The following is a 72089-nucleotide window of genomic DNA, read 5'->3' as shown; positions in this document are numbered from 1 at the left end:
TATCTTTATGCTAAAAAGTATGACAGACAAAATACTGCCTTGTGGAACACCCTGATCCTGATTGTAATGATCAGACAGGGTAGAACCCACTCGAACTTGAAAACTGTCTGTCATTTAAAAAGTTTGATATAAATTGAGGTAAACGACCTCGCAAGCCGAAGTCATGTAGGTCTCTTAAAATACCATATTTCCAGGTTGTGTCATATGCTTTTTCCAGATCAAAAAAGATAGACACAGCATGTTGTTTATTAATTAGTGCATTTTTAACAAATGATGCTAAACGCACTAAGTGATCGACAGTACTTCTGTTTTTACGGAAACCACACTGTATATCAGTTAAAAGGTTATTTGTTTCCAAGTACCAAACTAGTCGATTATTTATCATGCGTTCCATGGTCTTGCAAACACAGCTAGTTAATGAAATCGGACGATAATTGGATGGATCCGTATGATCACGTCCAGGTTTAGGTACGTATGGGTACTACTATGGCGTCACGCCATGAGGGAGGAAAGTTACCCGATGTCCAAATGTCATCAAAAATATTGAGAAGAGTTTCTAGGCAGGATTCTGGTAAGTGCTTCAGGAGTTGATAATGTATGTTATCAGCTCCAGTAGCAGTGTCATGAGCTTGATCAAGAGCAGTATGGAGTTCATGAATAGAAAACGTTTCATTATAATCTTCCCCATTATCAGAATTGAAATTAACAGCTTTCTTTTCTTCTTGTTTTTGATATTGCTGGAATTTTGGTACATAATTGGAAGAGGAAGAGTGTTTAGCAAGGGTTTCACCTAGTTTATTAGCAATATCTGATTTATCAGTAAGCAATTGATCTCTGTGTTTGAGATGATGGACAGTAGATTTAGTACCTTCACCTTTGATTTTCTGGACCATGTTCCATATCTTGGACATGGGTGTCCGAGAATTTATTTTGGACACATAATTTTTCCAAGATTGGCGTTTGTTTTGTTTAAAAGTACGCCGCGCTTTAGCATTTAAAATTTTAAATTTATTTAAATTATGTACCATAGGATGGCGACGGAAATAATGTTCTGCCTTTTTCCTTGCCTTCCTAGCTTGTTTGCACTCATCGTTGAACCATGGTTTGGAACTACAGATGAATTTGGTATACACTCATCAGCTATGGAATTCAGTTGATCAGAAAAACATTTAATAGCATCAGGAACGTCAATAAAACGTTCGGGTTTAAGTTTTTCAGCACACAGTGTTTCATATATAGCCCAGTTAGCCTTTTTAAAATTCCACCTTGATGGTGGGGGAACATCAGATGGAGTTACAGCTTTTAATATAGTTGGAAAATGGTCACTTCCATACAGGTCATCGTGGACTGACCATTCGAATTCATTTAATAGTTCTGAATTTGTAAGTGACAAGTCGAGAGCAGAATAAGTCCCTGTACCAGGGTGTAAATATGTGTTGGAACCATCATTATAAATACATAAATCATTGTCAGAACAAAAGTCCTCCAACAATTTACCTTTAGTGTTTGTAGTTACACTACCCCAGAGTGGGTTGTGGCCATTTAAATCTCCCATTATGATACAGGGCTTCGGGAGCTGATCATATAGAGCTTGAAGATCGGTTTTGGCAAAAGCCGAAGATGGTGAAATATAAAGAGAGCATAGCGTAAACGCTACATGTAAAGTAATTCTCACTGCAACAGCCTGCTTATTAGTATTAAGTGAAACAGGGCTTTGAATAACGTTTTGTTTGACTAGAATGGATGATCCGCCAGTGGCCCTATCACCCAGAGGTGAAAAACAATGATATGCATTAAAATGACGAAGGTCAAATGTATCTGTTTGTTTTAAATGTCTCTTGGAGACATAACGCTGAAGGTGTGAAATCTTGGACTAATAGCTGTATTTCATGTAAATTAGTCCTCAATCCTCTGCAGCCTCCAGCTTGCAGCACCAAGGATACCCGGATGATATACTCCAGCAGAAGAATTAAAAGATTAATAATTCTACCAGATTGGCCCATGGGCCACCGCCTTCTGGCATAGGACTCTAGGCAAATTACAGAACAACATACTTCAAATTCAAAATGTTTTAGATTATAAAGCCAAGTCCAAATTTACAACGATTCCAAATGATATATGTGCATTTATAGATATAATAATACCCCATGCACGGGGCTTGGCATGACCAGCCGATTGGTCGAACCGGGCCTATTCGACCACCCCTCTAGGCGAAGTCAGGGCCAAAGTGGTGTATTTTGCAACAGGAACACGGTTGCAAGCTCCTATTGCCCTCAACCACCAGGATCCCTTCCTCCGCCGACACAAGGCCGCAACCTACGGCAAACGGGTTGGTGAACCAAATATCCCCCCGGGTCCACCACGGGGGTGTCGGCGAGCTCTTGGCGTTACCCAGCACCCACCACGAGGAGGTGGCTCGCCACGGGTGCCTGGAGATGCAGTAAGCTTGTAGGAAAGCTAAATCATGCTTTCATGCTCTAATGGGCATCGGTTTAAAACCCAAAGGTGTTAATCCATTCATATCGGCAGATACTGTCCGTAAGACAGTACTGCCTTGTATGGTGTATGGCTGCGAACTGTGGACACAGCTCTCTCAGCAGGATATACGCCAGCTCTCCAGAACGTGGCACTATCTGGCAAAATCGCTACAAGGCTTCCTAGTAAGGACAAGAACAGATGTGTCTCAGTATGATTAACTGGATGCCTATTACAGAAGAGATCTCAAAGCGCCAGCTTATGTTTTTTCACAGACTATGTTCACTTTCACCTGGCAACCTGTCAAAGAGGCTCCTCCACAGAAGACTCTACCAATATATCCACCGTAACAATCAACAGGTGGGCTTCATACCTCACATAATAAATGTTGTACGGAGGTACAACCTGCTGGACACTCTGAATCGGTACTTGACAACCAACGTCTTACCAAGTAGATACCTGTTGAAGAGGCTAATTACCCACAGAATTACTACCAAATACAGCGCTGGATGGAGAGAACGCACAAACTATGACCCAGACTTTGCACGATTCAGAATGCTACATGATGTTCCGGGACCAGCATCAGTTTGGATCCGAGCCAGAAACCGAGAGTGCATAAGACAATATACTCACCTAGCTTCCATATGGGCAGCAGTTCCCCAACAAACCGTGTCACGATGTAACCTGTGCAACACCGTGTATACTGACCTACTGAGACACGTGGTGTTATCATGGAGCTGTCGGAGGTACCATTATGACAACTTCTGGTCTGTCATCACAGACCCTGCGATCCAATATCCTACTCTGATTGCTGTGAACTTTTCTATGACCTAAACGCATCATTTGTACTGAAAATCATGACCACCTACCAAAGGGAGCTTTCCATTCATAACTACGAGCAGTGACAGGCGTTATGCAGATGTCATACACGCATGAACTATAACAGATACATGGTATCATATACATGTGTTTCATTCTGTTCCGCGATTCCTAACCAAACCCAATCTTTAATTATTAACACCTCTTTTGAATACATGTAAATGTCTATCGTCTGCCCAAATCTGTAAATATCTCCGCAATAATCTCCTAATGGAGGAACTAAAGATGATGCTGATGATGGTCTCTACAGTAGTTTAAAGAAGAATGCGAGAGAATTGCAATCATTTTTGTTGGATGAAAGATAAAGTCATCAGAAACATACATCCAAATTTTAACTTTAAAAATATGTCTGTTTATGTTTTATTCGTGAAAACAGTTTGTGTTATCCGAGCGTCGGCCATAAAGGAACTCAGGTGACCTTTCCACTCGTGACGTAAAATGTGCCTAGATTCCGACAGTTGAACCAAGTGGTGCCTGCGTTTCCATGGATTCTTCTTCGTCTTCAGTGGAAATCAAAGTCTCCTGCACGATGTAAAATTGGCTCGAATAAGTGCGGTCTAACATCCAGGTAAAAAATGACAGAGGGAATATCTTTTCTTGCTTCAGGATCCATGGTCACTTTCAATTTGTCAAATACAACCAAAGTGGAAGCTATCGTCAATGGGCACATTTGACGTCATGTCACGCGTAAATGGCGAGGATGATCATATTTCCGGATAGAGGAATACATACTGTGGCATGACGTGAATCAGGTAACGGAATGATTCATGTTGATCATTTGATAAGCTCACAACGACGACAGCCAATCAATGGGGAGAACTATCAAAACAACATTCATGTCACCCATCAGTCAAGATAACAGTCAGACCGTAATGAACCGGAACAAAATTGTGAGATGTCAGGGATACGCCGGATTGAGACATTCCCGGCGAGCCTGCATAAGTCTTATACCTAGTCTCTGCATATATATAATTCTTTTAAATCGGACTCTAATTTAACAAATAAAGTTGAAATTGCGAACAAACGTACTGAAACTTTGGGAAACCACTCCTCCTCCTCAAACTATAACCCCCAGTTACAGAGATACCAAACCCAACAAGAAAGGAAATCAGTCAATTTTAAATCTGATAATGGCGACGATTACAATGAAGCGTTTTCTCTCCACGAATTACGTACTGTCAGACTCATGACACTGTGAGAGGAGCTGGTGATATACATTATCAGCTTCTCAAACACCTCCCTGTTTCAAGTTTGGAAACTATTCTATTTGCTGACTAAATATTTAGACAACCGGAAACTTCCCCACCTCGTGGCACAATGTCATTATCATCGTTTCAAATACAGAGTGGAGAGGGAATCAGACTACCCTCCTTCACCTGTACAGATCATTGGTTTGCTCTGAACAGATCATTGGTTTCGGCTCAATTGTCTGCTGTGTAGCCAACAAGAGCAATCTTAGCCCAGGAGGAGGCAGGTGAAAATCTGATGTCGTAGCCTCCCAAGTACTGATTTGGTTTGACACTGTTTTAAGTTAGTATGATGTCTTGAGCTCACGAAAAGGCCTGTAATACTCTTAGATTGTGGTATCAGTTTTTTTCATAGGCCATTTTGTGTGATGGGGGTCTGTCAGCATTTTCATGACATTTGGTTTGCTGCCCGACAACATCTCAAAGTTAATCATGGGTAGTTTTACTACTATCAATCTGATCACTTTCATTTTGACTTTTGTGTATTGGTAAAGGATGTTTAACTTTTTTTTAACATATTTTTGCCTTTGAAAATAATCAAAATGGCCGCCATTTTGCCCGCCATCTTGAACTGTCGTGTGTTGCCTTCTCGGCAGTTAAATTTACATAAAAATTAACACCGAATGTGTCCCATTTACATCCAATGTTGATACTTTTGATGTTTTTGACGCTTGTCTCTTCTAGAGTGGTGGCTTGGGCACAAAACGAGTAATGTTTTTCATGTCGTGGTGATATAATGTTTTACAGCTTATTCTTTGAGACAGGGGATTTTATATGTAATTAGCGATCCTCCGACTTTTCATTTTAATGTGTGGTGGTGATTTATTTATTTGCCATACAAAAAGACATGTCTCTGTGCACAATAAATCAGTTATCTACATTGACATAGATCTCTCTGCTGGCATACTGACTTTATTGCATTTACTCTATTTCAGTTGACCTAATTCACGGGGAGCAGAATCTCTCGACATCAGGATAAGCTGACCATCACAAAAACAAGCACTCCTACACGGCGATAAAGTCGGGCACACCCGATTTTCATGGACAAAAACAATTCTTCTGGAGTTCACAACTTTCAAAAACAAAACAACTAAACAAACAAGTACAATTGGACCAGCTGTGCGGATTACGTTTTTAATGTCATCATTTCCAACATAGAACAGTACCAAATCCTTGAACACAAACACCAAAATTGTTGCCGTAGAATGTGTGTCTAAATTGACCTTGTTCAAATTTGAGATTTGAACAAGGTCAAAGGTAACTAAAGCCCGACACGTAAAACCAGAGATAAACTTTTTTGAGAAAAAAACAAAAACAAAAAACCCTGGAACCTTGTTCCCTCAAAGTATGCAAAGGTACCGATTCCACTAGAGGGTTTACAGTAGTAGACACGCATAGTATATTGTCACAAAATGTACGAACAATAAAACATCCACATACTCATCCTGCTTCAGAAGAATCCTGATCCACTTCTGTGCATGGAATGTCTTCTTGGCAGTCGTCCTGCCTCGGGGGGGGGGGGGGGGGGGGGACTTCAGGGTCCATTTCCGCCCCCAGGACGATGGTATCCCTGCTCCTAATAGTAAAGTGAATATATTTTTCATCATTGGTACTTACTGTGTATTTAAATGAAAGTTATATGCCTACACGTGAAAAAATCTCAAACATGAAACTCAAGTTGTAACTTTGCAGTAGACGTCACAGTAGGCAAGGTTGCATTGCATTTTATGTTTTCTTCAAAAGTGTGTTTGAAAAAAACAGTTGCTTGCGTATGCGACGGTTCTACTAAAAAGGGCAAAGACAATTCTACATCATTCATGCTTCCCACACAGATTATGACTGCGTGAGTGTACTTTTTACACCACTTTTAGCATTATACCAGGTATATCACGGTGAGCAACAACAAATATATGCTTCACACATCCTTCCCATATGGGAAATGGAATTAGGGTTGCTTGGAGCGTCATGAGCGATCACTTTAACCATTCTGTTATTTGACGATCCCCATAGATTTAACTGCAAAACAAATATGTCCGGACGTGAAAACAAAATTTAATCTCAATATTAAATTGAAATATTGAAATACTTTAGCATCAGTCGGCCAGTACACTGACTCTCAAAGTGACGATCCGGGACTTGCTTTGTCTCGAGCTACCTACTGAAGGACGAAATGGTGGGTTAACACTAAGTTATGCCATCTATAGATAGCATCGTACAGGGCATGCACGAATGGGGTCCCTATCTACACTACCACCTAAATCTACCAGTCAAGTGTTGTTGATCACTGGATTGTCAGGTCCAGACTCGATTATTTATAGACCGTCATCATATAGCTGGAATATTGACGAGTCCGGACGTCAAAACAAAATTTAATCTCAATATTAAATTGAAATATTGAAATACTTTAGCATCAGTCGGCCAGTACACTGACTCTCAAAGTGACGATCCGGGACTTGCTTTGTCTCGAGCTACCTACTGAAGGACGAAATGGTGGGTTAACACTAAGTTATGCCATCTATAGATAGCATCGTACAGGGCATGCACGAATGGGGTCCCTATTTACACTACCACCTAAATCTACCAGTCAAGTGTTGTTGATCACTGGATTGTCAGGTCCAGACTCGATTATTTATAGACCGTCATCATATAGCTGGAATATTGACGAGTGTGGCATAAGACAAAACTCACTCACTCACTTCTAAATGGATGTATACTATGAGAGAATGAGTGTTCACTGTAAATTAAACAAACATTCATAAAGACACATACATGTATTTTCTTCCAAATAGAGTTGGAAATTCCTGCCTGTCTGGTCCTCTGTCGCCCTTCCGAAGAATCTTGGTCCACTTCTGTCCATGGAATGTCTTCTTGGCAGTCGTCCTGCCTCGGGGGGACTTCAGGGTCCAATACTGTGCCCAGGACGATGGTATCCACGGTCCTAACAGTAAAGATAACGAATAGGTTAATGTTTCTTATCACTGATACTTACTACATAGATAATGAATATCAAACGTATATGCTTTTTCGTGAGAAAAACGCTGTAACCTGAAACACAAGTTGTAACTTGGCTCATGACGTCATTGTTTTCTTCCAAATAGAGTTGGAAACACCTGCCTGTCTGGTCCTCTGTCGCACTTCCGAAGAATCCTTGGTCCACTTCTGTCCATGGAATGTCTTCTTGGCAGTCGTCCTGCCCTGGGGGGGGGGGGGGGGGGGGGGGGGGACTTCAGGGTCCATTTCCGACAGTATCCCTGCTCCTAATAGTAAAGTGAATATATTTTACATCATTGGTACTTACTGTGTATTTTAATGAAAGTTATATGCCTGCACGTGAAAAAATCTCAAACATGAAACTCAAGTTGTAACTTTGCAGTAGACGTCACAGTAGGCAAGGTTGCATTGCATTTTATGTTTTCTTCAAAAGTGTGTTTGAAAAAAACAGTTGCTTGCGACGGTTCTACTAAAAAGGGCAAAGACAATTCTACATCATTCATGCTTCCCACACAGATTATGACTGCGTGAGTGTACTTTTTACACCACTTTTAGCATTATACCAGGTATATCACGGTGAGCAACAACAAATATATGCTTCACACATCATTCCCATATGGGAAATGGAATTAGGGTTGCTTGGAGCGTCATGAGCGATCGCTTTAACCATTCGGTTATTCGATGATTCCCATAGATTTAACTGCAAAACAAATATGTCGGGGCGTGAAAACAAAATTTAATCTCAATATTAAATTGAAATATTGAAATACTTTAGCATCAGTCGGCCAGTACACTGACTCTCAAAGTGACGATCCGGGACTTGCTTTGTCTCGAGCTACCTACTGAAGGACGAAATGGTGGGTTAACACTAAGTTATGCCATCTATAGATAGCATCGTACAGGGCATGCACGAAGGGGGGCCTATCTACACTACCACCTAAATCTACCAGTCAAGTGCAGTCAACAGTGGGCCTACTGGGGATGCTGAAAAGACTGGGGTCACAGAGTGTGCCACCCCTAAACTAGCTGGGTTGCTGTAACAACCATCCTGACTGTACAATCAGGCCCTAGCACCGAACCTACTACATGTACAGTCGGGGAGGGACTACGCGGAGAGCGGACGTACTATGGAGCCACCATGAGACAAAAGCTCATCCCATCGGTCCCTCGGAAAGTCCAGGTGGAATGGTTTAGAGGGACGCAACACCAAATCCAGAATGTGCCAAGGTTCCTGCGTCTGAAAGAAATGAGTCATGCATAAGCATCAGGAATCACATTTCTCGCATATGTAGATTGGTCTAACAACAGCGAGTAAGTGTGGTTTTATGCCTTTGGCAATATTCCAATGATGGGCCTCAGAAGTGGGCGTGAGCGATAGTATTTAAGTGGGGACTCGAACACTGGCACTGAACGTGGCGTGCCAACACTTGAATACTAGGCTACACTACCACTCCGTTTACATGCAGACACCAGTATCAACCTTTCCCATCTAGACCTAAATGACTGTATACTATGAGAGAATGAGTGCGCACTATATATTAAACAAACATTCAAGAAGACGCATATTTTCTTCAAAATATATTTGGAAACACCTGCCTATCTGGTCCTCTGTCGCCCTTCCGAAGAATACTTGAAGTCGTCCTACCTCTACAGGATCTCAAGACTTTCTGTCCCCACGACGAATATTTCACATCATTGTGAGTCGGTGCTCTGACTCCAAGCGGGCTTTAGTCGCTCGCTACGGTCGCTCACTTAAAGTGTGGAGCTGGAAACGACAAAGGGCAAACCAGCCACCTTACGCAACCTAATCCCAGTCGCCGAACCCGAAACAAAGGGTTAAAGGTATTGAAAGCACCTCAATCATAAGTGTTTGCACAGAGATATGTATTCTGATTTAGCGTGAGCCAAGAAAGACCTGGTAATATTCTTTTTTGAAACAAAACGAAACAAAAACTTCTTTCATTAGTTACAGAATAATACAATACAGGTATGATGCAGTGTAAATTTAAATTACAAGTTAAAAACCCCAAGTGACATAGGTGTATGGATCATTCAATACAAATGAATTAAAACAAACTGTCGTCCGTGAGTGGGAATGTTGTAAACTCTGATGTGCTTATCACTGCTCATCGCATTCGTGACTCACTCGTATTATCATGCGGTTACAGTCTGTTTGCCGTGAAAACGTACCGATGAATGTCTCTTTAAACAAAAAGTAAATCGAATAAAGTGCGATTAAGATTGCAAATTCTTATAATTTTATCTTGCCAATTGAACATTTAATTCTCAGAATTTTATTCAACTTTGTATGGCAAACGATCGTAATTTCAAATCACTTTCTTTGTATTACAAGGGGGTATGCACATTAAATAGAACGCCGAGAAGAAGTTGGGTTGGTCTAAGTTAACGCTCATCACGTACCGCACGTGCTCTTCATTGTTCTAACTGCTGCTCTTACCCCCTTGCAATACAAACCAGTAATAACGATTTGAATCTATGATCGTTTGTGGAAGAACTTTTATCCTAAGTTGAATAAAATTCTAAGATTTAAATTTTCAATTGGCAAGATAAAATTACGTGGATTCGAAATATTAATTTCACTATGTCTAGTTTACTTTTTGTGTAAAGTGGGAAGTCATCTCAACATCGGACACCACCATACATGTACATGAGACACCACCATCACATTCACCAATACATGGCGCACCACCACCGGCATCACATGGATACATCACTACATCCACCAATGCATTCGACACCACCACCACATGCACCACTACATATAGACACCAAAGCCACCGACACAGCATGGGACGCAACACAGTCACCACTAATTACAACACAACTACATCCACCACTACACCACTGGAACACCCAAACCACATCTATTACTGCATGCATGTCATCATCATGATATGGTGCTATGGTGGACACTGAATTGTTTTAGCCCATCATGTTCAGTGGTGGGTTTGTTCATCCTTTCCTCGTGCAAACTAGTTCTAAAGATGTGTTGTGATGCGACATGCATCCTAGAAAGACAAAGTAGGATAATACATTTTGAATGAATTAAATCTCTCGGTATGGATGAATTTGCCGTTAAAGGAATATCCATTTGAAACCACAATATTGACACCTAGGTGATTTACAAAGTACATATGATATACCCCCAGGTTTGAGATATTCTAAAAAAACCCAGCAATATAACTTTAAACACATTACACGTTTTATTGATAAAAGTACTTCTTTTTATTCTTTATATCACATTTCAGAGCTAATTCTTGCTCCTAGTCTGCTATTTTTTCCAGATGATAAGATGTTATATTTACTAGTCTGTGTTTAGAATACCTCTTGGCTATATTTTCAGCTACATGTACATTTGCTGAATCAGCTCTCAAGTAGATACAAGTCATGGTGTGGCTGCATCTTCCAGTCATCGTACATTGTAGTTTAAACATTTGTGGATTTAGATATGGTTTTGAATAATCGTAGATTGCCTATTCGTGTATTAAGATCTGGTTGCAGAAAATAGAACATATAAATTAATACATGTTTTATATAACTGTATCAAATTCCGATTTATTCCCTTAAAATTTAAAGACATTCTTGTGAAATTCCGATGTTTTTTATGACCTTTCTTGTGTCTTGTTTCGGGCAAGGGCATATTCGGTAGATTGGATCAACTGCACAAAATGAGGACATAATAATGCAGGACTTCACTAAACGTGAGAATCCTTGAGAATGGCTTTAAAACTAACATTTTGGGGGATTGAACCTACACTAATTGTCAAAACGCTTCTCACTCACTCACTCACTCACTCACTCACTCACTCACTCATTATGGACGTTGGGATTTGTGTGCGTATACAATCTGGAACATTCTCTGACATTGTCTGATATTACACTGAAGTGTTTTGACCTGTTTCCAAAGTGTATTAATAAGACGGTGTCATGTGTAATGAAGATATGATTTGGGACTGTGACGACTTCAAACTTAATGGGGATGTGTGCAAACACAACATAGTTGGACATCAGTTGCAACACGTTTGTACTCAGTTTCCACCAGGTGAACCCATATAGCAGACAGACGAAACTCGACCGCATTATGTTCTTAGTTACTTTCGTATTCGGTGCAAATATTCTCAAATCCCAATGAATTGTTCTTAAGAAGTTTGTAGTACATTTGTACTCGGTTCTAAAAGAGCGCAATAGATTCTCATCAAGTTCTACTCGTTCTGCGTTTATGTAGGTCTCACACAGGTCTTACGATATGACACAGACAGTTGGGATAAAAAATTCTGTCTGTGAAACATGGACAAATTTGCAGCTGTCAACATGCTGAATGCTTATTTGCTGCAATTTTTATTGGAAGCAGAACAATTGGTAGAGCAAGAAAGGAGGAAACGAACTTGTTGGGTGAGAAACTGGCTTTAACCTCAGAGGGGAACAGCTGTGGAACATTTCATCAACTGACACAGGATCTCCGCCTTGATGATCATTAGTCCTACAATTTCTTGAGAATCACTCCACTCAGATTTGATGAAATTCTTAAATGCATCACCCCTTCATTAAATAAGATGTCTTTCCTGGTCCACCCTCATTTTTCTGTGGAGGCATGGTGATGTCGATGTTTCCATCTTGAAACTGATAACGGAAATATTATGGGCTGGGTACTTACAGAAATCTAACCAGGACATGTCTGCTATTACCACTGCACACGCTAGAATCAGAGTGAGAATGTAGTGCGAATGGGAAGAGGTGTCTGAACACGAGCTGGTTGAGTTAAGAGTTAGAGCTGGGTAGTGCATGTTAAGAAAGTGGTAGGTCTAATCCAGAACGGATATAAACTGGCTAAAGACGGGTTTGAACTGCTTGAACACGTTGTTCACATGGGGTGAAGGCGCATTTCTTCCCTGTTTTTACGTAATACTAACTGTCTGGGGATAGGGCTCAGATGAGATAGACATACTGACAGCTGTTTATGTTCAAACGAGCATTGTAATTTATATAATCATTACACCTTCTTTCCCGTTCAATCTCTTTTTACAGTTATTGCAAAGACAGGTCAGGACGTCCTAAGAACTACAAATGTACCCTGGTGTGCCTCGGGCCTACCAACAGGTAGCGTGGCCGGACCACGTTCCATCGTTCGTTCGTATGTGCGACAAGACTAGACTTGTTGAGGGGAACGCTGATTTGTCCCAATGTCTTGGTAGTGGTGTGTTTTACCAACAATCTTGACCTCTTGTGCCGTTGACGATCACCTTTGATTCGCTCCTCTACTTCGAAAGACTCTTGCCTGGCATACCTGTCCCAAACAGCATCAGCTCAAATGCATTCAGTTCTATTCCGAATTTATCTGAATGCATCAGCCAAGTCTCCAAATTTTGAAGCAGTTGCCTTTGTGCACATCTGCAATTTTGCCATGCCATTAACTATATGAAGAGCCAGCATTCTCTCCTCTGCTAGTAGGCAATGAAGGATCAAACACTCCCGTTTGAAGTTCCTCTTACAAATCGCATTTGATGTTTTTTCTTGATGTTCCATCTGAATGAGCCATTGTAAAAGGAACACTAGAAATGTCAATGTGCTAATCAGGATTGATGGGAAAATCCATTCAGTCTTCCAAATGAATGACGTGTCATGTCTGTATCTTATGAACATTGCAAGTGGAGTTGTTGTCTCAAAGGATATAATTCATAGTTTCGTGCATGTTGAACAGAGCAAGAGGATTAATATCATATGTAGTCAGCGGAACTCTTCCAAGACAAACTTTTGGTCACCTTTACATCGATTGAACCTGAAACTGAAAATCTCCTCTTCTACACTGATTCCCTAAAAGTCTATAAGGGATGAGAAGCTCCACACACCAAATGGGTCTAAATGTTCACGAAACACGTCTTTACATCTTGTGGACAGGTTTCATATGCTATGTATGTACCAAATACTCTAGTAATGCTTGTAGATGAAGTATTGACAAAAACTCCCACCAACATCTAACAGTCCAAAACGTCTTATTGAGCGAGTTAACCACTATGTGCATGTGTGGATACAACTAATCATGAAGATTCCTTCACCAGTTGGTCCTGGTTAGAGCATTTCTGATGGTCAGTTTATCCCTTTTCTGATGTCGAGAGATCCTGCTCCCCGTGGATTGGTTGAACTGACGCCGAGTAGATGCAAAAGGTCAGCATGCCAGCAGAGAGATCTATGCCAATGCAGATGAACTGATTTATTGTGCACAGAGACGTGTCTTTTAGTATGGCAGGTGGTTGTTGTCCGAACAGCTTTGGCTTGTACATGACTCAAATTCTGACATGACGTAACATGTGATATGAAAAAAAGTGAAGAGAAGAGTTAATTGTAAGCTTCTGAATGTATCAAAAGTGATTAGGAGTTATCTGACAGACCACTTTGAATAGCTATAACAAGGCCGACGTTATCATTTCTCAATCAAGGGAGCCCTATCAACATTAAAAGAGTGTTATATCAATACGTTTATGCATAGAACGTTACATGTACAAACATTATAGGGGGCAGCTCTACCCTGCTTCCCTCACCCTGTACAGCCAGAGCTTAGACGCAGTTATCGGCCTTGAAGCATAGTTTTCTAACACTTTGGATGATGTTATTTCATCAACTATTTTAGGCAAATGACGTTTTCATAAACAATACCATTGAAATTTTGTTCTTTTTCGATACTGCATAAAATATTTGACATCAAATGAATTGTTTGTTTACATATCAGTACAAATTTAGTCCTCTGCTATGCATAGGCAGTAAAACTACAATGGCGGCCATCTTGGCAGCCATTATGAATTCTGGGTAATATGAAAAAATTCCATATAACGTGCTGTCACTCAAGAAGTAAACAGGAAACAAAAACAACTGATTCTAGTTACAAGAATAATGTAAACTTTCAATAAATAAATCACCACCACACATTAAAATGAAAGTCGGAGGATCGCTAACTATATATAAAATCTCCTGTCTCAAAGAATAAGCTGTAAAACATTATATTACTACGACATGACCATACAAAATTACTTGTTTTGTGCCCAAGCCACCACTCTATAAGAGACAAGTGTGAAAAAAAAACATCAAAAGTATCAACATTGGATGTAAATGGGACACATTCGGTGTTAATTTTTATGTAAATTTAACTGCCGAGAAGGCAACACACGACAGTTCAAGATGGCGGGCAAAATGGCGGCCATTTTGATTATTTTCAAAGGCAAAAATATGCAAACAAAATTATACACCCTATACCAATACACAAAAGTCAAAATGAAAGTGATCAGATTGATAGTAGCAAAACAACCCATGACTCCACCCCGCTAGGCCGCTACCCGCTAGTCCGCGACGGGTAAATGACGTAATTCAGTACCGCTAGCCCGCTAAGCTGCTGTGCTGTTTTAATAATTTACTCCCTCTGTTACCGCTACAACTGATTAATGCAGACAACACCTCGGATAAGGAAAACTAAATTAAAAGGAACAAAAAAACCAAAAAAAACTAGTCTGTATTATATCACCATTTATTTCACATTTTCACATGACCACTTAACTCCTTTTACATAAGCTTTTATTGACGTTTCAATCTCATCTTCGGTACACACTGTCCATCATGTGTCCAATAGCACCCAAGTACGAAGCCAGGCTACGCTCACATAGCATGTACTCAAGTCCTAATCTTTCAAGGCGATTGTCAATGTCATCACATACCACCCGCCGTAAATTCCATGACTCTACTTACCGTCTATCAAAGCATTGCAGAGTAATGAGATTAGAGTAGGGAGGGAGTAATGAGACTGGAACAGCCACATCGCGGACTACCGGCACACATAATCATTCGCGGTCTAGCGGGAGCGGACTAGCGGGATGATGCCCAACCCATGATTAACTTTGAGATGTTGTCGGGCAGCAAACCAAATGTCATGAAAATGCTGACAGACCCCTATCACAAAAAATGGCCTATGAAAAAAAAACCTGATACCACAATCTGAGAGTATTACAGGCCTTTTCATGAGCCCAAGACATCATACTAACTTAAAACAGTGTCAAACCAAATCAGTACTTGGGAGGCTATTCCGATTTCTAGGCCCCTTTTGAAATTCTCCTCCTTCTCCTCCTTTAACACAACCAGAAGAGCTACCCATTCGTGAGTCTTGATGAATTTATTCTGAAAAGTCAGTGATAAATTTTTGGTATTGCAATCAAATGTCCTTATCCCCACAAGACCTTTTTAACTCAGCAATTGTATTCCCTACCTAAGTGACTCAAGCTGTTTGTGAAATGTCTGTTCTTGGTTGTACAGAACGTGTGTTTATATGCTACGCTGAGGCTGTAGGTACATGTGTCAACCATTTTTAGAATAGGTTTTTAAAAAAATAGTTGGATATCATATGTGATGAACTCTTCAACTTGTGTGGATTTGGGGCACAAAATGTCTAAAGAAACGGAGCTTTAATATCGATGGAATCAAGGCAGCTTAAGCTAAATTTCAGGTATTCGATTTTAAAAGCAATGTCAAATCATGTGTATGTTGTGGTAATGATAAGGCTGATTTTTTTCTATTTCCTTGTTGGATTATGACAAGGATGTGAATCAATTCTGTTTTCCAGTCATCAACGAGTTGTACTACGATACGAGGGGATGTCAATATGTTTTGAGCCTTGAGCATTTTTCACACCCAGGTGTCACAGCCTATGGTACGACATTGAACCTTGGGGTGTAGCTGTTGTGATATATAAGTTTTGGTATCCTACTCTCAGAAGTTACTGAACAGCTCCCATTGACAGAAAGAGACCCCCCTCACAGTGAAAATGAATAAAATTGAGTATAGAGCAGTAATTAAGTTTTTAGTTCTTGAAGGAAACACGGCGAAGAACATTGAAGAAAGGCTTTCAGCGGTTTATGGGAAGTCTTCCCCTTCATCTGCTACCATCAAACGATGGGTCAATGAATTTAAGCCAAAGAACAGGCACTAGTCAGGAAAACATTGACAGAGTGCATAGACTCGTGCTGGAAAATCGTCGAATCACACTCCACGAGTTAGAGGAGACCACAGGCATTTCACACGGATCCATCGAGACAATTCTTCATGAACATCTCATCATGTCTAAGGTGTGCGCAATATGTGTGCCAAGAATGCTTACAGATGAAATGAAGCAAACAAGGGTCACCATAAGCAACTCCATGCTAACCAGATACAACAAGAATCCAGAAGATTTTCACTTTAGGCTAGTAACCTGTGATGAAACCTGGATCCACCACTATGATCCTGAGAGCAAACAAGAATCCATGGAATGGAAACATGTCACTTCTCCCAGGACCAAAAAGTTCAAAGCCTCCAGATCACTGCAGAAGGTAATGGCGACAGTCTTCTGGGATAGCAAAGGCGTCATCCACATAGATTACTTACCAAAAGGAAGAACGATGAATGGGGAATATTACGCTAACTTGTTGAGGCAAGTGCGACAGTCAATCAAGGAGAAGCGCCAGGGCAAGATCAGACGTGGTATTCATCTACATCAAGACAATGCTCCAGTGCACACCTCTCGCGTTGCAGCCGCTGCTGTCCAGGGCCCCGTTTCACAAAACTCTCGTAAGCCTAAGATCTCGTAAGTTTTGTCGTAGCCATTGTGCCTCCTATACTGAAACATAGGAGCTACGGATGCTACGAGAAAAGTTACGAGATCTTAGGCTTACGAGAGTTTTGTGAAACGCGACCCTGGAATGTGGGTACGAAATCTTGCAGCATCCCCCTACTCTCCAGACCGGGCACCAAGTGATTACCATCTGTTCCCAAATCTCAAGAAACACTTGCGTGGTCGCAGATTTCAGGATGATAATGAGCTTATTGCTGCTACTGAGGCTTGGTTTGAGGATCAAAATGGCGCCTTCTACAGAGATGGCATCAGCGACTGGCAGAAAAGATGGAACAAGTGTCTTGACTCACAAGGGGACTGTTGAAAAATAAATGTGGTTCATACCAATATTTTGTGTTTTTCTATGCAAGGCTCAAAACTTATTGACATCCCCTCGTATTATCACACATGGTAGCCATGGAATGCAAATGTTGATCTCTTAGAACTCTATATTCTTTTATTTGCTGTTGATGTAATTCTCACATCAGAATTTGTAGTTGGACTACAAACCCATTTGAATATTTTGGAACGGTATGCTAAAACATGGGATTTATCTGTTACTCTAGATAAATCAATTATTGTTATATTTTGAAACGGTGGCTACATATCTTCTGAAGAAAGACGGTCTTGTAATAACCAGCCCGTAATTGTCTCTGACCATTTCACTGGTCTTGGCTTAAGGTTTACATCAGCTATGAATTGGAAAACATCTGTTACTGAATTATCATTGAAAGTTAAGAATGTATCGCCAAGTCTTTTATCTGCCTTGCATATAATTGGTGTGTTGATGCCCAGTATTTACTTCAAACGTTTAATTGTCAACTTCAACCTATTCTTTTGTATGGATCGGAGATATGGGGATTCCAGCAATATGGATGTATAGCAAAAATACGTCTGATGGCATGTACAAAATTCTTAAATGTTAAATGTTGGACCATCTACACCGAATTGTATGGTATATAGTGAATGTGGGAGGTATTCCTGTATCTAAATGCTCATATTCGATGTATAAAATTCTGGTTTAAGATATTGTGTATACACAGACTACCACAAAAGACTTATAACATGCTTGTTCATTTGGAGAACATTGGTAAAGTGACATGGGCATCTCATGTAAGAAATCTTCTGTTTGCACATGGTTATATATGTTCATATCAGTCAATTGGTGATGAAAGTTTGTTTTTATCTCAATTTTGAGAAAGAAGTTGTAATATGTTTAATCAAGAATGGCATTCAGCAGTAGATAATAATTCGTGGTATGCTTCTTTTAGAACATACAAATCACTACTCCTGCCGAAAAATTATGTTGTTTCTAACCTCAAAGAAATATAGTTATTCATTTATACGTTCTAGGTTAATTTCGACCAACATAATGGTAAACAAGGAAAGACATCTTTATATTGAACAATGTAAGAGAATATGCCCTCTGTGTAATTTAGATGTGGAAAATGAAATCCATTTTTCAATTGCATGTCCTTTTCATAAAGATTTGCGTAGGAGATATACAGCTGAATATTATATGTGTACACCAATTCCATTAGCTATTGAACTACTTCTTTCATCAACTTACCATGATGTAATAATAAAGCTGTCGTACTATATCAATTATGCTCTTATTAAACGTAACAATATGATATAAACTTTTGTAGACCCATCGTATTTCACTACTTGTACATAATTTACTGCCTGTATCATAATTTGCTGTTTGGATCACTAAGTACAAATTTAGTGCACCATATTTATACTGTATATGTATAACTCCAGTGTATATGGGCCGAAGCCCTTTTGTACAATTAACATATTTTTTTTACTATGGTTTAGGTGTAGTCCTGGTTTAGGGGGCACCTTGGATGATGATTTAACACATGATCAAAGAAACAGTTGTTTTATTTAGTTGTAGAGTGTAAATAGCCCGCATACGTCATGTACATACAAAAGAATAAATAATCAAATAATCATATATTAACAATCATTAGACAATTATGCAATGTAATCATCCCAGCTAGCATTCACTACATATATATACACAACATACTGACTCAGACTGAAGACATTATTCATCACTGGTTAGCTAATCCACACTAAGTACATGCAGAAAGATGACTACAGGGGGAATGTAAATTTAAGTAAAAGCCTTACATCAACAAAAGCATCTCTTGAATTGTCACTCATCATCACACAACTACATGAAAACCTTTATCTGATGGCATGTAGTGTTGTGTTATCTGTACATTATGGTGCCATGTGGTGTTGTGTCATCTGTATATTATGGTGCCATGTAGTGTTGTATTATCTGCTTATTATGGTACCAAGTAGTGTTGTGTTATCTGTACATTATGGTACCATGTGGTGTTGTGCCATCTGTATATCATGGTGCCATGTGGTGTTGTGTCATCTGTATATTATGGTGCCATGTTGTGTTGTGTCATCTGTATCTTATGGTGCCATGTAATGTTGTGTTATCTATATATTATGGTGCCATGTGCAGGGATTGGGGAAGAGAATGTTGACAATGGGCCGTTTTCAGAATTATTAGCCATTTTCTGAATTTAGAATGGGCCACTGCCCTTGTATCAATAGTAAATTTTCAAATTTTTATGGGCCATTTTTCATTCTAATGTGCAAAATGGCCCATGGCCCCTGCCCTTCCCAATCCCTGCATGTAGTGTTGTGTCATCTGTATATTATGGTGCCATGTAGTGTTGTGTCATCTGTATAGTATGGTGCCATGTAGTGTTGTGTCATCTGTATAGTATGGTGCCATGTAGTGTTGTGTCATCTGTATATTATGGTACCAAGTAGTGTTGTGTTATCTGTACATTATGGTACCATGTGGTGTTGTGCCATCTGTATATTATGGTGCCAAGTAGTGTTGTGTCATCTGTATAGTATGGTGCCATGTAGTGTTGTGTCATCTGTATAGTATGGTGCCATGTAGTGTTGTGTCATCTGTATAGTATGGTGCCATGTAGTGTTGTGTCATCTGTATAGTATGGTGCCATGTAGTGTTGTGTCATCTGTATAGTATGGTGCCATGTAGTGTTGTGTCATCTGTATAGTATGGTGCCATGTAGTGTTGTGTCATCTGTATAGTATGGTGCCATGTAGTGTTGTGTCATCTGTATAGTATGGTGCCATGTAGTGTTGTGTCATCTGTATATTATGGTGCCATGTAGTGTTGTGTCATCTGTATAGTATGGTGCCATGTAGTGTTGTGTCATCTGTATAGTATGGTGCCATGTAGTGTTGTGTCATCTGTATAGTAAGGTGCCAAGCAGTGTTGTGTAGTGTACATCATATGTAACTGTGATAAATATTGTACAATGACCAGTGCTTCAAGAGTACAAAACCAACGAACTGAAATAACTTCAGCCAATAACTGGGATAATGTTACTAGTCTGGAATATATGACATAAATGTACATGTTATGTTCTATATATCTTGAATTCTGTTTACATTTTACCAAATTTGGATGACACGTTTTCAATTCATCTATGGATACCATTTTATGTATCTTGTGTTTCCCCATAAGGCCAGCTATGTGATCATCTGCACTACAAAGTACAGTTATACCGAGACTGATATGTAACATACAGGTGCACACTGTTCTAACAATGGCAACAGACCACCTTCATGTCTACGTTTACAGTATACCTTGCTGTCCCTCGTCAAGCAAATAGCCTCACAACAACATATTCTTAAAAGTTACAATACTGAAACACCATGGGACAGTACATCATATTACTGTGAAGGGAGCGTATCAAAATTAGGGATACCTCCATATCATACATATCACAACATATATTTCACAATACAAACCTCAGCACTGGAACATACTTAATAGTACACATATTTCAAACATCAGACACCTATCACATTCCCTACCTCGGGCCATTTCTTGGAATACTGATACTTTTGTTCAAACTTTATCAATGTATCAATGACTTTGGTGAATATCATGGATGCTTCATTGAAGACACAGGGATGAAAATGCCTGAAGTCGAGGATGTATGGGTACTCTGGAGAATCCTAAGATGGACATAAGCAAAAGGAGTATGGTGATAAATGGTGATACTTTTCACAACACACTGGTAATCAACAAATTCAAGAAAACAACATTGATGTAAGTCTGGAACTGTAACAGTATGGTCCACACAGAAAAACCCTGCAAACTATACAAGAACATCTCAGTATGACATGTTCAGAGCACAAATGTGTTCTCATGGAAAACAAGGAAATATCAGATGCCACAACATTACCAAAATTTGGAACACAGCCACAAGTAACATAAACAGATGATATAAAACACACTAATATAACATATTATATCAACCATCAGTTTTCCAAAAGATCACCATATTCAGGCCCAGATACAGAGAGGAAGGTGAAGGGCACGCCATCACTATGACAATATTCTACAAGATGACCATGAAGGAGCAGTAACGGAGTGTGGACAGAACAGCAGGACATCACCTTGGAAACCTTTCATGAGATAAACACCCTGACTGAGTAACAGAGTTCTACAAAATGATCACCATGACCTAGTACTTGGATGGCAATCCATTAACATGACACCCTTAATGATGACCTGCAGGTTACCTAGATACAAAGCATGAAACCTGCATGTACAATTTCAATCCCAGAAAAACATGCGTGATTACATAAGCATGCTGACTGGGCAATTTATCTACTGGTATGCAGGAAGAACTGAATACTAATAACACATGGTAATTCAGTAATTCTGGCAGTACTTCAGGTCTACTGTACTGAAGAACACAAGGCAATTCTAGCAGTGCTCCAGACCTGCAGTATTAAAGAACACAAGGTAATTCTAGCAGTACTCAAGACCTGAGGTACTGAAGAACGCAATTTAATTCTAGCAGTACTCCAACACAAAGTCATTTAAAGTAAGTTTTATGCCTCTCTTAGCATCATTCCAGCAATATCATAACAGGGAGCAGTAGACATGGGCTTTCCAGATTGTGCCCATGTAGGGAATCGAACACTTTAAGTACTTGGTTACCCCATCACCCCTGCTGTACTACAGGACACAAGGTAACTCTACCAGTACTCCAGATCAGAGTCTCCTTCCTCTGTATCAATGGAGTCATCACTGTCCGTGTAATCTTCATCAGACAGGGCTAGGTTGGGCCGGCGCAGCTTAAACCTGGCAAAGTGAACAGCCATCTGATGCAAAAGGAGCTCCACCTCAAAGTTCAGCAAAGAGTTTGCTGGGAGTCCCAAAAGCTGTACCAGGCTACGCACAACTGTCCTGTTCAGGACCATGGTCACATAGTCACCATACAAGTCTAGGTTCTGCAACTCCTCAGAATCGAAGCTGTTCTGGATGGCTGCTACAGGCAGGATTCGTTGTATACATCGTGTGTTAGCCAGTAGACACCGCTGGAATATGACGCGTGCAGCAGCCTGGGACAAGGTGGAGGTCACGCCCCCAAACATTAGTGGGATGAGGCGTACTGTGTAGGGGTACAGGTGACTGAACTGGGGAAAGTCTTCCTCCAGGTATTCCTGCAGCTCACTTGCTATCTCAGGCCTGGAGAAATAACCTGCAAAATACACAGACATCCACTCTCACATTATGTATGATCAGTAACTTGACCTTAGGCATCTTTCTTTAGATACATAGTTCACAAGTTCACAGATGTGGAATAAAACTGCTTCCTTAGTTTACTCTTATGTGAAAAAAGGAAAGGGAAGTAACACTGCATAACATGCTACATTAAAAATCTTAATTACCTTCATGTCAGTTTCACTCTCATCACCTTTGTTTTGAAAAGACTCTTATTTCAACCAGCAACAGTGCAATTTTAGTGAGTGAGTGAGTGAGTTTAGTTTTACGCTGCACTCAGCAATATTACAGCTATATGGTGGCGGTCTGTAAATAATCAAGTCTGGACCAGACAATCCAGTGATCAACAACATGAGCATCGATCTGCGCAATTCTGAACCGATGACATGATGTGTCAACCAAGTCAGTGAGCCTGACCACCCGATCCCATTAGACGCCTCTTAGGACAAGTTAAGTCGCCTTTTATGGCAAGCATGGGTTGCTGTATGCCTATTCTACCCCGGGACCTTCATGGGTCCAGTGCAATTTTAGAAATAGAAAACATGTACCAAATACAAAAGATCATGTGCCACATCACTAATGGGATAAGTGAAATGTCTCATCATACTGTCACCTCTCACAATCACGCTGGTTTTGTGCTTAGTATAAGTAGCATGTACCGTGGCCTGTCAAAATTAGAGAAGGCCTGGCAAATAAAGAAAGAAACTTGCAATAAAAATTCGCATGATAATTCACAATTTCAGTTGTAGTTTATGGGGCTTTTTCTGAGACAAGTGCAGTGTTTGGGGAATACATCAACCAAGTATCAGATGGTGAAATTTCAATACACAATTTCAGTCAAATCAAGCATTTTATGAGACAGAAGTATCAGTAAGGCTATTCACCAAAGGTTTATATTGGGGAAAAGCAACATGTGCATTGAAAATCAGTGTTATTAACATGATCATGGAGACACTGGTTGATTCAGGTTTTCTTATCACTGACAATAAGTGAACACAACTCAGATTTGAGACCCCTAGTTATCTTTAACTGGCATCACAATATCATTATAATAAACAGGCATGTTTGGCAAAGTTATATTTCCTCTACATCTCATCCTATTTGTTTCTTGAATCTCGGTCATATCTCAAAGGAACACTACCATCAAAACAGTGTGAAAGTAGTGAATACAGGCAAGATGTCAAGAGGTCCAGTTAATCTTAAAGGTCACATGCAACCAAAAAATCAAAAACAATTAAAACACAGATATCACTTATTCATGATGCATAAAATGCATTGCTGATTAAGAAAAGAAATAGAATTGTTAAAATGTAAACATTTCAGATATTTAAATACTTACCTTACCATAGGTCTATAGCATATTACCTCAAGCTTCGCTTAGGAGGAGATCTGACGGAGTTGAATTGCTATTCAATCTTGAATGGCTACCTCGCAATCGACAACTGTCATGATACGGAAGTGTCTGGATCTCCCCACTGAGCATGAGCACAGACTCCACGAGAAACTTCACTTTTACTTCTCGGTCCGAAAAGTCTGTAGTGGGGAGGAGCATCCGCCCTATGGTAAGGTAAGTATTTAAATATCTAAAATATTTAGATTTTAACAATTTTTTTACTTACCTTACTATAGGTCTATTGCATATGGATACAACAGACTGGACGGTGGTGTAGGACTCCAGAGGACCGTCAGCATCTAAAATCCCACATATGCCTCGGGGCAGCCGAACCACTACTGATTCCCGCTGTATGCCGTTCTGTCCCATCAATCTCTCGCAAAGGTCACTGGAACCAGAATCAGAGTAGTAGGTCACATACTAACCACCGGAGGGGTACGATAACTTATCTCATATAAGTACAAGACCCCTATAGACCAAGGTAAGTAAGATCATACCTACAGGGCGGAAGGACGTGTGAGTTGCTGTGCAACTACTAATGGTCCGAAAGACTGCAGCCCCTCCATATCTTCCACCGCTAAGTCCCGCAAGTAAAGGCTAGCAAATACTGTCGAGGACCACCAGAAACGCCCAACCATAATGTCAGGAACAGTATAGTTCCTTTGTACGGCCATAGTCGAGACTAACGCCCGAATCTCGTGTGGGTTGTTAGATGATGGGTGAGGACGATTCTGTGAGTTGTAAGCCGCCAGGATGGTCTGCCTCAACAATAAGGCTATTGTGTCCCTGGTGACTTTCCCTCTAGCTGTCGTAGAAAAAAGCAAAAACAATCTCTTCCTAGTTCCCTGACGAGGAGAGGACTTCTTGAAGACAATCTGAGAGCCCGAACCAGACAAAGCAACTGCTCCTCTCGATCCTATGGTCCGATAATGGTCATAAGGGGCGGGAACAATCTGTACGGTTGATCTGTCAGTTGGTTCTTTGCCAGGAAATCCCAGAGGAGGTCCAAGTGTACACCACCGTGTCTGGTCTGTTCCAATTGGACCCTGGTCACATTCAGCGGGTGAATCTTGCTCACGCTCACCTTCCTATTCCCTCTTGCAGCTAACACTGAATTCAGTGCTGACAGGTTGGTCCCAATAGTACTGCCTCTGAGCTTCCTTGAACACCACAAGTAACGTAAAAACTCCGCCAGGAATTGGGGTGACGCCAACAGCGGGTCTTGCAACTTTTGGGCAGAGAACTTCTCAAAAGTAGCCCACTTGTCATCATAGAGTGATCGATTGGAAGCTCTGTGTGCCCGGGCAATGATCTTTGCCACTTGAGATGAGTATCTCATAGCCCTCAAAGTCCCTTGCAAATGGTCCAGGATGAAACCGTGCCGGGTCCGACTGTGGGGATGGCACAGCAACTGATCCAACTCTGGAAGTCGGAGTGGATCTCTTTCTGCGAGGTGGCATAATTCTGAGAACCACGTCCTCGCTGACCACCAGGGCACGATCAAAAGCAGACGGATCCTCACCATGAGTTTCGTCACTGGTACCGGCGGCGGGGAGGCATAGGCGTCTAGGCCTTGCCAGGACATCAACAGAGCGTCAACTGCCCAAGCTGCTGGGTCTGGTATTGGAGACATGTATACTGGAAGCTGAGCATTGAACCTTGTGGCGAATAGGTCTACTAGCGGGCGCCTGTGATTCTGACATATGAGCCGAAATATCTCCGTATGAAGTATCCACTGGGTTGGAGACGACTTCCCTGGTCGCGAGAGTGCATCGGCTAGTACATTTCTGCACCCTGGAATATGACGAGCGCTGGCTTCGATGTCATTTGCATCTAAGATGCTGGCGAGATGAAACATCTGATCCAGTAGGGACTTGGATCTGGTTGCCCCTTGTCTCAAGATCAGCCACACCACTGTCGTGTTGTCTCGAGATAATCAGTAGGTTGGAGTAGCGTAGCATTGACCCATTGCCTCATTGACTTATAGCTAGCATCACTGCTTCCAGCTCGAGATTGTTGATTTGCCAGTTTGCTTCTGTCTCGGACAAGAGCCCCGAGGCTGTTCGATCGCTTAGGTGCGCACCCCAACCCTGTCGACAAAAAGTTTGTGGTACTGCATAAACTTGTTAAAATCTTAGATATTTAAATACTTACCTTACCATACTCGATCGTCCACCAGCGCAGGTATTGGTGCAGGCGTTGTAGAATGCCGGCTCTAATATGTAAGTTCCTGCGCAAACATGACTGGCGAGACTACCATAGCAGGTGGGGTGTCAAGATGCCCAATGTCGTAAGCCCGTCAGAACATGAAATCATGACCCAGAAACCACTGTCATAGACGTAATAGTAGACGTCTTCGTCTGATCATATCCTGAGGTGACCTGAGCAGATCGAGTAGACATTATCACTGACATAGTGGTAATGGAGAGAGTAGAACTTGTTTAATCATCGGCTTGAACTTCGACCCACTGAACCTCGGACAGTGATGTGATGAATCAAATCCTGCGGAGTCAGATTCTCAAGTCATCCAAGCTGAGTTAACAGCCTGATAGTGAAGTCCACCTGTAAACTAAGTTGACTTCTCTCAAGATAAGCTTGTATGCAGTGAAGATGTGTCATTCTTCGACCTCAGATCATCAACGCTGTTCATTATGAACATGTTGACATTCCAAGGAAGTCTATTTATAGCTGGCTGGCTGTCCGATCAGACACTGCCATTCATTGCTGCATGACTCCTGATAGGCAGCATTGAGTCTGCTGTTAGAAGATCTCTATGCGGTCTGAAGAATCCAGTGATGCTGTAGACTACTAGTCTTAGAGTGTAAACGACATTTTCCATTGTAAAATGACTCTAAGTCAAATGTAGGCAACTTCCCAACACTGGAATAATAACAACACATTCTGCGCAGGGCGTTGTCCCTCGAGGACCAATCAGATTGTAGATGTAACGTCACTGGCTTCCTTTGCAGGACGTTGTCTTTCGGGTACCAATCAGATTGTAGACGAGAGACAACGCCGTTTGGCGAGCAAGTGTGTAGATGAGTAAAGCACGTGCAAAAACTTTCGCCGCTTGAAGCTCATGTAGACAAATAGTAACATAAGGATCTTCGAGGATGGACCCGTTCCTCCATGAGATATCCAGTCTCCCGCTTAAAGGTGTAGGAAAAACTGGCACGGCTGGTGGCGGGAGGTCCCAGTCATGACAGACAACACCCTCAACGTCTTGAATAGGGGTTTCATGTCTTGCCTCTGCCAAGCGTTCCCGTTTTATCACGAAAAGCAGATGAGAGGGCTTCAAATGCTGACAAAGACACCAGCATGTTCTTTGTACACCTCTGGAATGGCATTCCCAAAGAGGGCTTGTGAGGAGAAGGGAGTTCTAATCAGACGCCATTTAAAATCTTCCTGCCATGAACACGCATCTAACAACCCCATCCTGTGCACGACTGTCATCATTGCCAGCGCTGTCTGGACGTGTCCTAAACGGTCATGTAACACTTTGTCCTGCCATAGGAATAGTGTCAACAGATGTTCCAATCGGGACTCATTAGGTTACGTTAAGTCCACAGCCGCCGCTGAAGTAGCTAATGCTAATGCTGATACGTTTTAGGATGTGCCGCAACTCCGTGTCAATTGCTTGTAATTTGGAGTCCTGAACCTTATAAGAGGTGGAGGAAGATAGTCGTTTGATGGCTTCATCCAACACTGCCCAAGAGTCCACGAAATCAAGACTATGCACCTTGTAGTCTTGTTTCTTTGACTTGGGCGCTCTGATTGTAGCATTCAAAGCTTACAGCTTAACAAAGTCATCATTCAATGAAGAAATGGCGTCAGCCACCATAGGATGTGGCGGAATCATCAGTTTGGGTTCCACCCTAATAGCCCTGGCACTGTCTACCCCTGACGTCGGGCAGGGGCACTCCCGAAGCCTATCAGCTATCCAGTCACAAACAGCAGGCAGTGGCAGGTCCGATCCCTCTTCCTCCTCCAGTTGTGCAGGGTTCTCCTCATAGTCTGGAGAGAAGTATTGTTCATCATCAGTCGACTGCCTGACACATGGAGGAGACGCAGATCGCAAATCCCTGCGTCTGCGGCGGAGATATCTGCCTCCATGCTCCGGCAACCTGGATGGTGAACGAAAGCGTCGGCAAGCGCTGGATGAACTACTCCGGTGACTTCTTGAATTAGACCTTCTAACGCCTGAACGTCCTGTTCTCCTTCTATCACTAGCTAAAGTCCTGACGCTAGTGCGCCTGATCCTGGCACCGATCTGTTGTGGCTTTGATTACGCCGACTAGCGTCGGTGCCAACAAACGGTTGTACTCCTCCCTCTATGACGTCCCTGTAATGTCCGGGATTAGCTGAGGAGCCCTAGCCGGAGGTGCCGCATGTTCTTGAGATGTGCCTGGCGTCACCACTGGGGCTGGCATAAGTAGCGCTCTTAACATTCGTTGCACCTCCGGGTGCATAAGAGTGTCAGGCCTCGCCAAGTCCACCCATCCTCCCGCTTGGGTGGCAGACGTCGGCACCAACGTAGATCGAGTCTCCGGAGTACATGGGAGAGATAATCTCGAACCAGATGAGGAAGCCGGGGACTGAGACATTTTCCCTAATTTCTGTGTCTTCCTCACTACAGCCAAGTATGCCTTGAATTCCTCAATAAATACATCCGAGCACACTGCACACCACTGCAGGAGGGAGCAGGATACAACAGCACAGTCCAGGCAAAACAGGTGCGGGTCCTTAATGGACTTCAGACCTTTACAAACTTCACAAAAGCAGTGTGTCATGCACAACAATTGCAATAAATAGCAATAACAATGCGATAATAAGGGTGGAAGAAAAAACACCCCTTACCATGTAATGGTCTGCTCCACATATCGTACAACAGCACACTTGCAATAGACAAGTGAAATAGCTGCCACTTCGAAAAGGAACAGCAAAATTTACCCCAAATGCAGCACTAAATAACACAAAACTTAGCCCTAGTGGACATAAGTATCAGTAGAGGCAGTCCACCAGCAAAAGAAACCAATACGACAACCAATTACAGAGGCAACACGAAAATAAGAGACACGCTGCCATGTCTCATAGGAGGTAGCCGACAAGTGTACAAAAACGTAGAATATATGTTACGATTGAAAAATATACATACCACACACAAAACCTCTGAAAGGAATCAGTGTAAAGGCGAAGTAAGGTGAAACTTTATTACTCCTGAAAAATTTGCTAGCAACCCAAACTCATCTAGATCAGATGACGCTTGAAGTAAAAGTGAAGTTTCTCGTGAAGTCGGCGCTCATGTGCAGTGGGGAGATCCAGATACTTCTGTATCATGACAGTCATCGATTGGGAGGTAGCCATTCAAAATTGAAGAGCATTTCAACTCCGTCAGATCTCCTACTAAGCGAAGCTTGAGGTAATACGCTATAGACCTATAATAAGGTAAGTAAAAAATTTATAAGTGTATAATCGTAAAAATCAAAAGTGCAATATTTGGTCCTTGGGTTTACCTCCCCCGAAATGAAGCAGCCGCAATACTGTACCCAATCAGAGATGGTGGGTGTGCACTCAAGTGTGACGAAGCCTCTTCATTGGCTAGTGGTTCATTTGATGATACGCTCAGCCAGCTTGTTGTTTATGGTGTATAAGCCCAATAGGTGTTAATTTCAAATTGGATGTGATCATTGATTGACATTTTGCATTGCGTATTGTCATTCGCAAACAGACACGTAGGTGTGAATAAACCAGACACTGAGTTTTCTCTGTGACAGAGTCTGCTTACCACAATCAACACCTTTTTCTATGTAATATGTACATTATTTACTTCTTTGTTTATACAACCAAGATTAGACCACTGCTCATGACCTCATACTCCGGGCAGGTATACTGTTTCAAGCTCCGAGAACCTATTCACTGCATTATCAGTGCCGCACAGCATAGCTGTTGAAACCACTTTTTCCACCAACGCTGGGGGAAAATTAGTGAATCGTTCGAACTCTGAATTTGCCGGCTTGTTTTCATTGCTATTTTTTTCAACATATTCACTGAATTGGCATTTTTGATGAATTATTTTGGTAAGTGCATACCGAAAGATATCAGAATCTGTAAAGTTGTGTTTTACGTTGCATGTGACCTTTAAGCAAACATAGATAAGATAGATTTCTTTATGTTAATGAATAAGGCAAGCAACCATGCTGTGGTTATATACCAAGCACTTGACTGACCTTTGTCCACTATGTGGGCCACCTCCCGAGGTACAGCACCAGTTACGCCTGACCACAAGAAACTGGTGAACAGTGGTGATACCATTCTGCAAATATTGTAAAATATTTTAAATATCTTTTGTTTTATTCTGATACACCATATAAATACTGACAATATTTAATGTTCAGGCTTCATTGAAATATATATTGTGTAAGATCTACCTTTTCTTGCGGTGTGCTTCCCAGACAGTGCCTCGTATTGATGGGTCAGCTCCCTTAGACAGCAATGACAGGCTACTTGTCATATCACCATTGGCAAAGAAATGAAACAGTGCTGTCTGGCCATGGTTATTCTGGGCATTAATCTGAAACAACACAACATCCAGGTGAGACATACATTAATCTGAAACAACACAACATCCAGGTGAGACATACATTAATCTGAATCAACACCACATCCAGGTGAGACATACATTAATCTGAATCAACACCACATTCAGGTGAGACATACATTAATCTAAATCAACACCACATCCAGGTGAGAAATACATTAATCTAAATCAACACCATATCCAGGTGGTACATACATTAATCTGAGCCAACACCACACCAAGCAAGCACATTAACTTATTGTTTTGTCAGGTCAGTGAGTGAGTGAGTTGTTCTACGCCACACTCAGCAAAATTCCAGCTATATGGCGGTGGTCTGTAAATAATCGAGTCTGGACCAGACAATCCAGTGATCAACAACATGAGCATCGATCTGCACAACTGGGAACCGATGATAAGTGTCAACAAAGTCAGCGAGCCTGACCACCCAATCCTGTCAGTCGCCTTTTAAGGCAAGTATGGGTTGCTGAAGGCCTATTCTACCGTGACCTTCATGGGTCTTGTCAGTTCAGGCCTTCTCTGATATGTAAGTGGAACTGAAGACCATGGTTGTGTGGGAATCCTGTAAGTTTGCTGAGAGAAAGCTGAGATACACTAACCTGCACATCCTCCCTGGACAATAAGTAGGCAAGGCATTCCCTCCTGTTTGGGGAGTTACTGAAGTTGCAGGTACTTGGAACATCATCCTCCTCTGTTGGGGGCAGAATGTCTTCATCAGCGGACATGTACATCTGAGAAAGGCTTGTATCACACATGGCCAGAAGTGGGGTATTGCCATGGAGATCTACAGCATTTACATTCGATCCGTTGTCACACAGAAGACGTATGAGTTGAACATCACAGGTCATAATGACTGCACGGTGAAGAGGTGTAAGTTGGTTCTCATCCAGCATGTTAGGGTCACCACCATTCCCTAAAATACATAATGAAGATGCACCAGACAGGCTGAATGTTCTCTTGGCTGACTTACTGATTAGTGTAGATGTACTCAAAAAACCTGAATGTACTCCTGGTTGACCAACAACCTGAATGTCCTGTAGATGTACCAGACACCCTGAATGTACTCCTCCTGTAGATGTACCAGACATCCTGAATGTACTCCTGGCTGACTCATTACAGCTTAGATGTACCAGACACTCTGAATGTACTACTGTAGATGCACTAAACACCCTGAATGTACTCCTGTACATGCACTGAACACCCTCAATGTATTCCTGTAGATAAACTTAACACCCTGAATGCACTGACTGATTACAGTGTAGAAGTACCAGACACCCTAAATGCACTCCTGGCTGTCTTACTGATTACAGTGTAAATGTACTAGACACTCTGAATATACTCCTGAATATACTCCTGACTGACTTACTGATTACAGTGTAAATGTACTAGACACTCTGAATATACTCCTGAATATACTCCTGACTGACTTACTGAGTATGATAAAGATGAGGTCCTGCAGGTGGTCAAGGATGTCGTCCACCTTGGTCAGGTAGTGCTTCTCCAGGCCCACTACAACATCCACTGCAGGCAAACTGTGATCATCATCATCATCATCATCCCTGCAAAAGTGGATCCAACACTGCAGAGTAGCACTTGCTGACTCATGCTGACCGTAATCTTTATGAGGTCACCATGGACACAACACACATCATCCAACTTTATGGATTATAACTGAAACCTGTCATTCATACAACTCCCCATGAAAGGCTGAGTTGGTACATAACAAGTACAATAGGAGAAAAGTGGTCCCAAACCCCCCATTATATAAGTACTAGTTCTGACATGGCACAGGATCAGATCACAACACACCTTCTTTCTCTTAAACTTAGACTTAACTTGTTCGCTAAAACATAAATCAGACATTTAAATCTATGAAAATTCCACTTCTTATAGTACAATGAATATTGCATACAACTCTTCATAGATGACCATCTGTAGACCTTTCTATATGTACAGGTATGGAGTTACATGGGTCTCCAAGTTATAGGGCTACGAGGTTATGCATGCTGAATGAATTAGATAGAATGAGGTGAGGCAGGTGGTGTACCCCAAGGAGTACTTCCTTCCAGAGAATTCATAACCTCTACAGGTCTGTACAACTCTTTTTCAGAAGAAGTCCACCTTGGGATACATATATGCATTAACCAGACTCCCAAAGTCAATGAAGTAGGGAGTGGTATTCTGTCTGACAGAGGGTTCATTCGAAGTGATAATCTACAGGTACAACCATATGGAAATAGCAAATGGCACTTACCAAATCACCTGACCACTGATGTCAATCAAGGACCCTGACAGACAACGCTTAATGCCGATTGGCTGATGGGTGACACACCTCTATTAACCCCACACCAAAACCAAGGTTCAGGGATGTGGAAACAATGGGGAGTCGCCAAAACATCGACTTATCCAATTCAAATAGCCGCTCAAGTGTGGAAGAGATGGAAAGTTGAAGTAAAGCACCGATAACTGTGAAACGGGAATAAAAGCCACCACGATTTACCATCCTGTAGAGGGCTACAGGGTTGTGTATGGTATAGGGCTACAGGGTTGTGTTTGGTATAGGGCCAGAGGGATGTGTATGGTATAGGGCTAGAGGGTTGTGTATGGTATAGGGCTAGAGGGTTGGGCATGGTATAGGGCTAGAGGGTTGTGCTTGGTATAGGGCTAGAGGGTTGTGCATGGTATAGGGCTAGTGGGTTGTGCATGGTATAGGGCTAGAGGGTTGTGTATGGAATTGGGCTAGAGGGTTGTGTTTGGTATAGGGCTAGGTGGTTGTGTTTGGTATAGGGCTAGAGGGGTGTGTTTGGTATAGGGCTAGGTGGTTGTGTTTGGTATAGGGCTAGTGGGTTGTGCATGGTATAGGGCTAGAGGGTTGTGCATGGTATAGGGCTAGTGGGTTGTGCATGGTATAGGGCTAGAGGGTTGTGTTTGGTATAGGGCTAGAAGGTTGTGCATGGTATAGGGCTAAATGGTTGTGTATGGTATAGACCTAAAGAACTGTGCATAGTATAGGACAAAATGGTGAGTGAGTGAGTGAGTTTAGTTTTACGCTGCACTCAGCAATATTACAGCTATATGGCGGCGGTCTGTAAATAATCGAGTCTGGACCAGACAATCCAGTGATCAACAACATGAGCATCGATCTGTGCAATTGGGAACCGATGACACGCGTCAACCAAGTCAGCGAGTCCGACCACCCGATCCCGTTAGTCGCCTCTTACGACAAGCTGAGTTGCCTTTTATGGCAAGCATGGGTTGCTGAAGGCCTATTCTACCTAGGACAAAATGGTTGTGCATGGTATAGGGATAGAAGGTTGTGTATGATATAAGGCTAATTGGTGGCGGATGGTACCGGGCTACATGGCTGTGTATAATCAGGTCTACAGGGTTGTATACCTATCAGGAACAGGACTCACCACATGCTCCACTGCTGCTTCTGTAGGGCCAGGTCGTTGTAATAATCAATGATGAGATCCAGGGCAGTCTTCCCTGGGCCCATGTATTCACAACCAAAGTAAGTCTGAAAAAACAAAATACAATGGTTCAAAAGTATGTATGCACTATAAAAGCTGTCTCTCCTAAATTATTCATACTATAGAGGAGAAAACCATTAGTCTACCAAATGAAACTTGAGCTGTACTTTCGTACTATGAAACTCCTTTCACTACAATCTGTATTGAGGATAACAACTATATCATAACACAAGGCTGCTTACTGCTCCTTCATCGAGTAAATGACAGGGTAGGGAAACATGGTAATTATAATTAAAGAGATGATGCCAGATGTGACAAGACAATGGGAAATTTTAACTATAAACTGCATATTTATATACTTATCCTATCTCATGTGATGTACTTCTCTCTCTTATTTAGACCATGGCATGGAAACATGCTGTAGGCTGAGTTGAATCTAATCTTCTGGCCTCTCTCCCACCTGATCACTCTCCACAACTCCTATTGCTGGACAATCATCCCTGGGAAGTGTGTAAAGTGCCCAAGACAGACACATGACATCCCAGTACTATTATTCTTGTCTTGGAGCCCCAAGTAATCGGAGCCCCAGTCACAACCTTTGTCAAAAAAAAGGACGCAGTTTGGCAAATAAGCCTTGTCTCCCCACGATTTCTCAGAAGGCTGCAGTGAATTAAGGTCAATCACTCTCAGAGATAAGAAAGGATCTTAAAGGGGCACTGATGCGGAGCAATTTCCGTGAATTGGTAGTTTCTTTTGTTATTGTTTTTCTCCCAGGAGTACCCGGATGATATCCCAGAATTTGGGACTGGTTTGTGATCTCTGCTGTCCCTCCATATGCGCAATTGATAGTTTATGTGTAGACTGTGTAGACAAAGATGAAGTCATTCCACTTTGTTATCATGAAAACAAACCAAGCACCTTGAAGTTTACTCATCTGCCAGTGATATAAAAAAACACATGTTAGGACTGAAAAATGATGAAGTCAGTGTAGGTCTTTATATTTTGTCTTATAAACCTAATTAGTTCCTTGTCAGACTTGTATGCATTTTGAAAGTTAATAAAAAAAAAACCCACACGGTCTGCTTATACTTACAGTGAATTTCTAACATGATTTTAATATTTAAACATTGTATAGATTGCCAACGAGAATCATATTTCAAACACACCCTTTTCGCGACCTAGTGCATGTTTTCTGTAATACAGATTCTGCTGAATGCTACAAGAAATAAATTAAAGCAAAATGCAAATATTAAATTTAAGACAGACGAAAGTTATAGCAACAATGTCAGGCTATTACCTTGTTCAAGAATGTGTCCATCAACATCCACATAAAAGAACAAGATTCCATTCATCTGCAGCTGGTAAATAATCCTGCTCTATGTCTGGTGTCTTTCAACAGTCAAATATGCGAAAAAGTGACACATCGTTTGAGAATTTTCCATACTGGTGTATACATAATCTCACTGGTCACCCAAGACAGGACACCTGGCAACTAACTGTATGATGTCTGCCATTAGTTAGCCAATAATGAGCTACAATCAATCAGTCAAGGCAGTGGCGGTTAATTCTTAGTAGGAAGGATGTTGTTTCTACACTCATACTTTACAACAGGGTGTATTCAGTATAGATTACGTGAATATACACTCATAAACTCTGCTTTGTTGACAAATCTGCTGTGGAAGTACTTAATCAGTGTGTTATCGGTTAATCCTTTGATTGATGTTTGTTTTTGTAACTCAGTTGTTAAACCCTCTTGCATCACTTACATGCACTTATTACATAACATGCCACTACAGACCTAAATTTATAATGTTGAGTATTTACTCCAGACAGAAGACATGCCAAATGGGAACCTATGTCGAGTAATTTTAGTGGTGTTAACTGACCATCAAGTGAATGATGACAAATAACATGTGTAGGTTTATACCATCAAACGTGAGTTACAGCAAGGAACATGTAGTCTCTGTGTCGCATGCAGCCTGAAAAAACTTTTGGGCCTACATTGTTTTGAGGATACCAAAGGAACTTCGTTGTTACATGAGAAATGCACATAGGTATTTGCTGTGTACTTGGGTAAATGGGTACAATCAGGGGTTTTTTTTACGTAAGAATATGTTCAGATTTCTCTACCAATGGCAAAGTCATTGTTATTAGTTTACGAATTCAAATAAATCACCTTTTATGTTTTTTATTATCATAGATAATAAACCAGGGTCGTAGCTACCAAAATTGGCATATGATGTTTGCTATGACAGCTGGACCAACCCTCAAAACTATCTAAATATAAAGCTTTGCAATCTTACAGACTTATGTGAAACAAATGGCTTGCTACGTGTATGTAGAGATCATATTTTCACATGACATGATTAAATATCGAGGTAAAAAACACAGCAATAGGATCAGTCTCTATACCATCCAGGCATCAGAAAAAAAACTACACTGGTGGAACATTTTGTTACAGTCAGATATGGATATTTTTAAACAACAGCATGTGATGGGCATCCGGCCTCTTCACCTTTTAGGGTGAAGAAATTCTGCTAATGTGGACAGGAGCCCAGTCCCTTTGTCCGTCACGGGTGCTGCTTGGTTTCATAATTAGACTGTTGACGAGAAACATTATTCGCTCCGCATCAGTACCCCTTTAAGAGCGGAACACTTCGAAACCCCGTACGTAATCCAAAATCAACACTTCAGTGGCATGAAGTATAACTGCTCTGAGAGTAGAAAAGGCAGCAAGTAGAACATTGACCCCTCTGTGTAATGTATAAGACTGGACACACAATCTCTAATATACGAATATGACAATACAAACATGCCCTGCGGATGCCAGGGAGGTGATCTATGTCAAAAAAAAGATAACATTGACATCTCTTATTGAAATACGAGGAGTGGCAAAGCAGGACTGCCCCTTCATCTGCATTTACAGGCCGATGAAAGTTGCCAATGGGCCAAACTGGTGTAGACACACAATATCAGTAACAAAGAGATACAGATACTCCATGTGATATGCAATGGAAAACTATTGAGAAATGAGCATGGCCATCTGCCAAACTGTCTGCTATAAAGCTCTATAAAAAAAATTAAATGGTTCTCCGCACATTTTTATTCAAGAGTGACGAGGGCGGTAGGACTTTTTAAACAAAATTGGACAGAAAAAAGTAACGAGGGAGGAACACATTTTTATTTTTTTTCTCTCAAAAATACAGCTTGGAAAGCGTAGCCACATGTTCGGAAGCTGTAGATTCAGTCACACTCGTTCCTACCGATACTCACCCTTATAATGGACAAAAGGATGATAGGGATGTGGCAAAGTCAAACTAGTTGGAAGCACCAAAAGAAACTACAAGAATGCACCAAGCTGAAGCACCAAATCAAGTGGTTGACTGGAGTACAATAAGTAACTGCAGAATGGTGATTGCTGAACCATGAGACACCCTGCCATTTCTTGCTCTAACTGCTGTTTCAGGGGATCCAGAAATCGAGGGCCATAGGATGTGACTGAGACAGTGAAGTACGTAGCCCCACCAGTCTAGTAGGAGAATCAGCATGCCTTGTCAGTGGACTAGAGATCGTAGAACAGAATTAAACAGCAAAGACTTTTGCTGAGTTACGAGTCTTGTGGGGCGTGAAAAAATACTCCCCAGGTGAGGGTGTAGAACACAGAACTATCTGGTAAGGACAATCCCTCATAGATTGTTCTAATGATGATGGGACACTCAGATAGTCTCCAGCAATCGCTGTTTGCCACAAAATTTCCTCTTTCTACTAGAACGGTTATTCTTTTCCATAATGAGGGGACCTGTGAAAGTCCTGGGGTAGAATAGGCCTTCAGCAACCCATGCTTGCCATAAAAGGCGACTATGCTAGTCGTAAGAAGCGACCAACAGGATCAGGTGGTCAGGCTCGATAACTTGGTTGACACATGTCATCATCGGTTCCCCATTGTGCCAATCGATGCTCATGTTGTTGATCACTGGATTGTCTGGTCCAGACTCGATCATTTACAGACTGCCGCCATATAGCTGGAATATTGCTGAGTGCAGCGTAAAAACTAAACTAACTCAATCACTCACTCACGAATGAGGGACAGAATGAGTGGCAGACAGAGCATAACACATGTGTACACCAGTAGGCAATAAGAAAGAGAGACAGAAGTGGGATGTCATGTGACTGTCCTAGGCACACTGCATGTGTCACAAGGATGATTGATGTATCCAGGAATGGGAGTGGTGGAGAGAGAATGGTGGGGAGAGAGGCCATAAGTTTTGATTCATGCTAGCCTACACCACGTTTCCATGCCATGGTTGAAGAAAGAGAGAGAAGTGCATACCATGAGATAAGATAAACTTATTCTATCGAGAAGGGGTTGAAGTACATGACATTTGCTACAGTAAAGATGAGGTACAAGGTTATGTTATGGATTTTTACTGACTTCATACATTAAATTATATGTCATATACAATGTATATGATATATGTATATGATATATGTTCAACTGTACAAAAAATGCCAGTAAACAGATTTCACCTTAATAAATGGAAACTGTTCAGAACATATTACAGGGAATTTTGAAAACAAAAGAAAACACAAACATAAGGCGACATTTAAAATGGATATTTTCTACTATCAGCTAATGAAACATCATGAATAGATTGCATATTTCAGTAAATATTGTTTACAAAGCATTTATAGATTTATACATTCATAGTAATGTGCATTATGTGCTGTAATCATAAGCTTCACCATCTCACCTTGGTATGAATTTATTATAGTGTGTTTGCATTCAGGCAGCAAGAGTGAATTTATAAGTGAAAAGTGCAAAAAATATGTGTACCAAGTTTGTATGCAATGTGTGTAAGGTTTTGAGTATTAAATATCAAACTGTGAATGTTTGAGTTAATTAATGTACTATGAAAGTGTTCATGTATGAATTTAAAAGAAAGAATGAGAAGTTTTGGCTGTGAGGGAGAAAGTTGTAGGGGTGGAGGGAAGAGGGACATGGGTGAGACAGCTGTGTAGTGGGAGTGCTTCCCACACTAGATTGAATCGATGTACATGGTCAAACAAGAAGACAAAGTCGTCAATAATCCCCCCAATGGCAAAATACTCTTCATGAATATATCGTATAGTTATGATGATGTCAAATGTTTTGGCAAAGTGGAAGGAGTGTATTGAAAATATTTTTGTCAGAATTCCAAAATTACGACAAGAGTCATCAGAACAAATCGTCTGACGGTTAGAATTGTTTCCACGGAAACCAGGAAAAATAAAAATGTGAAAACATTGTAAATAGCAAAAGTCACCACTTTGTGGTCTGCCTCATATATCTGTCAAGTGTTGCTGAAAGATATCAAATAGTTTTCGAGTTGTGCTCTGGAAACGAGGCCCATCCCTTCATTTTCAGACAAAGACTGAAATGTTTCCATGGAACCCGAGAAAATGATAAATCACAAAAACCTGTAAGAAGCAAAAGGCATCACTTTGGGGTTTGCTACACATATCTAGAAAGTTTTACTGACATACTGTTTTACTGATATTAGGAAGTTTTTGAGTTATGCTCCGGAAATGAAACACACTTGTCAATTTGAGATAAAGTCCCAAACGCTTCCATGGAAACCAAGAAAATCATAAATCACAAAAAACTGTAAATAGCAAAAGGCGCCACTTTAGGTTCTGACTGATATATCTACTATGTATTGCTGAAAAATATTAAATGGTTTTTGAGTTCTGCTTCGGAAACAAATCCCATCCCTCCATTTTGAGACTAAGTCTGAAACATTGCCATGGGAACTGAGAAAATCATAAATCATAAAAACCTGTACATAGGAAAAGGCACCACCTTGTGGTCTGCCACACATATCTAACAAGTTTTGCAGAAATACACTGAACGGTTTTTGAGTTGTGCTCCGGAAACAAAGCACATCCCTCCATTTTGAGATAAGGTCTGAAACGTTTCCATGGAAACCGAGAAAAAAAGACTTCACAAAAACCTGTAAATAGCAAAAGGCACCACTTCAGGTTCTGACTGATATATCTACCAAGTTTTGCAGAAAAATATTGAACGGTTTTTGAGTTCTGCTTCAGAAACGAAACACACCTCTCACTTTTGAGACTATGTCCAACACGTTTCTGTGCAAACTGAGAAAATAATAAATCACGAAAACCTGTAAGTACCAAAAGGCACCACTTTAAGTTCTGATTGATATATCTCCCAAGTTTTGCAGAAAAATATTGAATGTTTTTCAAGTTCTGCTCCGGAAACGAAGTCCACCCCACCATTAAACTAACACCAAAATATTCCAAGGACAAAAAAAAAATAAAAATGCCAAAATCTGTAAATAGCAAAAGGCACAACCACAGGTTGAGATTATTTTATCTATTAATTTGGTCTAAAAATATTGAATGGTTTCTGAGTTATGCTCCGGAAACAAAATGATTATGGATGGACGGACAGACGAGGCGTCGACTACATCCCTCTGCATTAAATGCCGGGGAGATAAGAAAAACCACTACCACCAAATTCAACCAAAGTCAAACTTATTGTGGAATGGAAATGCAGAAACATATTTTATTCATAATACTAAAACTACCAAAAGGCACCAGTATACCACCAAATCTATCTATGAGCCACATTTGGTTTAGAAATAATGAACGGTTTCGAAGTTCTGGTTCAGAAAAGAGCACAACCACCAAATTCAAAGTGGAAATTGTTGTCATGGAAATGCAAAAAATACTTATTTCAGAATTCCAAAACTAAGAAAAGACACCAGTATGCATCAAGATATATCTATGTGTCAAGTTTGGTTTAGAAATAGTGAACGGTTTTGAAGTTCTGGACCAGAAAAGAGCATACCCTCCAAATTCCGTGAAAGACAAAATTGTCGCCATGAAAACACACATAATACTTTATTCAGAATTCCAAAACTACCAAAAGGCACAGTACACCACCAGATCTATCTATGTGCCAAGTTTGGTGAAGAAATAGTGAATGGTTTTGAAGTTCTCTTCCGGAAAAGGCAAATGTGCACAGATGGACGGATGGACGCATGGACAAAACACATTGCTGGGGTTAAAAAAAACGGTATGTACGCCAATTTATTCTTATATATGTTTATTTGGGTAGCATTATGTTAATTTGGTCATTCTGACTTTCTATATTTTGTATCTGAAGGCAACTGGTAGTGAATGGATAGCAGACATTTTTGGTATGTTCACTGTGGACTAAAAGTTTTGATCACTTACTATGTTATTTCAGTCAATCTTCAAACTTCAGTATTGAACAATATAATCATGGGGAATAACATTTCAGTAATTGACCTTTTTGTAAACTTAATTTTTGGAAAAGAAAATCAGATCCCCCCACACAAGAAAATATGGTAGTCATGCCATTACTGAGGATAAATAACATTTCCAAAGTCATTATTTATCCTCCTTTATCCAACCAACATTTCATCTGATAAATCTGCAACATAACCTTTTTCATGTATACTTGCATTAAATCAAATACCTGCCAGTCACACCTGTCAAGATTTTATTACAGTGCCACATTAACGAGTTGGTTCTGGCACATACTACTAGCTCAAAGTAAGCAAGCAAAATGGTCTTGCTTTTATTTGTATTGTTTAATATGATGAAATAACAAAAAACAAATATCAAAACAATTCATAAACATCAACAGGTGGCATACACCTGTCTGTTTCACACATATCTCACCACAATATCTACAGGTCATTTATCATGTTGCTAGTAACTTACTAGCTTAACTGAAGGTTCCCTACATTTTGATCATTTTATATGTTGGTAATGATACCCATTAGGTTTCCTATTTTAACATGGAGGTGCTACATTATACTATACTAACAACAGGCACTCGGTAGTTGACGTTGGCTCCCCGTTCTATGAGGAGTTTGGCGAGGTAGAGGTTTCTGGACATAGCACGCTCCTCCGCTTCATCCATCCCACACAGGCAGATGAACAGAGGGATTCGTTGATAACAACCTGAGTATATAACAACAAAAATTCATACTCATAACAATAACAAGAATGAGGATGTCAAAGAACAGTTATCACTGTGAACAATCCAAGTCTACTGTTTTAATTACATTATAGACATAACTAAAATAACTTCCTGATTTCATAAAACAAACTTCTACATTTTTTCAAAAGAAGTCCTCTCTAAAGCCAACTTGTCAAATTCATTGTACTGGAAACCATATCCTCTGGCTTCATGGAAATATGTATGTGTTTTCCCAAGAGACCGGTATATGGTCTATATTTTCCGTCATATATAAGCAGTTGCATTATGCCTGAGGACTGGTTTTACCTCAAAACTCATAAGAACAGAGAATGTTCTGTGTCATGACAGCCAAAACAGGAACTAATGGCCTGAGAGTAACAAAGCTATGGTATTCAAACTCATGATATCTAATGGTGGTCTAGCATAGTACAGATGTGTAGATAATGAAGTGAATCCGGCAAAATAACCAAAAAAGTTGTGGTTCTGATTACCTGGTGCTAACCCAATCTTTTATTGTTTTTTAAGCACCAACAGATATTGGTCATTCTGATTGTGAAAATCGACATGATGGCTGCAAGCTTGATTGAATAAACAAGTACACATTAATAAATGTGTTATTATTTTATACTTTACTTCTAAAAATATGTGGGGCAGTGGGTAAAGCTTTGGCTTGTCAAGAAGGAGACGTGGGCTCGATTCCAACATGGGCGCAATGTGTGAAGCTTAATTCTGGTGTACCCTGCAGCGATGTTGCTGGGATATTACTAAAAGCAGAGTAAAACCAAACTCTAAATCCATCTAAAAATATGTAAGAAAAATAATCCTACCAACCTGCCCTAAAATGTAGATAAGTATAATCAAAACCACAACATTGTTGTTTGGTTTTCCTACCACATATCTGAATACTTGAAAGGCTATATTAAAACAATATAACAGATCACTCCTACATGCTATTTCCACAGCCAAGTTTCCATGATGTCTATGATTGAAATCATCAACCCTACAGTCATAACAGTGTCTTCCGTCAGATCCAGTTATCTGAGAAAAATGGATGTAGTTTGTTTGCTACCCACAGACATAAAAATATGTCATGTGTATAAGCATCACACCTGCCTAATTACATAATGTGGCAAAGACAGGACTCGCACGCACGAGTCATAAATCAATTTATTTATGGCATATAGCCTGATAGGTGTTAAGTTCAAATTGCATGTGGTCAATGATTGAAGCTGTGTATTGCATATTGTCTTTAGCAGACATGCAGGCAGACATATAGGTGTCAATAAACCAGACATTGAGCTTTCTCTGTGACAGAGACTGCTTACCACGATCAACAAAACATTTTTATGTAACGAGTAGATTATTTACTTGTTTGTGTACACAACCAAGATTAGACTACTGCTCATGATCTAATACTCCAGGCATGCATACTGATTCAAGCTCCGCGAACCTATTCACTATGCATTCGTTTTGGGCGCAGCGCAGCACAGCTGCTGAAACCACCTTTTCCCCCAGTGCTGGGGGAAATTTAGTGAATCGTTTGAACTCCAATTTTGCTTGCCTTTTTCAACTGCATTTTTTTTCAACTTAATAAGTTAAATTGGCATTTTTGATGATTTGTTTCGGTAAGTGCTTACCCAAAGGTACATGTATCAGAATCTGCAAAGTTGTGTTTTACGTTGCATGTGACCTTTAAGGGAGTCTAAACTTTTGATGGGTATATATATGTTTTTATTTGAAATAATGACCGAAAGTTTGGACACATCTGCCAGACAAGGTCCCTCACCTTCATCAAGGAAGGATGGATTGACATTGTCCAAGATAAGCCTCTCAGCACTTGCATAGTTCCCCTGTTCCAGAGCCCGGGTAAGATCTGTGTCATTGAAGCCAAACTCTACATGAAATACTGCTGCCATGCTGAGGGAATATCAGACAGATGCCTGCAGCCTCAACTCTGGAAAATAAGACAGCCAAATGATCAACATCCTTGACAAAAGAAATCATCAGTGGCATGTTACAAAAACATCTCAGTGTTGTTCCTATCCATTTTCTCCATGGTATTGAAATAGATTTCCAGACAATGTTTAATCAAGAGTCATAAAACCAAGATAAAAAAAAATATTAAATTTTTCCTTTAGGTATTTGTGAATTACGAGCAAGCTTTCAAATGAATAATGAATTTATGGGAATTTAACCCTAGACCTGAGGGTCCATGAAAATTTGGTCTTTGAAATAATATGTGCATAATTCTTTTCCATGGTGAGTCATTCACTTGTGGCTGATGAAGGAATAGTTCCAATTATCAGTCAGCACTTTGTGTGAGTCAACAGTGTGCCCCCTCTGTGCCCACTTTTCTTAAAACAACAAAATGCACAGACTTGAAAGACTGTTAATACACACTTGTATGTTAAGAAATTGTTATCAGTAGAGGACGTAATGTATACGCAAGACGGTCTCCCGTTATGTGTACAAGTGACTACCTGAGAGGGGGTCACTCATACGCGTGAATGCCTGATCACAGAGAGAGTAATTCTGCTTATTATACAAAAATGTGTCTAAAAATGTTGTTTATGAAAATAATTAAACAAAATTTGCTACAGTTGTTGACTGATGGTCAAGCAATTGGATGACATGAATGAAAGCATAAAAAAAGGATATTAAATTGTCAAAAAATGACAAAAATGTGCAAAATTTGAGCAAAAAATTGACGATATTTAACAGAGAATTTCACCTATGTACATATTTTTCAGAAACTTACATTTAAAGCTGAAAGCTGAAAGCTCATTCATTGTAGATTCATAATATATATGCAGCTTTTGATGCACACCAACGCACACCTGTTTGTTATTGTGTTACTTTCTTCGAAACTGCGCAAACCGTCTCGTGTAGAAGTGACTGGGTTAGTCATTAATGGGAAGTAACTGATGCCTGACTAAATTGCTCAGTCAAAACAACTCAGACAAACAACTTGTATTCTGCAAGCTGTAATCTGTTCAGTGCAAATGACGAAAATGTGGCATCCGAGATCGAAAAACGTGGCCATTCAAGATTGTCAAGTACCCCACCACCCTTGGGGATTTTACGGGAAGCTTTAATTACCCTGCATCGTGTTCGCACCCAATCGAGATGGTTCCATGGTGATTGAATAAATTAGGGGGTAGCACTTCAGTTAGTACCGCGGAGCGCACCATCTCGCGAACAAGAGACGATAGGCCGTCTCACGTACACGTTACGTCTCGGACTGATTATTACAATCTCTTGACACTTATGGCTTGCTGAGTGATCACTGACCCTTTTTCACAACAAGCCCTTATTGAATTGAAAAATTACATTGAACTTTAAACACATTCATGAATTTGAAAACAATGCATTACAATATGATCATCAGGGACAATTCCCCATAAACATAGAAGCCGTCCCCAAATCTGAAAACAATCCAAAAAATAGGATTCTAGTTACTCGATGAACACATTTGCTGTGGCAGTTAAAAATAATTTAATCATGAGTATTCTTGACAAAATTAATTAAGTGGTATCAAAGTTTGGGGCAACAAAAATGTGATGACCCACATCTGAAAACTTCCCATTTAATGATTGTAAAGTTATTGGTTGAACAAATGTGATGTTAAGTTCAAGAAATTTGTGAAGTTCACAATATATGAATTGAAGGCATCAGAAATCAGAATCAAACTTCACTGCTCCTCTCATTAAAACAAATTATGATTATTAGTAGTAATGGTACTATTATCATTAAAAAAACCTTGGAGTCAACTTCGTGAACAGACTCTTTCAGTGTTCTCACAACCCTTAATGTACAGTTCACAACCCAGAGCACTAAAAAGAAACCATGAATCTGTTGGTAGATGCCCAGATGGTGACCATATAAGTACATCCAAACACCTGTATAAAATCTTAAGAGGGCATCACACAACAGTTTGAAACGTCATGTGATGTTCTCCAAGGTTGTGTTCTAAGCCCTGTGCTATTCATATTATTTTAAATGAACTTGTAATTGATATGTATGAAAATGTGATCATGGAATATTCATAAACCAAGCAGTTAAAAACATAATGATGCTATTGTTTGCAGATGATGTTACAATATTTTCATTTACAAAAGCAGGTTTACAAAGACTACTGAATGTATTAGATGGTTGTGAATGGGTACCTTGTAAGGATGGAAAAGTCTAGTGCAACATTTGTGTAATACCCAGGGAGCTGAGATAAAAAATATGATGTTAAGATTGACACCCAAAGGGAAAAACAAAGCACCTGTGAGCAGCTGAGCTGGATATTAGCACTATACAAATGTTAGTATGACAATAATAATTTGGTATCTTATTGCATTACAAACTGGGTTGAGTGCGCCATATGGCAATGGGACCATTGAACAATGCATGGCCCATAGATTACATTCATGAGACCCAAACTTTACCAGTAATCCCTGTAACTATCTGTGGCTTTTTCAACTGTTTTTGTTCATTTCTGTAACAGGAAAATTACATTAGCTGCAGACACACATACTATGACAGAGGTCGTCTGCATGAGAAGTTCTGGTGCTGCATTCTAAAGGTAGTCCCATGTTATTAAATGGACACTGATATGTATATTCTGAAGAACCTACCAAACAATTCCATTTAGATATATTTAGACATCATGCTAATGTTTACAAGTGCTGTTGGTGACAGAGACTAGGTGGAAGTAGGGGATCGTGGACAGAATTTTAAACTCAATTAGCGGTACCACGTCTATAAATAGAACAGGGGAAAACCACTAAATTTGACGCAGATGGCATCCTTGTCACAATAACATGACAAACATAACTTCCACAGACATATACTTGATCTAATTATTTACCTTTTCTGCGTTATACATATTCCCATGCGTGTTGTCGTTTCTTCAACTGTCAGCTGACACAAAATACAGCCCAAAACAATCCAGAAAATGCCACAATTTGAGACAGCAAACGACTGTCAGTGGCATTTTGATAGTTTCCGGTCTAAAGGGTCACACATGCGTAGTCAGTGCACAAGCTGGGACCCGTCTCGCACATCGCATTATAGCTTTGGCGAACGTTATGGCGCGCAAAGGGAGCCGGGAACCAGCTTAAGTCAGTGTTCTGCATAAGTAGAATAGCGCAAGCGCTCATGAGCAGGCAAACTAGTCCTGTGTGACAGTGGTCGTAACGCAAGTAATGTGTTATATTTACAATATAAACACCATGTGTTGGCCAATTTCAAGGTGTCGACTGACGCCGTCGGTTCTAAAGGAAACTGACCAACACATGATGTTTATCGATATTGTAAACTGAAAAGTAAACCAAAAGGGTTTTACTGTCTGCACTCGTTTACATCGAGTACGAGTACAGCAGTGAAGTTGTCATCAGCTGGCCTTTGAGTTCCTATGATACCATCTGGAGTGGCTCATTTGTGACGTCATTCTAACTTTACGTCACAATATGATTTGAATGACGTCACCATTGTTGATGACACAACAAAACAATTGTTTGATGATGTTTCTACGTGTCAATACGCAGTGAGCAGTCTTACAGTTTCCGGGATTCTAATACCATTTGATCATGTTTTACAACCAATCAGATTACAGAACACAGTGACTTTTGGTTTACAATATATATTCTAAGTCAGATCTAAGTCCTAAAACTCACTAAGATGTATCGCATAATCTACACAAACAATGGTTTGCACATGTTTCAGTATATCGATTTTATGGCTAACGCTTGGGTGAATGTTCTGAGAAAACTTCAGCAACGAAACCGAATAACGGATTCCCAGCCGCGGGAATCATGAGGCGAGGAACCAGTTATGGTTCCCGTTCCCTTTGCGCGCTACCTTGCGACAAGGGTTAACTGAGGCGTGTTCAGAACCGCGAGCGCTCGCATGGATCTTGGGCGGATGCGAGCGCTTTCTTACATCAAACCATTTGTGACCAACTCGTGTTATTCTAGGAAAAAGCCTTTCGTCTTCTTGTTGGAGGTTACGGAAAGGGGCGAGTGGTGACGAATGACATTAAACATGTATAAAACCAGGGAGCCTATATAGAGAGTTATAGAGTATCCCTGATAAAACAAAATGTTATGGATGTCAACTTCTGCTTTATTCTTTACACAACGTTTCTTGGTCATATTCCTTGTCCCTTCGTCAGGTGTATGCTAACTAAGCCTAACTAATGATGATGCTTTGGATGGGTTTTTTTCCCATGAAACATGGTCACCATCTCCGTTCGCTTGGCGAGGCAGCTGTGAGGATGGTTCGCTCGTTGGGGCACAGGCGTTCAGGATCGAGCGCTCGCGGGCTTTTGATGGCGCTCGCGATTCTGAACACGCATCTGCTGGTTACCCACCTCATGGTTTGCGTATGGTGCGATATGCGAGACGGGGCCCAGCTTAAGGAACCAGTCTGTCCGTATTCACCCTGGCGGAAATCACGACAATAAAGGGAGATAAGCCTCAATGTCGGTCAGTCAGACAAAGTAGGACATGTCAGGATAACAACCCAACAAATGTTTTGTCGTCAAGGGAGAGGGCAAGCTTAAACAGGTATTTTATCAGAGAATTGTTTTAACATTGTCATAAAGGGATATAAGAAACATATAGCATAATTCTTGAAACAGCAACTTCCTTGTAGACAGGATGAAACAAGGCAGTGGTTTACTGAGAGGCAGTTTTACCCAGCTGCAGAACTCTGAGGCAGAAGCTATTTTGCAGACATGAAAGAGTATTTGATCACAACTAGAAATATGTATCCGAAATGAATGCACGTGACTAGAAGCAAATGTTACAGGGACGTGGAGATTGTCTGCATATAACTGTCCACTCACTACTTACTTCTTTCGATTTGTAATGTATCTATCAAATCGGAATGGGAAACGTCCATCAATGTATTAATAGGCATATACTAATATTGGCAAGGTCAGGGAAAGACTTTAGTCTTCGAACCTTGGTAAAATGCATGCCTCATGCATGTCATCGGTTAGATATGTACGAGTACCCTCTTCATACATTGAGTAGGAAGTGCTGAGGTTTAAAATGTATCAGGGTTTCAAATATCACGGTGTCACTGTTTTTTTGAGGATTTAGACTGCAATTATTAATTAATTAATGCTTAATGTGATGTAAAGTTTTTATTTTACTAACCTTGAGTGATTTTATTTTACTAACCCTGAGTGATAAAGGATATATTCATCTATTTCATTCCAAAATATCAAGTGTTTCCTGCAAAAAAGTGTTGACATTGTGTATTCCATTGTCAATAAAACTTCTGACAACAGTGACTGGGCATCTGCCTTACCAATAAAACTGTTTCTGCACTCCTATCACGCATATACTCCCCCGATATAACGTGAACAATGTAATTGTCGAAGTCACCAGATTGTCGAATTCAGCTCGTTGAGTTTAACACTTAAAGGGGCACTGATGCGGAGCGAATAATGTTTCTCGTCAACGGTCTAATTACGAAATCAAACCGCAAATTGGTCAGCGCCCGCTCCGTGACGGACAAAGGAACTGGGCTCCTGTCCATATTAGCAGAATTTTTTCACCTAAACAGTCGGGAGGCCGGATGCCCATTATATGCCATTTGTTTAAAAATATCCATGGTATTCCTTGTCTGATCGTAACCAAATATCCCAGCAGTGTAGTTCTTTTCGGATGCTTGGATGGTATAGTTACTGATCCAATTTGATCCTATTTCAGCTTTTTTAACCTGATATTTAATCATGTTACATGAAAATATGATGTCTTCAGGCACGTAGCCATTTGTTTCAGTACGGAAGATTGCAAAGCTTTATATATATAGGTAGTTTTGAGTGTTGGTTCAGCTGTGATAGCAAATATCATACGTAATTTTTGGCAGCTATGGTAGCTACAATGGTTTATTATTTATGAAAATAAAAACACAGAGTTGATTTATTTGAATTCGTAAACAAAAAACGATGACTTTGCCTTTGGTAGAGAAATCTGAAAATTTTCTTACGTAGTAGCGATCTAGTGTGTGTTTTCTGTCATACAGATTCTGCTGAATGCTACAACAAATAAATTAAAACAAAATGCAAATAATGAATGTAAAACAGACTAATTTTATAGCAACAATGTCAGGCTACTACCTTGTTCAGGAATGTATCCATCAATATCCACGTAAAAGAAATCGTCCATTCATCTGCAGCTGGTAAATAAATATAATCCTGCTCTATGTCGCGTGTCTTACAACTGTCTAGTTTGCGAAAAAGTAACACATCGTTTCACGTCTTTCGTTGGTGAAAACCAGATAAACCTCTCATTGGTCTCCCAAGATAGCACACCTGGCAAACTAATTGTATGATGTCCACTATTCTAAGTAATTTAGTTAACCAATAATGAGCAATCAATCAATCAACGCAAGGGTGGTTAATTCTTTGAAGGGAGGATGTTGTTTTTGCACTCACTCTTTACGACAGGGTGTAGTCATCTACACACACTGTCTTTTGACAAATCCGCCAGAAGATAAAAGTAATTAATCAATCAGTGTGTTATCGGTTAATCCTTTGATCGATGTTTGTTTTTGTAACTCAGCTGATAAACCCTCTTGCATCACTTACCTGCACATATTACATAACATACAATACATTTGCCATTACAGACCTTAATTTATAATGTTGAGTATTTACTCCAGACAGGAGAAATGCCAAATGGCAACCTTTGTTGAGCAACCGAAGTGGTGTTACTACTAATTATACCTGTTATAAATTCATTAATTGACCATCCAGAGAATGATGACAAATAACATGTGTAGGTTTACACCATCAAACGCGAGTTACAGCAAGGAAGATGTAATCTCTGTGTCACATGCAGCCTGAAAACACTTATGGGCCGAAACTGTTTTGAGGATACCAACGGAATTTCGTTACTTAAGGAATACACACAGGCATTTGCTGTGTACTTGGGTAGATAGGTGAAATAATGGTTTTTTACGTAAGAAAATTTTCAGATTTCTCTACCAAAGGCAAAGTCATCGTTTTTTGTTTACGAATTCAAATAAATCAACTCTGTGTTTTTATTTTCATAAATAATAAACCATTGTAGCTACCATAGCTGCCAAAAATTACGTATGATATTTGCTATCACAGCTGAACCAACACTCAAAACTACCTATATATATAAAGCTTTGCAATCTTCCGTACTGAAACAAATGGCTTGCTACATGCCTGTAGACATCATATTTTCATGTAACATGATTAAATATCGAGGTTAAAAACACAGAAATAGGATCAAATTGGATCAGTAACTATACCATCCAAGCATCTGAAAAGAACTACACTGCTGGGATATTTGGTTACGATCAGACAAGGGATACCATGGATATTTTTAAACAAATGGCATATGATGGGCATCCGGCCTCCTGACTGTTTAGGTGAAGAAATTCTGCTAATATGGACAGGAGCCCAGTTCCTTTGTCCGTCACGGTCGAAGGAGCAGGCGCTGACCAATTTGCGGTTTGGTTTCATAATTCGACCGTTGGCGAGAAACATTATTCGCTCCACATCAGTGCCCCTTTAAGAATTTCAATATTGTCAACATTAGTTTAGTCACTTGTCAATGGGAAAAGGTCTTTCCTACAATGATTAAAACTCAAATTTCTCGTTACCTTCATAGATCTTTCAGAAGTCTCAGTAATCATCATGCACATATAAACATCTTCATAGATGAACAGTGTGTCAGTCCACAAAGCAGAAGGTTGCTCATTCAAAAACTTACTGCACCTAATTATTGTCTTACTGTGTCATATGGTTGGTCACTTTTCTTGCACTGTATCAACAACATAAATCTGGACAGGTGTAAGAAGACATTTACAGACATGTGCATGGATATTGCTACTAGAGTAACAAGAGTTGGCAAAAGAAGACAAATCCACCTGTCTCCCACAAATGTTATAGCGGTAATCAAATCCTACAAGAGTCTCTCTACAGGTTATTGAGATATTGGACCCATGAAGGTCCAAGTTAGAATGAACCTTCAGTGACCCATGCTTTTCATAAGATGCCATTAATGGGATAAGGTGGTCAGGCTCGCATGCCAATCTCGCAGATCAGTGCTCATTATGTTATTCACTGGATTGTTTGGTCCAGACTTGATTATTTACAAACCATTGCCATATAGCTGGAATATTGCTGAGTCCAGCCACAAGGCCTCGTGTCATTATGAGGATTAGATTTTTTTTTTTTAAAAATAATATACAATTTTGAGATGACCCCCAACTTGAAACACTTCACAGTACAATATATCTAGACAAGGCCGGACACTTCAGTGTACCCCACCCGCCTGCTTTGCCAATTGCTATGCTAATATCGCATGCAGTCGGTTAAAACTTCATCTAAACATGGGTAATTGGCCTATCGATCATCACTGGTAACACATACCAGTTCTTTATTTTTATTTCTATAAGTCGATTAAAAGATGATTTTGACCCTCAAATAAACGATCTTGACACAAATGGCTGACAACAGCAAGCGTTGACCAATGAGAGGGTGGCCTTATCGTCTTTGTTATCGTCCACCATTTGTTTCACGAAATAGACTAGCTCATCCACAGGGACGCTAAAAAAGTCCAAACACTTTTATTAATATGTTGATTTGAGTCTGTTATTAGTCAGGTTATAATATCATTTGCAGTTTAATTACTGTGACGATCATGATACACAATACAATGATAGTGACTGACTGGCAACAATATTATAACATAGTATATATAATAATATTTAAGTGTCTTGGACCCCCATTTTGTAGTCCCTTGAAAATTGGGAGTATGAGTCTCAGGGTCTCTCAAATACAGGACTCAAGGTAAATCCCTGGAATATGTAAAGTTTTGTGTATTGATAATTTGGGGTGTTAGAGACAAGGCCCAGACAAGAAAACTACTGTAGACAGAGTCAAAGTCAAACTTGTTGTCATGGAAATGGGAAAGATGATAAAAATTCAAGAAATCCCTAAATAACAAAAGTCACATTTGACAGCCTGCTCTATGTGTGTGTGGAAAGGTTTGTCTTTATTCCTATTTGTTATAAAGATTGGTTCAGACAAGAAATTATAACAGACAGACAGAAGGATGATCAGAATGATCACAATTGAGATGAACAGACAAGCTGATTACTATATCTCCACTGTATTGTCATACAAGAGGGGATAAAAAGTTGTCACCTCACCTCACCTCACCTGTAACCAAGTGAACCAACCATGCTGTGTCAAGAAAGTGACTCCCAGATGTGGGATGATGTTCCTTGGTGAAGGTCAGTTCAGCTCACATGACCTAAATGTGAAAGACTACATTTGTTTTAAGTTTTGAAAGTCATATGTTATTGTTTATGAGTGTTGATATCAGTTAAACCATATTTTTCGTATTCTGTCTGAAATGGGTAGATGGCTTCAGGTAAATCTTGTGAGAATGTTCAATATAGCATTTCATAAGGGGGTTCAAGTTTGACCAGTACATTTACTTTCAAAGTCATTGTCGCCAGCAGGTAGCCATCTATGGTATATAATAAATAGAAGCTCAAAGCCATATGCCTCAAGCATGGTGAGTCAAATGTCACCATATGCAGTTTTAAATTTTCTTCAAGACATCTTGATTGACAACCAACTCATGTGAGATAACAGGTATCAAAGAAAACATGTATGAGTTTGAAGTCAAGGTCCAGTTTGGGCTGCTCCATGATGCTGACGTGGTGTATGATCACTTCCCTGACTGTAATTTGTTGATGAATTAGTCATGCCTTGGTTGAACATACTTATATCCTAGTTTTCACAAACTGTGTTTCATTAACTTTCAAAATAACAGGACACTGGGTCCTGTAAGTTTCAGATGTCTTTCTGACCCACTGGAACTTCGGGGGACCCTCAGAAGAAAAATTGAACACATATTTCAGATGTAACATTTCTTAATTGTCATTAAAATTATTAACACACATAAAATTTATAAGTAGAAGACAAGTGTGACACATAACTTGTAACATCTTCAAATTCATGAGGCAAGTAGGGTGTGGGATTCCATCAGACTGTGGCTGAATTGGCTGAATCTCACTGTGAACATAATATCTTCATTCAACTACTTGTCCAGTAAACAAGGATGTCTTAATTTATTCAAATACAGAATACAAATAATTATGGCCCTTGTGCTATTCCCCATCACAATGTGAAACGGGGTACTATGCATTCAGCAGTATCTATGCGTTCATCCCTTTTCTAGGTAACACAATATCTCATGAACTATTGCACCCAATGTCTTCAGTTTTGGTGACAACCTACACTGGGGGATTACACTGATGCTAATCAGTTTGTTTGACCTTGACCTTATTTTGAAGGTTACTGAGCTCCAATACTTTGACTTTTCAAACTCTTACTACCGCAACATCTCATGAACTATTATGCTCAAATGTATTCAGATTTGGTCAGTTTGAATAAACTTAGCCCCAGTGGTGTTCATTACACTCCTACACTGAGTCTAACCAAACCTTGCAGGAGGTCACGTCAGGTAACCTTTGTACGACTGTCACCGTCCAATCAAAAGCAAAACTGCTAAATTGATTTAACCTATCAGACAATGGCTACTGTTTATCATTCGGTATGACTTACAAAATACACCAGTCACTTACAAAATACATAGGTCACTGACACTGATCTCTCAACAAATGAAAATCTGCATATAACACTGATATTTGACCTGCAGTATATATGCTTTTTGGTTTCTGTGCACATGGTTACCATTAGATAATATTTCAGCAAGCTCACATCCTTTAATATTGCCAAATATGCTATTTTCAGCGTCTGTTTACTCACTATTGTGGCATGCTTCGCGTGCATCATCCGGAGGCAATTGTACGGATAATAGTGTTCGGAATCGTTTGGGTACAAACCGTTGTGTGGATAGATGTGCAGAAGGTATGTGTGAGTGTGCACTTTCACAATTCGGTAAGCTGTGCACTGATTGGTTAGTCTCAAAGATTGCCTGACACGACCTCCTACTAAGTTTTGTTAGACCCACTGTGGGATTGTATTGAATAACACTGGGGTTAAGTTTACTTAGTCTGTCAAATTTGGTGACACTGACAGCCTACACTGGGTGGTTACAACACTTTGACCACTTTTCAAACTTGCATGAATGCATGTTCTTCAGAATTATTGCAGTGATTTAGGCTAAATATAAAAAATGTTGTGATTCTGATTACACCTCATTAAAATTAAGGATAGGATTATTTAAACATTCTGTTTAGAAGTAAAGTAACCACTAATAACACATTTATCAATTTTGAGCTGAGAAATCTCCAAAGACAGCCAAGCGTGTTTCAAGTATTTTACCGACATTGTCTCCGATAGGGGCGTTGTGTTTATGTTATTACCAGTAAACTACCAATATCACTGCAATTGTTTCACGAGTGGGCAGCATTGTTTACATTTGAGCTGCAATTCCTTCAAATTTGCCATAATAGCTTCAATTACTTAGGGGGACCTGCATATGTGAAACTTTGGAAATGGCTTTGCTAATGATCCCTTTACAAGCATTGGACTTGTAGAATATAGTGAGGCTCACTACTTTTTGATGTCCCCTTCTAAAAGTCTGCAATCTGCTGCAGTGTTGCCTTGTATACCACATGCATCTTACATGTAGTTATGTGTATCATAAGCATGAAAAGTGAAATACAATGTACTCATCCAGGCAGTCGTCCAACGCACTTGGTTTTGATGTTCGCTATTTAACTCTGTAATAACATTATCTCCTGCCACAAAGGGGGAGGGTGTGGGGGAATTAGTGTTCCCCACCAAACCTTCCATCCATCACATTTGGCTCCCAAAACATAACCTGGAAACTCGTAAGTAATTTAGTGTAGACTTTGCCTTCATATTAGACCCATGCTGAACTTATGCCCATTGATGTTTTGGTATTTCTGAAAAGAACTTTGTGTCTTTTACTTGCAACAGATTGATATGAACTCTAATAAATGTTTTTTTTTAATTTCTGTTTTGCTTGGTACATATTAGCTGGAATGGGAACATGTTTTCTCAAAACTACTGAAGTTACGAAAATAGCAAATGTTTTTGTAAGAGATACTTTCAAAAACAGAGCTAAAATATGAATGCCATACCTTGTTTTCTTTTGGAATTACCCTACCTTTCTCTCTGTACATTCATTGCTTCACATGCTGTATGAAAATACAAAATACTGATGTTCCCTGCTGGAGGAGTCAGTGACAGTACTGATTTCTTTTTTGTAGGTGATGGTGATCAGTGTATATGTGATTCGTTTTGTTAACACAGGTGTATTATTCATAGTGGTGGTCCGTAGTATTGTGAAATCTCACAACTGATGATTGGTTCATTGCAACCGATCAGTCATCAAAAATAATTGGTTAGCTTCACGAGGGTGCTGAAACACAGCTACACCATGTTTGATTCAAACTCCCAAACACAACAGCCTGGAGCATATGGAAGCCAGATCATTGTTTACCGCTCTTTTTGACAATGTTTCATTAATTCAAACTCAACTAATATTGATTCAGTTGTTTCACTGCATGTTCTATCATGTTGTTTATAGTGCCCTTTAAGCACACAAATAGTTGCATTTGCAAATGACCTCACCATGTTTAAGTTTATACATGAGTCTAACATTTTAGGGTGTTCCCATACTTTTTGTTTGTAGTTTATGTCTCACCTCTCAGTATAACATGTAAACATAGAATTTACATAAAATGTGTTGGGACAGACAATGTAAAACCAAATAACATGAAATATTTACATAAATAGTGTTGTTTATTACAAAGTGCATTAAAACTGCATAACATAGTATATAGTCATAATGATATATATCATGTCAATTGAAAAGAACAGTGTTTCAGGAAGAGTATACTATGACAGTGTTGTCATTCACAAATATCATTTGTCTTATGCATTTCACTTCTAAATCAGTAAATGCCCTTCAAAGATATAAAATATATGTTATTAATGCCCTGAAACAAAACGATTTGTCTGAGAATATATACAACAATCACTGTTATCGATGTCCTAATTTGACATAACCTTACTCATCACTCAGTATCTAAAAGTGACCATCAAACTCAGTGATTGCCATGACGCAGAAAATCTGAGTATTTGACACAAATTATCTCAAATATGCGGTGAATTTAGAAGATTGTATCAGGTATGATGCCCTTAGTTCAGATGATCCAAACTTCTAACAGTAAAACTAAATGTTTGCCAGTCAATTGCTCAGTGCTGATAAAGTACCTGACCTGCCTTACCAAGTGTTTGTAGTCTTTATTAAACAATCACAGTTAATGTCTTGATGAAAGTTCCAGACGGAAAATTAACTCCTAAAAATATGTCTATGACTCCCTCTCATGGCTCCAGGGAGCCTGTTTATTCCTATTTATTCTATGCCAAGGGCAAACACTGAAACTGTCCCCTACATGAAATTTGTTGATGCCAAATGATAATATGTAAATCAAGGATTAATTGCTGTGAAAATAGCAACAAGATCAGCAAACTTTGAAATTGTATTTGTGGTTCAGTAATCAGTGATAATGGTTTCAGAAAACTTTTGGATAAAATACTCGCTGGCGTAGTCATGTACATGGGTTACTGAATGACAGTTCTGCACAGTAGATGAGGTGACTCATATCACAGTGTTCATTCTAGGCTTTCATGCAAGACATGCATATTCTATAATATTGGTCACATCTTTTGTTATTAGTTTTAAAACATGTTTAAAGTAATGTGAATTTGAAAAGTATATCAGTAAGACTATCAATGTTCCTGTGGTCAAGTCACCTAGTTTAGCTTCATCAACATTTGAACTGTTTGTATTCCCTTGACGTATTGGTCACATGATTGTTATATACATGATACTGATATTGATCCCAATATTCAGCAAATGCAGCACAGTCAAACAGTGTTGCATTGAGGCAAGTGTGATCTATGTATATCCTAGGCTGACGGGATCAACGTAAAGCCTCATAGCTGACCAAGACCAAAGGATGGCCAAAGAAAGAAGACAGGAAGTAAGCTTTTACTCTGAGACAAGTCCTTGTTTGACACATCAAAGTTGGCCACAAAGCTCTTTGACTATGATTGTTTTCAACAAAAAGGATAAAAGATCAAAAATAAAGGTTTGCTGGAGGAAATTTTTATACCATGCTTTTATTTATTAGCCAGATTAGATTTGACATTTAGGGGTCCCTTATTGCTATTACATAACTAGTGGACCTATGAGATTTGTGGAAACACTCCAAGAAGGCAGTGCTGTAGGGGCCATCGTGTCCACGATGGAGGGAATATGTACAACACTTCCTCAGTCTCCTCACTTGGCTTGAGGAGTGAAATGTCAAGTATATATGAACCTGGTAGGCCACGCCTCATTTGTGTGAAGCAAGGCAAGAGCTGGTAACTATACGAGTGGGTGTCTATGGTAAACTATGTATGGGATGCATGATGCTGTTCATGCTGAACATTCCTAAGGATACTGGGTAGTGGATGTGTGGTAAACCATCCACGCCATATATTCCCTACAGTGTTTATCTCTTCCTGTTCCTCAATGCATATCCCACCCAATCATTCAGCCTACATATTGTTTTGTTCCTTGTATAGATTACACTGTTAACACACCTAAAGCTTCTTGATGTTTAGTTTATGCTTTCTGCATGTCGGTATGACTTTGAGAAACTTGCTAAGTAAGCTATTTTGCTTGAAATTTGAGACCGATACACTGCTATGGCAACCAGAAATATATGTTAGAAGTGTTCCCACATTCTGTGTCACACATAAACTGTACAGCCATCACTCTGGCAGTGACGTTAGGATGTTTTCATGATTAAGTATGAGCTGCATCCTATTGCCCTGCCCTGCCCTGCCCTGCCCTGCCCTGCCCTGCATGTGGTGGTGAGCTAGCAGCTGTGATGGTGAGCTGAGAGGGTGGTGTGTACAGGAAAGTGCTCCATGTAATTCTGAGTTGTTTAACAGGTGTCAGTTGGTTAGTTCAGTTAGTAACCAAGGGAGTTCAGTTAGTGAGGACAAGTGAGCAGATATTGATACTGGCATGCTGCCAGTACCTAGGATTACTGGTGCCTGTACATGTTGTAGTTAGGACAAACCCAGGTCAACATAACACTCCTGCAGCAACAAGTCCATTGTGGCCCTTAACCGTGACTGAGCTGTTATTTGAATGTGTTATAAATACAGATACAAAGAGGGGTGACTAACTTGTATGGCCTGTGGCATGGTTCCAGCATGCAGTGCCAGTACTTGGTGTATGCATGTAGAACAACATTGTATGCTTGGTATTCACTGCTTGTTGACAGATATAGTAACCTAATCATATAGAAATGATCACATTGAACTACCCATTGACACAGTTGTTTTATGCTGATAAGACTTATACTGTAGATGAGATAGATTAGGTAGCGTATGTCAACAGACGTGGTGAGTGTTTCACAATGTGCGATGATGATATTGATTGTTGTGTTATGCATATGTGTAGCAGGTTATTCAGTTCACTGAGACAGACAGCTCAGGCTGAAGGCCTTTGTTGCTGACATTAATAATTCCACATAGGTAGAAAGGCATGTGAGATACCCTCAGGAAATATACTACACCAGATAAACTCAGAGATTTAATTACAGTGTAGGGTAAGGTCTTCTCTGTAGATATCTGAACAGGTGTAATCGCCTAAACTGATTTATAAATTATCAGCATTATTATTGCTGTTTCTTTAAGGAGATCTTGTAGACTTTCTGTCTCCAGTGTGGACCAGTTGATGGAGAGCTGTTCTTATCCTGTCTAGTATTTGGCACTTAGGGGGTAAACCAAAAACTGGTGGGTTTGGTGTTAATTCATTCGAATAAAATTGTGGCTAAGTTCTGTAAATTCCTCTTCTCTACCGGTATTAAAACAATGGAATTACTATTTATTGAAATTAATTTATCAGATACAGAAATGTACATTCATGTTATTTAATTAGTTGTGCTCACTTCAATTGAAATAACTGAAGACTGGTCACGGAAACCAGACGGCCAAGCAATCAGTCTTATTTTCTCATAATCGATCAGAAACGATTTGGGAATAGTGTTTTAGTGTTTGAAACACTTGATGAAACATATCTTTGAAGTTGTCAGGGCCTGAAAACGTGTTTAGCTGTCAGAAAACTCACTGAAAAGTCTTGACTGAATATTTCTTGAAGACTCCAGAAAGTTTATGTTAATGATATGTCAGTCATCGCTTAGAAGTAGCATGATGGATGCAAAGTTTGCACATTCAGTTTGTATAGTTTCTAAATTAAACGAAAAACAACAGAGAGCTATGTCACTAACCAGTTTTGTTCGTTGATTGATCGTTGGTAATGAAGCAATCATCATTTGTGAGATTTCAACCAATCCCCAACACTACAGTCACCACCACTATGAATAATACAACTGTGTTAATGGACTAAACCACAAATACGCTCATCACTAACTCCTACAAAGCAAAAGACCAGTACTGTCACCAAATGCTAACCTTGTTGTGACAAGATAGTGTTCAGTTATAAAATAACTTACATAGGATGGAAAGGTTATGACATCACAGCAATAGAACATTTTTGCCAACAGTTTAGTCACACCCTCACCAGCCAAACAGTTACAGTAATATAAAATGTAGGCGGGTCAGGATTATTCACATAAACAGTCACAGTTTCATTACATTTCTTAACCAGTTCAAAAATTGTGCAAGCATTTGTTATCAGTATGCAATTAAGAATCATTTGCAGTTTGATGATACTATTAACATTAGCAATGATTATATTACTACTGCATGGTGTATTACTCAAGAATTGACTTTCACACTGTGTGGGTTCATTGGAGTATGAAACTGCATGAACATCAGAGCTTGCAAATGACAAGCATTGATACAGATTTTAAGAGTCAGATTTTGACCTTGGCTTATCTTCAGCCCAGTCTTAGTAAACTTAGTGAAAGTATTAATTGTTACACTGCTTATACTGGGTTCCACAAATTTCAGCTTAGCAGTAGTTCTGCAAGGAGGAGATTCTTCTAACTATCAGCATCACAGTAGAAAGCATGCCACACACAAAAGATTTCTTTGTCATCATTGACAGCGTTATGCATAATCTTCACCCTTAGATTTGGAAGCACACACACTTGTGCGCAGGTACCCTTCACTGCAGGAGAAATTCTCAATGAGGGATCGATCTTCATGTAGATATAGGAGACCTTCACCAAGTGTGCACTTTTTGGCTTGATGATTCACGCAGGATGGAAGGTGCATGAAGAGATATATACTTTTAGAAGATGTGCATAGGAATTATGTTCTGAGGATTTACGTTTGGAGGATACATGCAAGGATTCACACATGGAGGTTGCATGAAGTGACGTAAATTATGCTTATACATCACCGTGCAGGGAATCACGTAGGGATACACGTCGTCATGACTCCTTAGATAGATTCTCAGATGAGCAGAAGTAACTTCATGGATGCCAAATATACTGGATTTAGATTTTCCATCTATGATTGTATACGAATACATAAAGATCTATGATCAGTACAGGGACGACATTCAGTGAATCCTTGTGGACAACTCGCGAATGCAATCACGGAACAATAGAGATAACTCATCGGACAGAGATCCACGTCGCTGGCCTGCATCACAAGAAAAAGACGCTGTCTTCTTGGACTCAGAGATTACATCATGGATTATGACTGGTCTAGACCTTGTCTCACCATCAAATTCAAAGGAGCCCAATGACAGCTTCACCTACAAGATGATCAACGACGACTTTGACATCTTGACCTTCCTTCCACTTACGCCGAAATCTATGGTGCCGGACAATTTATCTAAGGCCTTCCATACTGCAACGAAGTATCAGCATCAACGCATCTTGTCTATCAACGGCTAGAGATTTACTCTACACTTGACTCTGCCACTGCACTCAAGCACCTTCAGCACTTCAACAGGAAGGGTACCCCACATGCTTCATCAGGACACTGCAGCTTGAGATACAGGTCGTCATCACCTTTGATCTACATCTTTCACAGGATCATTTGCGCATGCATGCACAAACACATTGAGGGAATGCGAATTGTTCTATTTGAACAATGCTTGCTGAAGGAGCATATCAACATTTACAGTTTAACAACAGAAGATTCCGACTTGAAGACTATCAGGTGATCCTATCTATTCGGCTTATTTCAAAGGAGGATCAGCAATTCATCTCCAAGCATCTGGCACCTACATCAGCGGGACTTACCCCTTTACAAAGTCAAATAACATGGTTGTTGTGCACTGTGCTTCATTGAACCCAGTTACTACAGTCAATTTATACCAGTGTGAAGGAAGTGTGGTAATTGCTTCACAACATCTGTACAAGATAACGACGGTATTATCTTCATATGAAGAACACCGACACAACTACCAGGACAGTCTATCTGCATCAGTATTAAAGGTCACATGCAACATAAAACACAACTTTGCAGATTCTGATACCTTTTGGTATGCACTTACCGAAACAAATCATCAAAAATGCTATTTCAGCCTATAAAGTTGAAAAAAAAATGCAATGAAAAAAGGCCCGCAAAATCGGAGTTCAACAGAAAAAGTGGTTTCAACAGCTATGCTGCACTGTGCTCATAACACATGTGCAGTGAGTAGGTTCGTGGAACATGAAACAGTATGCCCTCCCGGAGTATGAGGTCATGAAGAGTAGTCTAATCTTGGTTGTGTACACAAACAAATAAGTAATCTACTCGTCACAATGAAAATAAACATGTGGATTGTCATAAACAGACTTTGTCACAGAGGAAACTCAATGTCTGGTTTATTGACAATTATATGTCTGTCTGTCTGTCTGCTCATGACAATATTCAATGCACAACTTCAGTCACTGACCACATGCAATGAACACCTATCAGGCTAGGGGTAAATATTTTATTTCAAGCAATGATGATTGGTGTTTCTGATGCAACTGACTAATTGCTTGGATAATAGTTGTATGGCACTTGTATAAGAATACATAAAAATATACAGTAGTGTCAGAATTTAAAAACAAAATGGATTCAGGTGAGTGAGGAACTGCTGCTCAAAACATTATTTATATGTTTCTAACTAACTGTTACATTCTATACAGAATTTCTTCAATTGTCAGGGATGTTTAATAATCACAAAAATAAAGAAGTTGTCGATAAAGAACTTACAGGCGATGCTCGTTCAGTGGAGGTGTATCTCAGATTTTTTACAATGAGGTCAGTGGTAGTATGGGAACTATTGGTAAGATTTTAATGTGGCAATAGTTGAAGAATTACCATTGGGAATAACGTAAGGGTTGATAACATATAAAAAGAATTTTCATTATTTCATAGATGGTACAATACCCGAGACTTGCACTGCCTCATGTTCTGTCATAGGAAATGCCGTGACAATATACTGACTTTTCATAGCGTTTTCCCCGTTATCTTCTGTCATGTCTTATTGTACTGCATTTGGAAATTGAACAAACGATGCTTTTCTAAACTGAAAATTAAAGCAAATAATGTGTCAGTTAATGGCTTTTCGTCGTAAACGATCATTTTGTCTTTTTGTTCTGTCTTTACGTGTAGCAAGCACACATTGAATCGGGAAGCGAGAGACTGGACCATCGCTTATGTCATTTCAAAAGCAGAGTTGTCACCCATTACAACAATCATGGAGGCTGTTTTTAGAAATCGGATATAGTGTTTGCAAATCACTATCTCAGAGACATTGCCACAAAGGGCATCTCAGGCATTCACCTATTCGGCCCTCTTGTCGTAGCTCTAAAAATAGCTCACCATTATCACATGACTTGTTGATACCTTCACTGAACGAGGTGGTTGGTTGAGAGTCCATGCGCATGTTGAGGTGGAGTAGCATGAGTGATCATTAACCCTGTACATATGTGGATATTAAATTGTAGTACATGAGTTGTAACTGGGCGGATGAACACATCTAGCAATAAGTTACGATATATATATAACTAGCAAGACATTAGTTATATGACCACATGTATGTCAGAATAACTTGACAGTGTGGTTCTGCCCAAGATACCAGCTGGACTTTGGGAAAAACAGGAGAATTACACTGCTGTTATAGCTCCATGGTGGGGGTAGTCAGGACGTTTCGCAGAAAGAAAGTTTTCAAGAAGTGGCATGACCCACCACCATATCTGTCAGACACAATAAAGAATTAAGCATGAGCCAGGAGGAGGAAAAATATGTAATTTTCTGAATATAATTTATATTTTATACTTATCCTGACTCATGAGCTCAACCCTCCCAACCTCTCCATCATGTCACTTGGATTTCCCTGCAAATACTTGTGTTGGGCTACAATTTCTCGGAGAGAGTGACAAATATGGCTGGTCATGTGACCATTATTGTCACCAAAACAGAGAGGAAAGGGAGGGTACTCATGGGTGAGTGTGATTTTTACGTCCTCTTTCGGAGAGGGAATCGAAGAGGGAGACATGCAATTAAGCATGAGTCAGGATAAGTATAAAATATCAGTTGTATTCAGAAAATTACATAATTAAGTCTGTGGTTATCATAAAGCATAAGGGGCAGTATGATTGTCACTTTGTGGGTTGAGCTGAGCCATTTTTTTCTAACAAAAAAGTAAAATGAAATGTTTCCACCAGTGATATTAACCATGTGGAGCAACCGCAAACCAAGAAACTTCTCCGTTAGTTGTACTGTAGGAGACTGTACTTGGCAATGACAACTAAGATGCATCGTTAAGTAGATTTTAACTTACCTCACACTTAAATGTTGTTTTCTGATTGGTTGAGCGCTCTCCTGTTATTTTCGGTGTATTCTGCTTACATGCAAGGTACATTGCAATATACCCCACTGCCAACAGCAACTCATTCGGTACTTCGTTGTAGTTACTTTTTTTATCTCGAATAACAATAAATGATGCATGATGCACGAAACCTACCAATGTTACCAAATGGAAAACGATCTAAGGGAGATAACTCTGAATCTATTTTTCTTGTGTCATCCACAAAATCTAGTGGCTATGAAAACATTTAATTCTCTTTCCAGTAAATAAATTTTGACGAAACATTCAAATGTAGTCCCTGTGAATATTAAGAGGAATTACATCGCGGCAACTTTGCTAAGACAATACAGCAAGATGCAAGAGTCAAATCGTTTGATTCACACAGGTTGGCTGAAGCATATGATCCGATACCCATGCTTCAAACAGTTCAAAATTAACATTTTGTGTTCAGTAAGATAAATACGTTGTTCACTGGTTGAGGTACCCTCAATGTTTGTTCATGTTCCCCTTGCCCTTTGGGTCAAGTGAACATAAACAAACATCAAGGGTACCTCAACCCATGTTCCCCTCATGACCAGTGAACAACTTATGAAAGGGGGCAGACTAGACTGGCTTAGTGACATCAATATAGTGTGATTTAATGCAAAAAGTGAATTTGTTTTGATAACCAGGAACAAAGTGAGCCAATGGCAATGTGTATTATTTACTTTAAACTTTTAACTTCATCTCATTCTCAAACACAAAGTTCAAGACATGAAACTTCAGGAGGTTGTCTAGCATCCTGATAAAAGTTCAATTTTAGAATATGTTGTTTAATATGACAATGAATATTTGTAAGAGGTCTTGCATGAATAGGATATTATCCTGTATGATTGTGAAGATAAGTGATAGGTTATTATTTGTTCCAAAAGGGTCTTTGCATTTCTTGGAGGGTGAGGTTCAAGAAAAAGTACATGGACTTATAGACATTAAAGCATTAGGATCAGTACTTTCTGATTGGCTGAAAGGATAACAGCCACACTGTGATGTTGTGATGAAACCATGCAGAACATCTCCGATTTGATTGCACAGTTAGAACATTGGATTATACAATCTATAATAAACAGACTAATACCTTGTTTTTCTTCAACATTGACAAAATCGGTTATCAATTTTCATAGTAGGATTACCTAAAAAGAACATCAAAAATCATTATTGAGAATGCATATTCATGTGCAACATTTAATTTTTGTATATTTTTTTCAGACCAAGTGAAACCAAGTGAAGATGGATCGTCACATGTTTGATCAGATTGCTAAGATCACCGACAGCTTGTTCTTGTCAAGTGCAGCTGCTGTCCGCGGTGACCGTGTTGTTGGTCTGGGAATCACTCACATTATCAACTGTACCATGGATGTTCCCAACCTGAATGTAGCCAATGTGGAGTGTATACAAATCCATGTTGATGACACACCATCAGCAAGACTCAGTCTCTACTTCGACCGCTGTAGCGACAAGATAGACCAGATAGCAAGGCGGGGTGGTCGTGCCCTTGTACACTGTGTTGCAGGTGTAAGTCGCTCAGCTAGCCTGTGTATTGCCTACCTCATGAAGCATCACCATATGTCACTCAGACAAGCTTACTGGCATGTCCGAGCACGCCGCTCAGTGATACACCCAAACTTTGGATTCTGGCGCCAACTCATAGACTTTGAACGTAGACTGACTGGCACAACATCAGTGAAGATGATACACTCAGGAATTGGGTACATCCCTGATGTGTTGGAGGAAGAGACACGCAACATGATCTGGTTTGGACCTCAGTCAACAGCATACTCGCGAGCTTATGGAGGTGGAACTTTGAGGTCTGACAGAGGCAGCAGTAACAGCATTGCCAGCAGCAGTGGAGGAGGGGCAACGTATCGATCATCATATGGCGGGGGCACTTACCGGTCCAGATATGGAAGATACTGATTCACTTAACACAAGTAGTATTATACAGTGAGTGAAGTGAGAGCGCTCTGCATGCCATGTCATCAGTATTTCCATCTGTGACACAGGGATATCCTATGTCACCAGACAGGCCCGTAGTACACAGAGTATACACCTTAATCAGCAACCAGCTGGGTGTGAAGGAATGAACACTTTCTATTTATTATAATACTATAAAGGCACTGTTGTTACTGCATGGTTTGGTTACTATTTATTGTTGTGTACATATGTATGAAGTGTTACCGGTTGTTGATACTTCCAGCATTCTGTAGTCAGTTATATTATGTTGTCAAGTTATATAGACAATTCAAGTCAGTATAGTCCAAGCAGTAATTCAGTTACCAATCATTTGAATCTATTTTGCAAAGGTGTGCTAAGGAAGGTACATTTTTAAACTATGGTTAAATTTCTTAATGCTGCTTTGTGTTTTTATACGTGAATTTTACCTGCAACAGTATTTAATCATATCTTCATCAGGCTCATGTCCTCTTGAATTGAAGCTGTCTCATGAGGCCCTCAAAACCATCGAGCAAATAAGCTTGCATATGATCCCCTGGGCTTATTTTAATGGTAAAAAACAGAATCTATAAATGAATCTTCTTGTTCTTAAGTTGTTTTTTGACAACATTATTTCATTAGATGAGCCTAGAAAGTGTTAATAAATTTGCTGGAAAGATGTCGATATTTTAGGAAATGATGAAATTCAGTAATTAACATTGCTAGAATATAACTTCCTTATCCTGAAACTGTTGACTTCAAACTTCTTTTGTGGTCAGCAAGTTGTCCTTTTTTGATTTGCTCAACTCTGCTGGACAATCTCAACAGAAACTAAAGCTGACCAGAACATTTGTTTGAAGGGTATTCAGTACAGTGTTGAGGTACAACATGTTGTTGTTTTGTGAGATGAATATATGAGATCTACATTTATGAGCTCAACAGAGTTTATCTTCAAAGCACCTCTTCAAAATTCTAGTTAGATCTGAGTGCATAGAATCAGATGTGTATTTTGTACAACACGTGACTTATTATTTGATAGGAACAACTGATTTTGAGCTCACTATAAAGATATATTCTGTACAGCTTGGTGCAAACATGCTGCCAACCAAAGTTGTGTGTGTGTGTTCCCAAGGTCAGGATATACATGTAGATATACATGTAGATCTAGTCTATTATATCTTTTGAGGGATTCCGTCCCAACAACAGTCATACATTTATCAAAGCATTATTGTATTTTCTTATTCAATTTCCTGATACATATATATAGCCCTTATTTATCACTTACTCTTGTTCAAAAGGACCTTTTCAATGAAGAGTTGAAGAAAAAGAACAATTTTTTTATGTTGTCTTGTGGGTGGAGATTTGTTGTACCAAACCAGTGTGAGTAGAGACGTGTACAGAGTTTTCTACTTATCTCAGGCAGAATGTTACATTAGGACTTAAGGCAAGTTTTCTTGATAGAGCTGTGTGTTTATTGCTGAAAGTGCTAATAAAGAATATCTCAAATATTTATGTATTTTCAACCTCTGGCTTTGGATGAAGGAGAGCTGTCATGATCCAAAAAAGATATTCAAGAGAAGGCTGCACTATAACTATAGCAATTGTTGTCAGCGCTGTCTAATATGTGTTATCTAGGACCCCGTAGAAACAGCACACTCAACCACATAGAAAGTATCTCTTACTATTATTGTATACTAGTAGTTGCATCTCAGTCACAAAGTGATGACAATAAATTGCTTCTATTAAAGCTGAAAGTGTAGGTGAATTTCCCTGATTCAGTATGCAACAAATTAGATGCAGTAGTCAAGGGTTAGTAAGCATATGTCAGATAAAGGGTATGTTGACAGCATTGAATGTCCAGTAGATGGCAGGACTGACCATTTCCATTTCACTGAACATTTTCATTTTATATATCTTAATTACAATTCATGAATTATATTTATAATATATCAAAACAAGAAAATCCATTTTATCAAGACAGATATATTTTGATTTTAAATCTTAACTTTTGTGTCAACGTTTCAGTGAATGTGCCTTGCTGTAAACATAAAATCAGCATTTTAGGTCTTATGTAAATACATTTCTGAAGATATTTTCTCATAGCTAGTCATGGGCATTTCCCACAAAGTGCTGAAGCACAAATGGTGACAGGCCGGTCACTTCATGTTTCTTGTAGAGTGTTCAACTCTAGGCAGATTACAAACACAATAGACATGTTTTCCTCGGAACAAAACTAAATGATATATTTTTTCCTTGAAGTCTACTGGGGATATTACTCTTCTTTGTGTACTTGTTTTAGCATGTCATTTGACTTAAAATTAAGGACTTGCTTGTCCACAAAATATAAAAGGTAATGTGTGTGGTGGAAGAATATTATGCAAAAGGTGTTTTTATCACTGTTGTAAATTTCTCTGAATGTATTGTTGTTGTTCCTGTTAACAATATTCCTGTGTATAGTCAGTTACAGCATGGCAGGTGTCTGCCACATTGTCAACATTTCCTGTATGGTTATAGAGCAGGATCAATGCTGTCTTTCTCTTGGTTTTGTTAGTGATCATTTGCTAGAATTATTTACATAATTCCAGGTTTTGTTTTAGATTGGTGTTTTATGTTTATAGCATATGGTGGTAGCTCCTTGATCTGTCACACACCCAACAACACACCACACATGCAGTGGTCCCATTGCATAGTTACAGCTGCAGTCTGTAATAGGAAATTTCTTTTGATTTGTGTTGTTTATGATTTTGTCTGAAGAAGGGCATATTTTCAAGAGCTGCTAATCCTCAGTTTGGTTGTAGCAATAATTTAGATGTTCTGCCTGAGTCTCTCACATGAATAAGGATTGAGCTTCACAGGGTTGACCATTCCTGTGTTGGGCATGGCTTTTTATTGGATTTTTATGAAAGTTTTCCAAAGAATTTTAGATCAAGACGATTAATTTATTAATTTCATTTGAGCAGTGTTAAGAGCATTTCACTCGGTATTTATCTCTTTATGAAGAAATTTCTAGTATTTCATATGCCATATTTACTGCTTGTCATGTTTTGATGGTATCATTTTCATGTATATTTTTGTTATTTTAAAACTTTTGATGTGCTATGTTTAAATGGATTATCTCCCTTAGACTGTAATGATGCATCTCTGGAACTACTGAAGGTATCAGTTAGTTTACAATGTGTTATATTCTTTCTAAAACTTTTTAACAGAGTATGAACATGTTACTGTGGTTCTGTGAAGTTATTTCACTTCCCATAAGATAATAGTGTTGTCTCATGTTAACTGTTTGTTCCAGCAAATAGTGCACCCTTCTGGGCACACTTGCACAAAGCAATCTTATACAACCTACAATGATTGTAACTCCCATTCTCCAAAATAGAATTGAGATAGTCACAGTACTAAGGTAGCTTTGTGCTAAGGGGCCCTGTCGTCACTTCTCAAGACAACTGGAGACTTATAATAACTGGTTTATTCAGCTGTTTCATTTAAAATATTTTCTATATTTTATAGAAGAGAATTTTGTATTGTGTGGTGAAAAGCCCCATTCATGACAAATTATAATGACATATTTTGTAAGATTATTTTAAAAGTTTTCAAATTAATCAAAGTGTACTTACAGCTTACTTCATATTTTAGAGCAAGGCTTACTTTTCAGACTGAGCAGTAATTCCGGTACTCATTCTGTCTCCTTTGGACAGGTCTGGAGGGTAACCACTGCCCCCCTCCTGTGCTAGTGTCTTACTATTACCCTCTTCCTGTGCTAGTCTGACCACTACCCTCCTCCTGTGCTAGTGTCTGACTACTACCCTCTTCCTGTGCTAGTGTCTGACTACTACCCTCCACCTGTGTTAGTGGCTGACCACTACCCTCCACCTGTGTTAGTGGCTGACCACTACCTTCCTCCTGGTCAGTGGTCAGTGTGTGACCATTACCCTCCCTCCTGCTCTAGTGTGTGACCACTACCCTACTCCTGGGCTAGTGTGTGACCACTAACCTACTCCTGGGCTAGTGTATGACCACTACCCTCCTCCCAAAACTAAATTGGGTTTCGGAGAGGCCTCATCTTTGATGGAAGTGCAATGACTAAATGGGCCCTGTACACTAGTTGTTTTTCTTGTGCAAACTCTAATCCATGGAAGTTACCATGATATATACTGCATATGTATTGCTACATATGATTTCCCTCCCACCAACAGTATTACTAGGATCCTTCTTCCTGTCTGCCAAGCAATATACTTGGTCAGCCGGTTTTAGTTAGAATACACATGATTATGAGCTTAGAATTCAGGATAATTCTTTTCCACAGTTACAGATTTCATTGCTATATAACATGGTACACATGATGAGGCATATCTCTTGTTTCTCATAGCTGCCAATCATAGTTTCAAAGGGAGGGCATAAAATAGAGTTTATGGCTTTTTTGTTTTCTTTGATGAGTGAAAGATGGAGTGTTTGATGCCAACAACACAGAAAGGGAAGGTGAGTTTTCTGAATCCTCAAAGAAAAAGAGTATTCTTTTTGACATATTTTGTAGCTCAAGAGTGTGAAAAACTAATCCCAGTCTAAGGGAGGAAATATGTGTGATGGCCGATTGAGGCGTTTGGTAGGAAGAGTTAATGTAGTCGAGGGGGAGTTGCCACGTGGTTGGCTTGTGCCAGGAAATACCACATGATTCCCTGCTCCAGGAATAATCTGTGATGCTGATTTTCAAATTTGTTGTTTGTTTTTTGTAGATCCTGTTCTCAACTTTTATTTATACTTTTTATACCATTAAAATGTTGAAAAAAAACTTGTTCTGTTAAACTGAAAGGAAACAAAAAACTATGTTAAAGGTTATCAACTCTACACCTTCTACAATTGTCAGAAAAACATGGTCAAAAGTGTCAGCCACTATGTGATTTGGTGGTTTTCAACACTGTTGCATAGATTCTATGATTTAGCACTATATTTACAATAGCCTTCATCAATGTTGTCTAGAGAATGATTGAAAGATTTCAGGCATGT

General features: G+C 39.7%; 2 protein-coding genes across 3 annotated transcripts; one reads left to right on the top strand and one right to left on the bottom strand.

Moving 5' to 3' along the window:
• Nucleotides 1–19108: 19108 nt before the first annotated feature.
• On the bottom strand, nucleotides 19109–47305 carry LOC137288153 (uncharacterized). Of its 2 annotated transcripts, XM_067820570.1 has the most exons (10): nucleotides 47162–47247; nucleotides 46740–46789; nucleotides 44093–44260; nucleotides 42151–42287; nucleotides 34233–34336; nucleotides 32248–32375; nucleotides 31416–31729; nucleotides 30650–30792; nucleotides 30449–30534; nucleotides 19109–22805 (listed from the first exon to the last, which is right to left on the bottom strand). In XM_067820570.1, exons 3-10 carry the CDS (start codon nucleotides 44220–44222, stop codon nucleotides 22300–22302), a joined length of 1548 nt encoding a protein of 515 aa, XP_067676671.1. In that variant the 5' UTR covers nucleotides 44223–44260; nucleotides 46740–46789; nucleotides 47162–47247; the 3' UTR covers nucleotides 19109–22299. The 2 variants fall into 2 exon arrangements, with proteins under 2 accessions (XP_067676671.1, XP_067676670.1); XM_067820569.1 differs by lacking the exon at nucleotides 46740–46789 and having other exon boundaries at nucleotides 47162–47305.
• A 1450-nt stretch (nucleotides 47306–48755) lies between these two features.
• On the top strand, nucleotides 48756–71874 carry LOC137288158 (dual specificity protein phosphatase 14-like). The gene is made up of 2 exons (XM_067820575.1): nucleotides 48756–48860; nucleotides 66366–71874. Exon 2 carries the CDS (start codon nucleotides 66387–66389, stop codon nucleotides 67071–67073), a length of 687 nt encoding a protein of 228 aa, XP_067676676.1. The 5' UTR covers nucleotides 48756–48860; nucleotides 66366–66386; the 3' UTR covers nucleotides 67074–71874.
• The last annotated feature ends 215 nt before the right edge of the window (nucleotides 71875–72089 follow it).

Source organism: Haliotis asinina, chromosome 6 (genome assembly GCF_037392515.1).
Source record: "Haliotis asinina isolate JCU_RB_2024 chromosome 6, JCU_Hal_asi_v2, whole genome shotgun sequence".
NCBI lineage: Eukaryota > Metazoa > Mollusca > Gastropoda > Lepetellida > Haliotidae > Haliotis > Haliotis asinina.
Note: the sequence above shows the minus strand (reverse complement) of the source record. Positions and strands in the feature narration are given on the sequence as shown.

Excerpts from the sequence above, each read along its gene's own strand:
- LOC137288158 (XM_067820575.1), top strand. The coding sequence starts at position 66,387 with ATGGATCGTCACATGTTTGATCAGATTGCTAAGATCACCGACAGCTTG.
- LOC137288153 (XM_067820569.1), bottom strand. The coding sequence starts at position 44,222 with ATGGCAGCAGTATTTCATGTAGAGTTTGGCTTCAATGACACAGATCTT. Across the intron at positions 34,337-42,150 it reads TCAACTACCGAGTGCCTGTT|ACTTACTTTGGTTGTGAATA; the intron begins GTTAGTATAGTA and ends TTGTTTTTTCAG. Across the intron at positions 30,793-31,415 it reads TGTCCAGGGAGGATGTGCAG|ATTAATGCCCAGAATAACCA; the intron begins GTTAGTGTATCT and ends GTGTTGTTTCAG.